This window comes from Telmatherina bonti (genome assembly GCF_933228915.1).
Source record: "Telmatherina bonti genome assembly, chromosome: 1".
NCBI lineage: Eukaryota > Metazoa > Chordata > Actinopteri > Atheriniformes > Telmatherinidae > Telmatherina > Telmatherina bonti.
The window spans coordinates 17,242,365-17,314,453 of record NC_136619.1 but is presented as its reverse complement, the minus strand read 5'-3'; the positions used below and the strand labels follow the sequence as shown (position 1 = coordinate 17,314,453).

The following is a 72,089-nucleotide window of genomic DNA, read 5'->3' as shown; positions in this document are numbered from 1 at the left end:
TCCACCTTATTTCACCTTCTGAAGACATGTCACTGAACCAGTCGCTCTCTTCAGGAGACAGAGAATCTGTCAGCATCAACTTTCAAATAGGCAGACCTCTACTTGGTTTTAAGTGGAGGTCTGCCTGTTTGAGGAAATGTTTTAAGACAAAGGCAATCGTAAAGGGAAAAGAAGTGGGTGACAAGCAGATGGACAAGGAAAAGCTGGAGATTAGGAAGATTTCTGATGAAAAATCTCTGCTGAAAAGATCTTGTAGCAAAGATTCAATAAACAGCAAAAGTATCCCAGAAAACTTCTCAAAAAGGAAAAGGATCTTGATGGAAAAGGTGTAGTGGCTCAAATTGCTGTAAAAGAAGGAACGCAACAAAAAACCAATATAAATATTACTATAGAATCAGTCAAAAGCTTGTAAACTAAGCAGCTTTGACACATGCATGCCATGGAACATGTACGTGTTTGAATAATTCTGCTTGAATCACAAAACCAAGGGAGGACAAATTATTGTTGAAATATGGAGAAATTTAAAACCTGGTGTTTGGATTGCAAAAGGAAAATAGATTTTTTTCTTCAGGGGAGATGGTGATGAAATATGGTCATAAAAAAGGCATAGACACGAGCGTACATGTATGCATATCACATACTGATTTATACATGGAGTTCAGAGCATCCAGCATATTTCCTATAACTGCTCTCTGAGAGATGCAGACTCAGACAACCTGTGGGTAAACCTGAACAGAGTTAAGATGACAAAGTCGCATAAATGTGTTTTATGTTCAGCCTTGCAATATACAGCACAGGAAACACAGGAAACACAGCTCATGGTGAGAATTCAAAAGAAACATTTAGATAAATGAGTTTATAAAATTACCTCAAGAAAAAGTCAATGTATGGTAGTGGGTCATTTATTTCCAGGATTACACATCTGTAGTCTGTAAATTGGGCATCAATAATAAAGCCAGATTAACAGAGGACAAGAAACTTAAAAAAATAAATACATAAATAAACATCCATCCATTTTCTTAACCACTTAGTCCAATTCAGGGTCACAGAGAAGCTGGGGCTTATCCCAACAATCACTGGGTGAGAGGCAAGGTACACGACCATTATGTAAGTGTAGCCCAGGCAAGACGTTTCTTCACAGGACACATTAGATGGGGTTATCTTGCAGCAGTTTATTGTCTTACATAATCCAACTGTTCCCAGTTCTGGGTACAGTTTACTTGGCAAACAAGCAGCAATAATGAAAGATACAATTAAAAAATAGGGCATGTGGACCCTGGGCACTGGCAGAAAATCATACAGAAGACACTTACTTACTGGTTTAACTGACATATGTAAAATATAAAATTCTGCATGCACTTACATGTCACAACAGTTCCCATTTACATGCACTGGAAATCAGTTCTCATCACTCCTTATAGGGCATGGCAGCATCAGTCCAGACCACAGGCAGGCCTTCTGTATGAACCATGAAGATACAGGCAGAGAACACCTCAAGTGGAACCTCAAATACACATTTTACCAAAAGCAGCACATATTTACCTTTATTTTTATAGAGACAAACTTTGAATTCCAGGGCTAGTTTTTTTTTTTTTTTTTTTTTAACTAGTAGCTTCCTGTCTTTTTCCAGTTAGGTCAAACAGGAAGAAGGGCTGAAATGCCTCTTATAAAGTGTTTTCACAAAAGGATTCTCCTCCTGGGACATTGCCATCTGGTGACCAAGATTTACAACATGGCATGCTTTTACATCTCAAGAAATCCAAACAATGAAAACTGCAGCAAAGGAAAGACAAACCATGAATGTCACAAAACACAACAAACCACGCTAGAACATTTCTGACTTTCCATGATAAAATGAGAAATTAATTTCCTAATTCATCACATGGCTACATAAGGGTTAAGGGTCTGCAATGTGTCTGGTTTTGTTTAATTACTAAGGCTGGTGGATGGTGGTTTGCTTCTTCAATGAACAAGGATTCATCTTCCCAGTTTGCTGACATTTACTCCCAGAAATGTAGGCAAAAACAAACAAACAAACAAAAAACCATCTTTGAGTACTGCAAATTCCCATTTAAAATGTGTCAACATCTCTCATCATTAACTGGAAATTAGCCTCCAAAGACACACTGACAAGCCTGGGAGTCAACGGGAATGCCTGACAATTTATTTTTGAAGAGACAGTGCCCAGGAGGAGCATTCACCAGTTAACTCAATGTTGTGTTGTCATCATTTGTCAGTAGGGTGGGCAATCCCTTTTCCACAAAATATTTTGTTGTGTCAGACTCTGTTTTGTTCATTGTAACTTTGCCATGTTGCTTGTTTAATAGGATTAACACAGTTGATTGCAGATGTAAATGTCTTTCTGATTCCCAGTTTTAACCCCCAAGAAAATAATAATAAAAAAAGAAAAAGACAATGCAATGGAATCAAATACAATAAATATAAAATAATAAAAATAAATTAATTAAAATCAATCAATAAAATGATATGAAAAAAAAAAGACCAAAAGTGGTTTGTCACAAATTTGCAGCACGGGATGTCAAGAGGTTGATGCACTTTGCAGGATTTAATTTGCAGACATCTGGGATTGGTTTAAAGAAAATGATTCCCACAACTGCTAACCATAGCTGTCAAGACATTATAATCAAAAAATGCTAAAAATGATAAATAAAAACAATGTTGTCCTTTATGCTTTACAATAAACGCAATGGCATTGTGTATAATCATATGGAAGAGTTGCTTTGGGAAGTTCATACTCTGTAGAGCTGATTACATTCTGCATATTCAAGCAGGAAATGTTCAGGTGGACCCACATTTCATAATACACAATTTTCAAATGTTACAAATGTTTCAGCATTGCAAAAACATTTTGATCCATATTGACAAAGTCGTCTCTCTGTCCCTGTTTGACACCTCACAGTTGTTCCAAACACACCATGTTTTATTGAACTCTGCTTCTGTTAGAAACCTTCAGGTTCTGGAAACATTAGTGTATTTAAAACCATCCTGATAAACACTGTTGTTGTATCTGTTATGCTTGGCTGGCACATTATATTGTTCTCTGAATGCATCATGAGTAAACTTAGGTTGAACTAACACGTCATAAGTGGAAAATGACAAATAGCCTATAATGAGAAGAAGAAGACGTTTAAAAATAACTGCTTGTGCCACTTGTGTGCATATGATGAATAATTCCTGGTTTTATATTATTAAAGGCTTATAGCTTCTGATGGCTCTGTGTGATGCTTTTCACATTGTAATACTTACAAGTTGCAACAAATAAAATTTAAAAGAGGTGACAATTTCAGTTATTGCAGTATATGTGAGGGATGAACAGGAAAATTCAGAGGCGAGAAATGAAGAAGAAAGAAATGGTAGAAAGTCCAGGAAGGTCAGAACTGAAGAAGGCCTCTGAGAGAGCGTCACATGGAGAATTGGAGAAGAAGAATATGAAGTTAGTGTGTGAGAGATGAATAAGCGAAGGTTTCAGATTCAGAAAGAGTGACAGCAGCAGAGAGTGAGGTCTGGAGAAACGATGGAAAGATGATGTTACAGAGTCAGAGGATCCACACCTCATTCGAGCTGGACCACATAGTGTGGTTTTATTCTCTGTATAAATTCCAGTGCAGTCACATTAAATATCACACAGAAAAATGAAATATTTTCAGTAACTGTCTTTTGGTCTGTCATAAGGTTCTATTTATGTAAGCCAACTCATGTATCACCAACAATGATAAAACCAAATATGATACAAATCCTAAAGAAACACTGAAACTGTGTTATGTAATTGTAAATATTGATCATCTAAGGAATCTTGTTGTCTTCAGTAATGACAGAGAATGAAGAAGTAATGGATTTGGATGTATTTGTTGAGATGTTTCACTGCATAATACAATAATTATGATCTTCAGCTGTCCTTCAAGACGTGGCTTATCTATCTTATACAGAAATTTGACTTCTTTTATGCACTTATTTTAAGGATTTATCCGTTTTTTTTTTAATTTAAGAGTATATATTGTATTTGTTTTTAACCTAATTTACTTGAAATCTATAATATATTTAGACATTTATAATTTGGAGGGGATTTTCACATACTGCATGGAACATTCCCAGTCCCACTCTGGCTGCACCTCTTGGCCCTCCTTTGCTGCTGCATGTAAAATTTCTCTAGATCAGAAACGGATTCTGATGAAAAACAGCCAACAAAACAGACACCTCAGCTGCACCATCACAATATTTTCACGTTGCATTCAAGTTTGTGAGCCTAAATAACTTTTACAAGTGTACCATGCGAGGACTTGGTGCCACCCTCTGAGGAGGAGGATTACCCACCTGTGTGGAGCACGGCCACCTTTGTCACCCAGAAGGAAGGGCTGCTACTACCACCAGGCTGTGAAATCACCGATCTGATGATGGAAGTTGTCTCCCTGACAGTGCAGGAAACAGTGACAGTGGAGGCTGGAGACTGAATCTGGTGAAATTTCGGCCTGTCAGCATGGAGAGAGGCTGTGCACAGCGGCGCAGGGCCGTCGCTCCTCGTGGCCGACTCCATCATTGACATTCCCCCATGGAGCCAACGGAGAGGTGGGAGGGAAGGAAATAGGAGAGAATTTGAGGAGACCCAATAAAGGCTTGAAGTATATCTTGTGTACACAAAATGTCCTCATTTGTTCCAATTGCCTCAGACTACAAACACGAATATCTCAACTTCAGTTTCTGCCTTTCAAAGAAGGAAAGCCTTAATGAGAATTTATTGTTCTGTTTTTAAAACGATGAGGACTCCTGGGGATGTCGGAGAAATCCCACATTTGCATACCCATTAAAAGTGATGAGTGACAAAAGTAAGGGAACCAAGATATAAGAAAGAGCTCTTTGTTTTGAAACAGACACAAAAGACAAGCCAGGTGTTTCAGTGACGAGGCGGGAAGTATTTAAACTGCCAGCGCACTGGAACGAGTCTTGTGTGTTCGACACAAGCTGCTTCTCATATAATGTGCATCTCATTCAATGTGGTGTGTAAACACAAGAAGTGAAATGTTTGTTAACTCAGATATATATGGTGGAGTCAGCTCTGTGTGCAGGATGAGCTATTATCAAAACAAATGAGCCAGCAACTGCAGCTGCATGTAAATCAGAAGGCTGCTCACCACTGAGAGCTTTTCAGCCACTCCAAGCCAGCTTTTTCTCATCTGTCTGTATTTTTGCTTTACAAAGCCAGCCTTTCCTCTTACCTTTCCCATGCAGCAAAGTGTTTATCCCCACGGAAATTAAGATTTCTTCACATCTTTATTCATTTAATTAGGTTGCAAAGCAGAGCCGGAGTCACAAAATGAATTACCTGTGGCCTTGATATTGTGCCACACAATCTCTACACAGTAGGCTTTGCAGAAATTAGACCTCAGGTCTGGAGGTGTTCTTTTTATTTTTATTTTTTTTTTATTTTTGTGGCTATGTCGATTCAGTCCCTATTCTCTCTTTCCACTAAATTCAATTATCCTTGCATAAACCTGCTGCAGCAGGGAAAGGAGGTCTAAAGTCATGTCTTTCAGCCATGTCTCATTGTAAGCCAGCTGCTCAAATTAGCATGGAGTGGTTGGAATTTTTATTAACATTTTGATGCAGTGGGAACCTCTGACAAATAAACTTTGCCACTTTGTTGTATCAAAGGTGGTTTAATATTCTATTCGAGCCATCTCACAGTATGCTTTTTTTTAAAAGAATCCTATACAGTGTATATGAGTAAGTTACACTGAATAATACAGAACTACTTTAGAACTTGTCTATTAAATAAAGATGTATTCAGTGAAAGCTTCATTATGCTTGCACACATACTACATGCAAATTGTGGAGGCAAAGTGCCTCCAGACAAAAAGACTGATTAAACACTAGTAATAATTACATTTTCAATATAAGCACTCACTGCTGACATGACCTCAACATGAACTATGCTCAGCATGCAGCTGCGGCTTAAATGGGACAGGGATGGGGATGCAGCCATGCCTCATTTTACCAAAGTACATACAACTGAGTAATTGCAAATATCAAGTAATAATATGAGTACTAATGAATCCATTTCAGTTTGCTGGTAGAGTGTAGACCAGAGCACTAGATCCAATGACAGAGTAGTTACTTCAAATAGGCATAATGTCAAATGGATCGTCATGAAAAAGTTAGGCCTGAAAACTGTTGGAATCTTATTAAATAAAGAGGATCAAGTAGTTTTGGTGAATTACATTCAATGTTGTGCACCCACATGCCTTAAATAAGCTTCAGTTTGTGAGAAAATCTCATATATTTAATATGAAATGGGTAATAACTTTGTTTATGCATCACATGTTAATTCCACAGATTAATCTCTGCATAAATGCACTAATTTTAACAGCCCTGGTTTTTGTATCAGGTTCTCTAGTATTGAAAACACAGTACAAGTACAATGAAACAGTATTTGACTGATATCCTAAATGAAGAAGAGAAAGTAACTATGTGTGTGAAGGAGGATTTATGTTTGGTATGTGTTGAAAAGAAAATTACAGCTTGCTTATGGGCTGCAAATTTATATATATACATATATATATATATATATATACATATATATATATATATATATATATGTATATATATATATATATATACCTGCCCCACTGATAATGACATACATTTAAAAGAAACACGACCCAACAGACAACTTCAAACCTGGAAAAGTGGTTTTCTCTTTTTTTTTTGCTTAGCCAGCACAACAACTATGACTTCCAATCTTACAGGGGTTTTATCAAGGACATTTCACCGCAGAGAAAGGCTCTGAGATTAAATCTGCCTCTTCACTTCATCTGTTTATTCAGTTAGGTGCAAGTACAGAATGCTTGGTGCTTTCACACAAGTTTTCCAGTAAATTCCATTTGGCTTGTTGTTAAGTGAAATGATTATCTCGGGTTGTTCAGATATCCATTTGTGACGGAGGTAAAAAATGCATGGTTTTCATATGGAATGGTTTTATTGCATGTTTTTAATTCTGATTGCTGGGCTATTTGGAATTTTATCTACGATTTTTATTTTGTTGCCCAAAGCAGAGCAAAAACCATGTAAAAGAATGTCTCCCAGCATGTTCTTAAATGCAACTTGATCTGTGTGCAAAGCTATTCTCGTCACTCAGGATGGCAACACACCATCTTGGTGCATATTATTTTGATCAGGTGCAAACATGTTTGAATGCTTGTATATTGAATGAAAAGGCACGTAAAACCCCCAAGGGAGATTACAAAGTGCCTGTTGATCAAAAACAGAATGAAAAGGTGGCTTCAGAATCATTTTCTCGAAAGCACATTCACACATGGTGCCAAATAAAAGTCTTTGTTTTGTTTGTGGCTTGTTGTGCATGCTGCCTGTGACAAGATGCACCTCCACGCTTCACTTGTTCTAATTTTGTAAAAGCAAACCCATGCTGACTCCATGTGTGCTGCGAACATCCATATCTCAGTAGTTCAGTACGTTTTTGCTGGGCATTTTTGTTTTGGCGTACCCTTTGGGGTTATTTATATGTTCCAATCTCAGTTTAGATTTATTTGGAAAATAACAATTGCTCATTTGTTTGTCGCCATATCATTTATGGGTGTGTAATTCAATGGCTTTGTCAGCCATTACAGATGCAACAGTGGGGAATGTGCAGCAGGATGTCATCGTCATTACCAATAACAAGGACATAGAGCTGGGGCTTTAAAAGAGGCTCCTGGTGGACACACAGCATTACTGCCTAGAGCCTACTGAGGGATATTAGATTCAGGAAATGCTATTTAAAAAGCAGTTGGATGAAAATATACGGAAACAAACAAAAGATTCAATGTTCTGAAAAGCAGACATAGAATAGCGAGTATTCCGATGGAGTGAAGACAGCAATGTTTACCTTATGTATTTATACAGGAAATACCCCTAACAAAGCAATGCATTATTTGGCTTTTCTCACTCATTTTAAGTCGTTCATATTCATTTATTGAACACATGTGCACTTCAATACACACAGACCCACAACTGCATCAACATAATGATAAAAAAAAAAAAAACTGCGTACATTTTACCAGCACTTTCACAAAACTGCATAATACAGCATAAAATGCTGGTTTTGGTTGATTCTTGGTGAAGAGCCTAAATAAACAGCCTGCAAGAGGAAGTCAAGTCATGGGGGTTGAGGTTTTGTTCGGCATGACCAAATATGAGAGTGAGAAGTGTTTAGCGAAAGAGTGAGGATCATGTGCTGTAATTCCTTCGGGGGGCAGGAAATTCCTAAGCAAGGAATGTCTGAGTTATCCAAATGCCATGTTTCACAAGTGAAACTTGCACCACTGAGTCACTCATGCACTCAAATACAAATGCAGGGTCCCTGCCAGGCAGCCCCTTTGCGGAGCTGATTATGAGCCCTGTGTTCTCTATGACTACCCCTAAACATGAACTAATCCACTGTTTTTTTTTTTTGTCTTTTATTTTGTGAGTATTGAATTGTTGTCAAAACAATCTCACGCCAAGTCTGCTTACAGTTTTATGGCTTCCCAAAGTGTGACACAAATCTGAGCATACTGAGAACTTTCTTGGAAGGCTTAAAACCTGAGCTTGTATCATGTATTCTTATCTCGCTGTCAATGTCTTTTCCTATCTTGTCATGAATGACAGTTAAATGAGGAGGGATTAATAAAAAAAAAAAACTATCTTATGTTGCTATGTCAGCAGTTGCATTTTTTTTAAGTTCCTGCAAAGAAATACTTGTTACTGTAGACAATTTAAGATATATGCAGGTTTTAGCACATGAAACCAGTTTTCCTTAGAATATTGCAGTGTGATGCAGGTTTTTTGGTTCTAGGCATCTAATAGTACACGCAAAGGGTTTTAAAAAAAAAAAAAAAAAAAAAAATTCTGTTCATACGGATCAGATTCTCATAGATGAGGCGCGCCCGTTACATAACAATATAACAGACAACGAAAAAGCCTGCTTTGAACATATCACACCGAATCTTTTACGAAGGGGATTATTTCAGTAACATGTCACAGCTGTCAAACAGCATTTCCCTTGGATCAACTCATACACCAAATATTCTGTACAAACCTGCAGCTGTGAACTCAAATACAACACAGTGAAGCACGACCGTGAAAGTATTGCATGGCAGTCACATTCCATTCAGTGTACAAAGCAGACATGTAAATCTGCAGTTTGCTTTAGATATTTTTAGCAGGAATTCATGATTGGAAAGCAACTTTCTCACATGTGTTAATATGTGAGATTCTTCAGTGCTGCCTTATTCCTGTGCTATTGCACTGCAGGGAATATCAGGATCATGTGTTGCCTAATTCTGAGACTCCTCTTTCTGAACCAACACATTAAAAACAAAACAGACAAAGATCATGTACTATGTGCTACTCATGACTCCTTTACAAAAATATAAGATTCTAATATAGTTTTGCCGGGTAAAGGGTTGTTTTACACAGTAGCAACTTATAATGAGGACACATAAAAATATGAAAGTCAATATTATGACTTTGTAGGACAAATATTGTTTAATTTTTGTTTTTCTACTTCAATTTTATTGCTGTTTGGTTAAATTTAGGGTACTGAACAAATTAGTTAAGTTTAGGAAAACATCATATGAGGGTTAAACAGCAACTTGCCAGTTGCATCACAGGCTGCATCACATGACATGAGTGGAGTGTGTATGCTTCGGAGCTCTGAAGCAGAATGGTACTGAGATTTCCTGGTTGTAAAAAAAGTTAGCTGGTCCATCTTGTTGTTTTAATATCTGTGAAGATAGTTTGTTTTTATTGGATTGGATCTTTGTTTTAGGATCTGCTTTGGTGGCATCTGGATTGGATCTTTGTGTCTTGCAGATGATGTGGTTCTGTTGGCTACTTGTAGATGCTCCCTTTGGGTCAAATAATACAGAATTTTAGCATCAATTATCACGATTATGCAGATGACACGCAGCTTTATGTGTCTTCGTCACCAGATGACCACAGTCCAATAGACTTACAGTGCCAGTGTTTGGAGCAAGTAAACACCTGGGTGAGAGAGAATTTTCTTCAATTAAATGAAGACAAAACTGAGATTATTTTGTTTGGTAGCAAAGAGAGGAGGGTCAGCGTTGGTAAACACCTGGAGACTCGAGCTCTCAAAACCACCAATCAAGTCTGTGATCTCGGAGTGTTGATAGACTCAGATCTGACTTTCAGCAGCCACATAAAAGCTGTCACTAAGACACCTTTTACCAACTGAGAAACATCCACAGAATTAAAAGTTTAGTCTCCCAGAAAGATCAGGAGAAACTCATCCATGCATTCATCTCCTGCATACTGGACTACTGTAACGGTCTTTTTACAGGACTTCCTAAAAAGAGCATTAAACATCTGCAGCTCATCCAGAAAGCTGCTGCTAGAGCTTTAACTAGAACTAAGAGGTCTGAACACATCATACCAGTTTTAAAATCTTTACACTGGCTTTCAGTCAATCACAGGATAGATTACAAAACCTTGCTGAATGTTTATAAATCCCAGGTTCTGGACCAGAATACATCTGTGATATGTTCAGAGAATATAAACCAAGCAGAGGTCTTCGATCCAAAGACTCGGGTCAACTAGTCCAGACCAGAGTCCAGACTAAACATGGAGAAGCGACATTTAGTTGTTATGCTGCAAACAAGTGGAACAAAATGCCAGTGGAGATTAAACTTTCACCAAATGTAGAAACTTTTAAATCCAGATTATAAACTTTTCTTTTCTCATGCGCCTATGCATGAAATCTGCACACAGTAACTTTTACTTAATTCTGCTTGTAATCATTTTAATATAATTTATGATTTTATTATGATTTTGTTATTTGTATTTTCTTTTATGCTTTTTTTCTGCAATGCTTTTAAGGTTTCATGTAAAGCACTTTGAATTGTCTTGTACATGAAAGGTGCTATACAAATAAACTTGCCTTGCCTACATCGGGCCGTGATTTCCAGCTCTTGCTAGAGTGATTCACAGCGGAGTGTGAAGCTGCTGGGATGAGAACCAGCACCAACAAATATGGGGAGAAGACAACTTCCAAGTGGAGGAATGCAGGTATCTTAGGGTTGTGTTCACAAATGAGGGAAGAATGGAGCACGAAATGGACAGGTGGATTGTTGTAATGCAGATGCTATACTGGTCTGTCGTGGTGAAGAAGATGCTGAGACACTAAGCAAAGCTCTTGATTTGTCAGTCAGTCTACATTCCTACTCTCACCTATGGCCAGTTGAAGTAGTGGAAAGAATAAAATAGCAAATACAAACAGCAGCAATAGGTTTTACTTGTAGGGTGGCTGGGCACTCTCTTCGAGGTTGGGAGAGAGGCTTGGTCATCCAGGAGAGGATGAGTAGAGTCGCTGCTCCTCCACATCGAGAGGAGCCAAATGAGGTAGCTCCAGCATCTGGCCATGATGCACCCTGGACACGTCTCTGGTGAGGTTTTTCAGGCATGTCCCTCTGAGAGGTGACTCCGAGGATGACCCAGAACACGCTGGAAGGATTACATCTCTCAATGCCTTGAAATCATCCATGGCAAGCTGGCAAATGTGGCTGGGGAAAGGGAAGTTTCACAAACATGCCTGCATTAAAACATGTGTGATCATGTTTGGCTCTTTTTTTCACAGAGGGAAAACAATCTCAAATTTGAGTACATTTCATTTGAAATTCCAAATAGGAAATTGGAATCTGAAATGGCAATGTTAGCTGTTCTCTCTGTACAGCTGCTTCTTTATTTTCATCTATGGCAACCTGCCAAGACACTGAGGTGCTCAGTGTCTCAGCAATGTTAGCCATATTTCACTACATAACAAAGCAAAAGGATACTTTACCAGAAGCTTGAGTGGCCAATGGAGTTTAATTTAACAGAAAATGAATCACATGTCTCTCAGTTAGTCAGGAAAACTTGCTGTTCACTGTCAGTCAAGCTGGGGTGTCTTTCTGCAATCAGGTGATCTGTCAAGCGTTGCACTAGTTCACACTCGATCTAGTTTTGTTATACTATGTTGTACAATAGCAAGCTGAATTGCTCTTAAGACAATGTTAGCAATTAGTCCCATTTTAGCTAGAAATTGTTCATTAACATTGGTCCTTGCAATGCTTGCACTGTTTTCCTGACACTGCAAAATTCTTTTTCTAATTTTCTTGATCTTTGTTTGTCCTTTGATGTCTGACAGACTCAATACTAGGTGTTCAGTAACCTACACATGGATATTCGATCCTCTAAGAATCCGCACAAAATGGATCCATATTTTATCTCATTAAATGTTTCCAAGCAGAGTTGCGCTTCTGATGTGAAGTCATAGCAAAGATGGGTATCTAAAACTCCCACTAAAGTCACTCAAAATGTTATAACTGAGCATACACATGCAGCGTCTTGCTTCTAGGGGGTTGCTAACTTGTTAACAAGGCCAACTACATGCTCACATTACCCTTTTATTTGCAACAGGTTTTTCCTTTTTTTGTTCCAGATTATCGTAGTGATGAGCCCCATAGTTAGCTATGGACATTCGACTTTGTTCTTATGGCATCTATTTTCACCATTGAGAGATTAAATGATTTCTTGAGCTAAAACGTTATGCTGAAGAGGGTATCAGTGCACCTAAGAATGTTGCAAAGGCTACTGACCAAAGGCCTGTCTGTTATGAGATGCCAGTGAGAGCCAACTATGTGATCGCAAGCTACCAAAGAGAAAATCAAAGTGCTTGTCGTACAAGATGAAAGTAATGTATTATAGGCAATAAACTCAATATCAAAGACATCTGCTTAAGGCACTTACCAAGCATAAATAGAAATTATGATCTAAATTTGTTGATTCATTTGATCAAAGTGCTCTGGGAGCAGTTTACAGTTGTGTGTTAAGTGGCAGGAATAAAAGTCAGCTCCTTTGAATCCAATACCATGGTTCTCAGACAGAAAAAGACTGAATGCTTCCTCCTGGTTAGAGATGAGTCTTTGCCTTAAGTCGAAGATTTTAAAGTACATTGGGATCTCACTCAGAGGTGCTGGAAGGCTTGAATAGAAAATGTAATATTGGATAGGTGGTGTGCAGTAAAGAAGGTCTTGTATCAGCCAATCGTTGTGAAAAGGGAATTGAGCTAAAAGGCAACAGTCCTAATTTACTGGTTTATTTCCATTCGAACTCTCTCCCACTGGCATTCCACATGCAAGGATGGCAGGACTCAGCCTCAAAGACAAAAAGAGGAGCCCAAGCATCTAGGGGGAGCCAGCACTGTATGCCACAAAGACATGATCAGCTGAGGTGTTTCTGTTATCTCATTAGGATGTCATATGGTTGCTTGCCCTTAAAAGGTTTCTGACCACGACCAATTGGGAGAGGACTCTGAAGCAGACCCAGAACATGCTGAGTAAATTAGATGATCTTTCTGGTGTTCGAATGAATTAGGATCCCAAGATCTGGATAAAGTTACTGAGGACAGGGTTTCCCTGCTCAGCCTGTTGCTGGTAACCTGACCTCTGATTAAAGGAATACAATAGATACAGACAAGAAAAATAAGTCTAAAAATCAGTGACCATATCTGTTAACTTAAAAATGATTATAATGTCATGCTTTGAAACTCAATTTGAGTTCAACATTTTTTGGAATGTTTTGTGGATTAAACTTTAATCAGTTTGTGTGCTTTAAATAGTCATTACATGAAGCTAAGATCAACTCTCACACATGAATATGAAACACAAATAAAAGATTATAAAAGTGCTTTTCAATTCTGATAAATGAAGCCAACAAATTAACTGGCATGAACCTTTATTCGCACAAATGTCCATTGGGGTCAGCTAATTGGCTTGCAAACACAGTCAAACGTGTATGGAACCGATGACCTAACGCCTTATTACATGATAATATCTTTACTTCTTTATTGTCTCAGTGAACATTTTCGAACAATTATGATCTGAATTGCAACTTTCAAGATTTCTTCAAAGCAGGTAAAAGCCATTTTGTTGATTATGGTCATAGTTTGGGTAATTCTCAGTCACGTCTCATGCACTGGTAACAACCTGTTTTGAGGCAACTGCTATTTTAATTAGCAGCTGATTTCTTGCTGTTGCTAGATAACTGTGAAAGTGCTTTGCTTAAAAATCATGGCATGAAGTGGGAAATAGGAAATACAATGTTTTATCTCAGAGGTTAGCACATTCCACTATAAAGCAACTGTAAAACAAGACAATACCCCCCTCCCCCGCCCTTTTCTTTATCTTTTCCAGGGCAGATTAAATTTAAATTTTGCAAAGGGAAATGAATCAGCTACAGTGTGGCACACTTCTCAGTATAGCATGAAATCAGATCACTGTGAACAGATCTATCACCTGCTCCTTTGTTGTACAGTATCTCTGCAAAAGTATGTTCAAGTAGTGCTGCTCATTTAGTATTAGCACACAGCGTCTGCTGCCAAATCAACCAAGACTAGAATCTAGCTGGTTATTCATATGCATTTTAGAGATATCAATTGGTCAGTGGCCACAATAAACACTGCAGCAAACTCATTGGAAACTATACTTTACTTAACAGGAGAGGTAGTATAGACTGCTTTTTGCCCATCTGCCTTTTAACACAAAGTCTCTGTAGTACCCCAGCTACACATACTGTACAGTTTGAATAATTCTGATTATCAAGAAATAACTAACAAATAAATCAACAAAAAAATAAACCAAACAAAAACATACAATTACTGAATTGTACAAATACAGTAACAGCTGAAAATGGATAAACAGAGTACAGTTAGTTACATCAACATGATCTCAATCATTAAAGTTATGCATCAGTGGAATATTTGAATAAAAATTCTTCAAAAGTTATGGATGACTTATGTGCCATCTGATCAGTGTTGGTGATGAAGAATAGGGACCAAAAATTGCTGTAGTTATACAGCATTCATACTCCTGGTCTTGTTTTCTTGAAAGCACCTTTTTCTGCCAGCTGAGCTCCCATCCCTGTTGTACTGAAATGAGAAAGAAATAATGGGGCCAGAGTATGGGAATGTAAAGATGTAGAGTGTACGTGTCTGTCTTTTCTAGTGACTTGCAAATTTAACACTGACTAATGCATATATGACCCGCTGTCTGTTCCTTGTTGTTAACACAACATTAGACAGGACATACCCAGAGAATCACCGTATCCCAGCCTGACCTGCTGAGGCAGTGAAGGGAGAAAGAGGAAAAAACAGGCTGACACATTATAGCTCTTCTGAATCACTGGGCATCTCTGTCTTTCCTCACACTGCATGACTGAATTGGAACCTCCTCTCTAATGTTGTTTGTTTTATTGCACTTGAACTCAGACTTGTCTGTTTGGATACATAGCAAACACCTTTAAAAAAAAAAAAACTCAACAAATTATATTTGCATGTTATCAAACTAGACTAGTAGAGCTGCAAAATGAGAAATTTAGGAGCATGATGGAAAATAGAGTAAAGGGCATTTGGTTCATTTTAGGGATGTGCAATTTACATTATGCCGCTGGTTGAGTGTGTGCATGTTTGGTTTAAATCACCACATTCTTTGTGCCATTCTGTCCTGGGTTCAGGATCCCAAAACAGCAGAATATGTCAAAATAAAAACGACACCAAAAAATGATCCACAACAAAAGGATTCCATTCACATTTCAATGGAATAGCGATCATGGTCGCTCTGATGGTGCAGGGCAGGCTTCCAGTGCAGGATCAAGACCTGTAAGAGAGGCAGATGACAATCAGCGCATTATAGATTCTGTAGTGCTCCAGGTTTCATGGCGGTTTTCAGAGCAGTTTGGTGAATAAAAGACTGAATCTGCTTTGAAAAAGCCTTAATAATATTACTATGCTTATCATTAGGGTCCGAGCTATCCAAAGTATAGTTTTAGTTGGTGTTCTACTAAGATAAGTTTAAATGCTTATAGTAAAAAAAAAGGCTCTTTACTTTTGAACTTTCATAAGTGACACACTATTTTAGCTCCTGTATTTGAGGCAGCCCTCCTGCAGAGCTGAGTGTGCTGTGATGTCTCTGTTTCCCAGATTGGGAAGCTTTCTGCAGTAAAATGATGGGATCACAATGAAAGGTTTGATTTGTAATGCTGTGAAATGATGGCAACAATGTTGTTCATCTTTGTGTTTCCTTGTCTTGGAATTAGTTTACACCTACAACAAGAGTTTCTTCTTCTAAACGTAGGTTAACGTTGTGATGTACAATGGTATAGATAATCAGTAACACAAGTAAAACAAGGTGTTATTCGCAGCACTTGCAGTGTCCTCTGAGGAGGAGATTAAATCCTTTTGGTGTGGACTTTGGGACTTATTTTGTTGCAGAACTTTATGCATGAGAAAACTATCATGGAGGAAAATGCTGAAAATGCACAAATTCAGTTTAGTTTTTGACTTATGCTGACATGGTAACAGAGTTTTGGGTTTGGCAAATCCTGTCTGTATAAACATCAAATGCAATATTTGGCCAACAACGAAGTATGCCGTCTGATCTTGCATTTGTGCACTCAGGCCTTGTTTACACTCGCAAACAGCATGACGACAACAATCATGGTGGACCTCCATGTTGTGTTTGAGCTGCTGAATCTTTACAGCAAAACCTGCTGTTTTGTGCAGCATTCATCCAGTCAGTGAAGCAGATTACATGTACCAATGCACTTCTGCACGAGCAAGGAGGTTAAGAATTTATAAATAATCTCGACTCTAATCGGAGTAGAATAGATATTTTAAATTATATAGCCATTGGAAATAGCTAATAATTATTTGACTAATAAAATACATTACTATAACTTAAATTTTTAATTGAACAGTGTTACTTGTTAAATTGACCACTTTATTTCTGTTTGGACTATTTAGATTATATTCAGACATACTTTTTCTTTACATAATAACATTTTTACGAATTCATTTACATTAATGTAACTAATGGTTTTAGCTATAACAATCCATAATGAGAAACACTTGGAGGAAGGCAGCCTGGTTCAGTAATGCTCGCTAAAGGACATTGACACACAAATGTTGGTGGATCTGTCTTCTGTGTGAAGGGCTACTTTGTTTTCTACTATTTTATTGGTTTTTCTTTGTGGGTATTTGTGGGTGGACTTGACAAATATCTTTGGCTATATCTAAGTAACAAACTGAATTGATTGTCTTCCACCCAAGTATAAACTTCCAGATTATTTGTTCATACACACAAAAACACACAATTGCACGAAAGGAAAATGTCTATATCCGTTGTCATAAGAACAACTATGTGTGAATAGTAAACATGTAATGGTTGTATTTATAAAAAATAATTTATTTTGGCCACAACTAAGTTGGTTAGTCTTTTTTTTTTCTACTCAAACAAAGTGCAGTTATTATTATTATTATTATTATTATTTTTTTTTTTAACCAAAATAGCCCTGTGATGGACTAGCAACCTGTTCTGGTTGCACCGTGTCTCTCATCCAATGATTGGATGGGATAGGCTCCAGTTTCCCTGAATTGGCCCTGAATTGGACTAAATGGTTAAGGAAATGGATGGATGAGATTAACCAAAGCAACTGGTAATATATCTTCCATTAAGGTAACAGCTACATTTTAAACATAATGTACTGTACTAACCAGGGAGCTTTAAAAGTTTTTCATCAAACTGTGATCAATAGTATCATTAGAGGCTTATTACATAAATGTAACTCATAAATGAAAAAAAAAAAATGTTGCCAAATTTTAATCTTGAACACATTCATGATTGCATGAATGCTTGAAGGTGCTGGATGTTATCATGACCCAACGGCTCCTTTGTCCCAACTAATATAATGTGGTTTCTTTTAATAAAGCAGGGGTTGCTCTTACTCACAAGCACTCAGAGCTGTAATTTGCTCCTGGTCCTTGATAGTGGGATACTTTACAGGACAGTTTTATGGATATGACCTATTGGACTATTTTGGTTGGATGAGTTGTTGCAACAGGAATGTGTGACTAAATCCTGAAACTCTACCTTAAAAGCTTTACTTGCAGGTAGAACTAGAGGTCAACACTGACAATTTCATCTGATTTATGATCTTTGAGAATGAAATGTTTGAATGAAATTGAAGACTTTGCTTTTATTTCCTGAAAAAGATAATTGTGAACAGTGCCAATATTTTAGATGCCTATAGTTATCTCTGTTCTGCAAACAGGCAGATATTTTGCATCAATGCTCAGTTATTAGTACTATTTTCTTGTCTGCTATTTAATAAAGTGAAATATATGCATCACTTTTGCCACACCAAGTGGAAAATGTCCAGGTACAATGAACAACTGCACCAAGATTGAGGAAAAAAAGGCATGAAGGAATTGCCAGGACGGCAGCATGCCACTCCTTTACATACTACTTTATAAATACATTAAAACAAATATATATATCCTATCAATATCTGATTTGACAAACTGTTTTCGTTAAGACACTACTCAAGTATTCAAACCTTTTTTTTTATAAAAACTCTTTTCAGGAGGATACCATGATTCAGAGAGCAATGATACACTTCCTAATAGTGCTATTAGAAAGTTCAGGGCCTTACATCTCCCTCTGAGGAAAAATATCAAAGTTTTAGAGGTTGTTAATCTTAATGGGAGAACGCGAGCATAATTCATTAAATCATCAAACATTTCAACTAAGAACCCATTAAGTCCAGTAAGTGCCTGAAAGCACCATGAGGCTCTTTAGATGACTGCATTTAGCCACCTCCCGCCATATGGCTGAGTGTGACTCAAAGAAAAATGATGCATGTCTCTCAGCTTCTCCTCTAAAAAGCAGGTTTAAAATTGACAGGAACAAAGAGTAGATTCTGATTCCTTTACAAACACAACCAGTCCTTTTCTTACTATCTAATATGAAGGATTTCACATGAAGTCTGACTTACTGTGCTAACTTGCAGTTGTTTGTTGTAACAAACCGTCCTGTGTAGTGAATGTTACACCTGACTACGTTGTTGGTAAAGTCTGACTCCAGCACCAAGAACTTGGGATTAACCTGGAGCTGGAGAAAGAAAAGGGTAGAGGGTGTTAGGTTGCAATCAAGAATAATAGAAAAACATGATCAGATGCAACAGACAATGCCTTAAAAAAAACTCCAAACTCTTAAGCATGTATAGATCTTTTTGTGTAGTCGTCGACACCATAAAATATGCATGAAGATTGACAACAGGATTGACAGGAAAGCTTCAGCCTGAAAAACTCCAATTGACAAGAAACCTGAAAACTTTATGACACAGATCAATTTGTTATGGTGGTCTTGACCCACTCCCAGTCCCATGAAATGTGACCTTGTTTTTAATCCAGAAACTTTATATGCGCACGCACATCAGACTCTCCCTTGACTCACCTTTAGTATGTAGTTTCCAGGTTTGATGTCAGTGATATCGATCCACTGGCAATCAATATCAGCATTGTATGTATCGTAGCAGCCAGGGCTAAGACCCTGAAGGAACAGAGGGGAAAGAGGAGGTGGATGGCATACTGATCTGAGTCAGTTGTAATGGTAAAAGAGTGAATAAAACCATGAAATAAAAATGAGAAGTGAATGAACACTAGCAGAACTTTTGGAATTGCACTGGTTCATTAATCACAACTTCAGTGGATGGATGTTGGCGTAAGGCCATAAAACTGATGGTGGTTTTTTTTCATGTTTTGTTTTACTGCATTACCTGAGTATGAGAAGTGCAGGCATAACGCTTCAAGTGACCAAAGTCACAGGTGGTGTCCTCCAGACAGAAGCTGGCCTTGTGTCCTTCTGCCACTTTACGGCCAGTGCTTACCTCCAGTAAATCATAATGACTGAATTCATCCATGCTGTGGTAATGCCTGTCAGAACAATCACAAACATAGGATGTAGTGACAGTAAAACAACGTCTTGGTAAACAACCAAGAGTGGAAGCTTATTCTAATGCGGGGATGTTGAAGTCAATATACAGTGGGCCAAAATTTAAAATTAGACAAACTCATTGGCAAATGTTGATATTCATTCAAAAAGGTCCTGATCTGAATCTCATAGATTGGTGGAGAAATTACATGTGCGATCAGCTACTGTGTTTCTGCTTGGGCTCTCATTTGAAAATGTTTGTATTTTTTTCTCTGGGCTCACAAGCTCAGAACCTTTAATCACTTTTCCACAAACACGTCCTTCTTGAAGGGCTGGACTTGTCCTTCCATCTCTGCTGCAGATTCTTGAAGTTGCTATGACTGTCGTCAACAGAGGAGAGAGTCCTGTCCTGATTGACTCACCAAACCACCAGAGCATTCTGGGGTTTGTAATATTGGCAGAACATATGCTGTATAATACCAACAGGTTGGCTCAAGTAGTCATTTGTTAATGCCTCGTGGGCCAAATATAATTACTCTATGGGCCAAAAACTGGCCCATGGGCCAGAGTTTGACTCCTATGTTCTAACGTAACACTGTGTACCACAGCAGAAATTATAGTCAATCTTTTAGAGCTGCTAATTGCAATGACACAGCACATTATTTTAAATTGAACTTGAAAATGTGATGCAATTTCAAACGTAACTTTAAAGAGGAGCAGCGAATTTATGATGTGCATGCTTAACCTGTTGGCCTCAGCTGTTAACAGTTTTATAAGTGATGCGCCACCTTGACTGAACACATCATGAACCATCAGTAGATAATAGATACTAATTAATGACAACAATAAAGTATTGCTGAGGCAAGGAATTAAAACCCTAATGATGTATGAATGTTGTTAATTAGTTTGTACCGATCGGCAAGATCAGGGCTGTGTGCACGTTTGTGTATTTGTGCATGTGTGATTATTTTCTAAGTCAGCATGCACATATCTGTGTGTGCTTCTGGAAATGTGTGAGTTTAGTACAGTATGGCTGTGAGCTTGTTGCAGTGTGTTTGTGTGTGTTTGCACAGCTGTAGCATCTTAGGAAAGCCTGGATACACAAAGCCACTGATCAACTCGACTGAACCAGAATATCTAACACCAAGTGAGTCTTGGTGAGAGACTGAATCAATGAGCCGGTCCATTTGAAATCATTTGCATTGTTAACTACTGTATGCAGTGGTAGTCTCCCAAATATCAAAGTGACCCCAGGATGCTTTTCACTTTTACAAGCCTGCTGCGCTCATAATAACGTGCATGCTGGCAAGTGCATATTTGCACAGGGAAAGATGACAACTTAATTCTATAGCGACAAGCAAAGATCTATTTATGGCCAAGTTTTTGATGTATTCATGCACAGCAGAAGCAAACTAAGACAAACTAACAGGATATACGTATTAACATTGCATTACCATCTAACACAATCCATTTCCACTTTTACTGCTTGTTTTGTGTTTCCACAATCACAGCTATAATTTAAAACAAGTTCCTGGACTTGTGTTTACCTTTCAAAATTCTGTACCCCCAGGCCAGGGGATATGAAAATGAAGGTTTGCAGACATGCTTTTACTTTTAAGTGGCTCTTAAAGAATTATACTAACCACAATGTGAACTTGATGAGAGATTATGAGGCTCTTTGTGCAAAATCCAAAGTATTTATGGCATATCCTAAACCGTCTATTGGACATGATGATAATAAACATATAATGACATATTAATGACTATAATAACAATTAAAATAAACTAAATTTACTCTGTCAGAGTTTATGTATTTTGTTCCCACATTATTAACATGGTGTTTTGTTGGAAGGACTTTATTTTATTATTTTGTTTATAAGCAGAATTGGCCATTCTTTTTAAGACTAAAGTAATCCACACTGAACGGCTTGTGACTCAACTGCTTGGGGCCCAAACGGATCAGCATCATATTTTCACATGTAAACAAATACAGTCACAATTTCCTTGAATCAGTAATATCTGGGTTTTGTCCATCAGTTTAATCCCCCACCTTTAGAGAAAATGGGAAAACTCTTAATCATCCTTGGCCGAATTGTTATGGAATGGCCCAATAAATGTAAAGAATGACAGCTGTGTAGAATCTGAATGGCTACAGCACTGTGCACTGTGTATTGGTGTGTCATTGTACTGGCTGAGGTAAATTCTTAGAGTCAGACAAACTCAGACTGAAAGTATTGCCCCTTTTGCCTTTTTTCATGGCCCCTGCTTTAGCATAGTAGGAGCTTTTTACTGGAACAGTCATTAAAGATTGACGGATGACTTGGAGGGGAAAGTGGGTATTTTCCACTGATGGAGCAAATCACCATTCAAGGACTCATTCATTCCATATAAGAGGGGCAACCATTAAGGAAGTTCTCAAAGGTAGAAACCTGTCAGATGTTATCTGAATCTGCATTTGTAGTTCCCTGCAAACATGCATCCAATTTTTGTCCCTGATAAGATGAAATAGAGACTTTGTTTGTTTATTGTTTGCTTTTGTTTTCTTTGTGGAGGCAGTATCATGTATACACCTACAGACTAGAGGGGTTGAACTCACCATTTGTTTTTGTTCCTAATACTGAATTTAATTTCAGTGGTCGTATTAAAATAATTATCTACAGTTAGTATGTGTTTCATTTTGAGCATAAAGAAAGAAAGATGAAAGCAGGAGGTGCTGGATGTCAAGATGCCTGGAAGGGTCCCCTGTTTCACCAGAATCCTGGATCACCACTCTGACTATGTCAACTAAAGAAAATGCAATGCTGGAAGGAAACATAGTGGATTTACTAAGAACAGATTGTAAAAGGTAATGTGCAAAACACTGATGTTTGCCTTTATAGTTGTGAGTCATTTTCCACTTGTGTGGAACTAACTAGAGTTTGAGGATCTCTCATTGATCACATAAAACACATGCATCCACTGTTCTTTGGGAAACGGTTTCACAGCTTTCAAGAATGTGCAACGAAGATATCTGTCCAAACACCAGCACAAACATCGGACCGTATAGGTCTGGAGGCTTAACAGATTTATAGCTGAGTGAGACAAATGCAGCATGAGTTAAAGAACTCTGTCACAATGCATTGAAAACAACCCGTTCAATGATTCCCCATTCTTCCCTCAGTGACTCACATGAAGGATTAGCTCCATGTGGAATTCTCTGTCCTCATTTTGGTGAAAAAACATACATAATCCCAACTTTTCACAGCCCACAATACTCAGGGGGAAGCTGCTCCTTTCCCTTGTTTAGATACTCAAGTGCAAAAGATAAAAATGAATGTAATGAAAAGCAACACTGTCAACTACACAGCTTATTTGACAAAAATGTAGGGCAGGAAAGTTTATTGTGAGAATGTGGGCTAGAGCTTTTCTCCCTCCAAAGACATTTCTTCATAACTAAACAAGCTGTCCCAGTAACCCACATCCATGCCACTATACTTTAGCAGCTGTGTGATCTGGTGTCACACATTGACAGGGAAAATGGATTGATTTGTCATTCTGATCACACAGCAGATGGAATGATTGCCTTGGCGTTCTGCCTCCTGGGAACCGCTGTGTAAATGTAGACTGATGTCAGGCAGCAACAACGCTGCCAATCTCCTAACGGCCAGCAGACATTCCTCCAAGATGAGAACAGGGAAGGAGAGCCTGGTTTTAAAAGCAGAGGATGGGCTTGTTGGAAGTGAGATTAAAGCAAAGCCACATTAAATGTAAGCTTTGAACACAGTGAAGATACCAAAATAATCTGCTCATCTTAAGTACCCATATCATTTCACCTGACCATGCCCTGCAAATTGTGTGTTTTTTAAACAAGGAACAAAAATGTTTATAAAAGTGACAAAAACCTCCATTGGTACTTGCAATTACTTTTCTCTTTACCACAGAATTTGGAAAAATGCAGGTCAACTCATTAACAGAACCCACGAGTTTGGCCTCGGTCTTTTCTGCAGCCTAAAAATGAACATGTGCAAACTTTCTTGGTCATTTCAGGAGATATAATGCAGTGAAACTGTATTGCTTGAAAGACCAGATCATACTGATTTCCAAACTGGATACACAGAGGTTTCTTGCTGTCCCTGTACCGCTCAAGATCTTTAAAATGCAATTTATATAGTATGAATTGATTTGCAACAATAATTTCATGAGCAAACTTATGTTGCATTTTGTGTCACTGTTGCCTGAGTAGATACAGAAAAATGAAACTTTTTCATTTGATACTGATCTGATTTGTGCTTCTGGCTGTCCCTCTTCTCCACAGCAACTACTTTTTTGAGTTTATTATTAGTGGTCAGTAAGGCAACACTTACTGTTGATCAACAATACAGGTAAGATGTCCAAATTGTTCACAAATTGATATTAAAATGCCCTGATTTATCAGCTAATGTCTGTGATTGGCCAATGTTTAGTTTAAGTAGCCATGACCACTGATCACATGGTCTATCTTAGATTTTCACAAAATGTAAAACATGGAAAACAGGATGACACTCACTTATGCATACAGAAACACAGAGGCTATTTTTTTTTAATTTCCCCAGATTTTTAAAAGCATCTGCACAATTCCACAAACCCTACCGGGTAAAAAAAAAAAATAGTCCCCCATCCTAAAATGTTCCCTGACAAAGCATGAACTTGGGGTTAAGAAGGTTCTAAGTGCTGAAGAACAGTGGGGTTTATCAGCTCTGTGGGAGAATACGTACAGCGTTCTGCACTTCAGCATATAAGCTGGTTTGTAGGTGCAAACATGTTTATTTTACCACCTTTGCATTTTGATCCTTTGAAAAACGCAGCTATGAGAAGTAGATGGACAATAGGGTCCAAACTCCTTTCAGCTTATTTACTGAGGACAACATTAAGGGCCAGATCTACTAAGTTTCCAATTTGTGAGAAGTAATTTGCATGTGTAAACAACAATTTTGTGCATTTGCCAGAACCAGTTTGTGGGCCATTTAGTAAGAGTGGTTGTGTAAATGGACGGCAGGTGCAAATGTGTTGCAGACTTCCTTTAAATGATAATTTTGTGCGTGGTTGGAACCATGGTGAGTTTGGAGAGAAAGCATGACCTACAGCAGAGAAATGAAAAAAAACGAACAAACAAAAAAAAACTTGTTTTGCCTCAGTTAATGATTGCAAACCATAAAACTATGACCATCCAGCAAAACGTGGCATTTACAACTTGCATAGTACATCTGAAAAACAGGATGGGTGAATCCAGCTGGGACATGCAATATCTATTATTTGCAGGTATGCATGACTCCTCTCCAAATCATTCCTGAACTCCCACCAACAGCTCCAAAATGGCCAAAAACATAAACTGATATGTTTGGATAACTGTTTCCTCATTTATACCGAAAATATTCACATAGGAGTTAAAAAAAACAACAACACATTCTCAGTGTCTCTTTGCTTTGTTTCATGTCTCCTTCTTGTGACAATTACTGTAGCCATGTGTACAATGTTGCACACAGACTGTTTCCACATCCTTTTGAACATATTACATAAAGGCGCAATTTGCTCTTAGGTTTTATAAATCACATCACAGCTGCTCAAATAATATAATTCCTACATATTCTCCTCCCAACACATAGTGTGTGAACGCTCTATATTCATTGTGGCTTACTTACTAACTGGATCGTGATGCAATGTTTTGCACCTTTGAAAGATGGAACCCTTGGTGTGTTTTGTTAGTAAATCAGTTTGTAGTTTTTTTTGTGTGTGCATTGAGTTTGCACATGTTTTAGAATACGCAAATCTTCAGCAGGCCTAAGTGTGACCTCTAATCACCAGCTCCAAACAACTGAGTGTATAGAAGAAAAGCCAACAGCTTTGTAGGGCTGAATGTAAGACACCCAAAGAAACAAATCTGGGAGAAGTTAAAAATACTTAAACAAGATCAAAGCAGGAGAAGGAGCACAATAGCCAGAGTGGGCCCAGCTGCCTATCAACAAGTGGTATTTTACAGAACGCGACAGAAAAACAAAGCAAGCAATCTTTTATGACCCTGATTAATAAATTCCAGGTAATGAAAATGTCCCGAAATAACAATGGGACACTCAGAGATTGTCATTTTAAAGGCGCAAACCAAAACATCTGGACATGTGGTTGCTGTGGATGTTTTTCTCTTTGACTTAAGGTAACTATGGATAAGGATTTAGGTAAAATGTGCATAACATGAGCTCAATAACAGTATGCCAAGCTACATTGTGTCAATTTTTGTGACCGATTCAGATAATAAAACTTCCTGGAAAAATGTTTTATGTGTAAAACACAAAGTTCTAAAATCTTTAAAAAAGATCCATTTTGTCAAAATGCAATCTTAGCTGGACATATAATTGTGTTTTTTATATATTTAGCTTGCTGTAAGGAGAAGACAGTCCACAAGGACAGTCTAAAAAAAAAAGAAAAGAAAAGGACTTAAAACATTAAAACATTAAAAAAATATCAGTGCAGTTAACATGTAGACCAAACTGTCAGCAACAGGGAGGAAATTACAAAAGCAATAACAAACACAGTAATGTACTTTGTAAATACAAATTCATATATATATATATATATATATACATATATATATATATATATATATATATATATATATATATATATATAATCATGGGTGGCGGTGTGGACCCAAATGCAGAGATGAGGGAACTGGGATGCAGGTTGAAGACAAAACCTAAACAAAGACACTCAGGGGACTAACAACGAAGTACAACAAACTAGAGCAACAAAATGATCCAGCAACAAAGAACTAAAACTGAGGGGTATAAATACACTGGGGAACCAAACAAGAAACAGGTGTACGGAATGAACTGAAACAAGACCAGATGAACTCAATGAACAGGAAATCAATAAAGCTAAACAACAAACAAGGGAACCAAACAGGAAAAACTACAAAATAAAGCAGGAAACCTGAAACTGAGGCAAAGCACAAACCACATCATGACAATATATATATATATATATATATGTTTTTTTTTTCTTTCTTTTTTTGTGAAACACATATAAAGTCTTATAAGCAATACAAAAACAGACCATTCTCAGTTTGGAAAAGCTGGCAGACATCTTCACTGAATCAGAGAAAAAAAGAGCACATTTTCACCATATCCAATATAGTTTTCGCACATTTACTTAACATTTATGTATCTTATTGCTAACTACTTTGGCATCAGACTGTTCTTTATTGTTCACTATATTTAATATGTGTATACTCTGTCACAACTGAAAAACATCCATGTTTCTATGTGCCATGATAGGTGGATTGCCTCTGCAGCCTACCAGCTTTGACTATGAGTCCTACTGGTCTGATCCTGATATACCTTTAACAAGACTGTAAAATGAAATGAAAATCCTGAAAAAGCTCAAACCCTGACCATCTTTTACATTTTGGCTAAAGTAGTGCCAGTAAACTGCCAAACAAATCAGATGCAATGTCTGGGATGAGCTGGATAGACACTTTATTTTAAATGCAACAACACAGAGAAACATGGATATTTTTGGCTGAGAAAATTAACAAGAGCTAAAACAACTGTTTTCAAAAATGTATTGGTGTAAAAATCTTTAAACTTAGAATTCAATCAAACTACTGAGGGAATTTTGAGGTTTGACTCATTTTAGATGGAGAAACATGCACTTCTGTGGCTTCTTTTGATAATTCAGTTATACTGTCAGAATTCTTCCCTACTTCAGCAAAATGACAGCATTCTGATTGCCGTCAACTGCAGGTCAGACACTGACTGCTCACAAGACTTCCACACAACCCAATGTTAAAAAAAAAACACTTAAATGACCTTTTAAGTGCATGAAGAAGTCAAATAAATCCACTATAGCATATTCAGCTTTTGCATTTTAAAATCCTACATCTTTGAAAAAATGTTGTTCAAAAATATCACAAAATGTCCATTTTGTGGTAACTTTGATTTATACCTTGATAATTTAGACTGTAGTTGAAAAAATCTAAAAGTTTTTGCTGATAAGCAAATATGACAAATAAATAGCTATATGGATTGAGTCTATTATACTTTTTATTTGCATTAAGGACTTACTGATGACAGCTGTGCCATTCCCAGGTGTGATGCGGCCTGTTAGGCATGAAGTCTGCTGTGCCCTTGTTCTTTACCCTCTGTGGGAATCGCAGCAGGACCCTCACATCATAGTCACTGGTGTCAGTGCCATAGGCAGTGCTGAATGACGGACACATGCATGGGGAGAAAAAAAGATGAGAAAACATGCCAAGCTGCAAGGCATGATATCCACAAAAGAAGTCATTGTACATTTTACCACCATCTCGCTTAATACACATTTCAAGTGTGGTATACACTCTGTTGCATGATTTTTTTTAATTTTTTTTTTTGTTGAAAAAAAAACCTGGCATAACCTCGGTTTTACAACCGCTGAACATCTAAGCCATTTATCTTGTGACTGTTGTTGACATTGGAGTGTATAACAAATTACAACTGCCCATCTGTGGGTGATTGCTGCAAACTCAGGCAGGATATGAGAGGGCTTTGAGAGATGGGTATGCTTGTGATGGGAAGGGGGCAAATAGAGCAGCTACAGGGACAACACACTTCCATCAAATCAGTGGTGTCCTCACAGTCAACAGACCCAGGACTAAGGCTCAGGGGATGTTGTTCACCAACACAGAGACACGAAACTAAGGACAGCCATTATCCCTGAAGGTGACCAGGATTTAGTTTAGTTTAGCTCAGCTGTAAGTCAACTTTTGTCCTAATTTCTCTTTGCTGTAATTAAACAGAATAGGTTTGAAGTACAAGAATAAACATAATGGTGTATTGTAAAAGGTGCACTGCCCAAACACAAAATAACTAAAAACAAACTATAGTTCTCTTTTATAGATGATCATTTTGTCATTAACCAGTAATTACTTCAGATTGTCCGTATTTATCACTTAACACAAGAGTTATATCAGTCTGCAGGGTAGTTTCAAAGAAATGCCAATAAACTGCATGGTGACTCTTTTTACTTCACCATCACTTTGTGCCATGTCAGCTGATGTTACATAATGTGATGAAAGCATGTTACGTCCATGTCTAGTTACATCACAATGTATGCTTTACATACTGTTGGCTTGTAGGCTTGAAAGGGCCAAGTAGGGTGCATGATGGTATTCGTTTACTGACACCATCCTGGTGTTTTCCTCATTTTCAATTCTTAATTTTTCAACCCATTTACAATGTAAACAGGTTATAAATTTAAAAAGCAAAGAAAAAAAATATTAATGTTGAGGGGTTAAATATTTTCCTTCTCATAGGTTGCACCCACCATGATCCACATTGGATGCTGCTCTATACAGTTGGACATTGTTCACCACATTTATGTCCTGTTTGATCCAATACCTTTTACATGACTTTTTCTTTTGTCTTTGAAATAAAAAGCACTGTGGCCTCACAGCAAGCAGGTCACTGATTTGATCCTTGGCTGGGGAAAGGTTTGGTCAGTGGCCTTTCTGTGTGGAGTTTGCATGTTCTCCCTGTGTATGCGTAGGTTCTCTCCAGGTACTCTGGCTTCCTCCCACCATCCAAAGACATGCATGTTAGGTTAATTGGAACTCTAAATTGCCCCTGGGAGTGAGTGTGAGTGTGAGCGGTTATTCGTCTCTGTGTAGCCCTGCGATGGACTGGCGAGCTGTCCAGGGTGTACCCTGCCTTCGCCCATAGACAGTTGGGATAGGCTCCAGCTTCCCCGCGACCCTGAATGGATTAAGCAGTTTAGAAAATGAATGAATGAATGAAAAATGTTTCTCTGTGTTTCTTCCATTTGTTTGGACAAAAATCATTCTTAGCAAATGACTGAGATGTTAAAAAGAAGTTAATAATGTAACAACGGTGAAATAGTTGAAATTTGAAACAGTAGTGTTGTTACTGTTTGTTGTAACACTAATGTTATAAAACAACAAACACTTAGTTTGGGTCTCATATACCCAAGCCAACTGGTCGAGATGGCTCAGGCAGGTTTTATTTCCACATTTAAAAAAAATAAATAAATTGATCAAACTCACTGCAAATGTACTTCTACCAAATAGTAGACCAGGACCTTAAAGGGTTAACTTTAAATTTGGTCACGTCAGTTTCTGTTTGACTAAGCCAAACATTTCTGAACTATATGCTTAAGTAAAAGCATTAAAACATCCATGCTAGACAACCTGCTGGACACAAACATGAAAGATTCCCATAGAAATACTTTGAAAGTTGTTCTGAGTAACATCTGCACAAACACAAAGCCTTTGATTTCAGCTGTATTTTATATCTGATTCTGAGTTGTGTGAAGATGACATCAGGATCTTGCCAGATGTTCTCTGCACATGACACCATTTAAACAAGGCGCATCATCTTGGTAACCCAAAACGTGGAGTAGAACATTGTTGCAGAAGGGGGGTAGTGCAATGTTTAGCTTGTGTTATTAAAAACAAAAAAATAAACATGCTTTCCCAGCTAAGTTGCTGTCATTCACATATTTTCTTTTCTCAGAAAGCATCAGAAGTAATAAATGAAGAGGCGTCCATTGAGAAACTTAAAACATTTTCAAATGGTTGCTCTGTTATAATAAAATCCTGATTTTAAATCTTCAGTATAACATAATGAAATTCACCATTCAAGTAAATTAGATGATGATGTCCACAAAGAATGTTGGAAATGGCATAATGTTACATTTTCACACATAGCCCACATGTGCTTTTCATATTTACGGGAACAGAGATGCTGGACTAGTTCAATGGTCATATGGACGCATAATATTACTCAACAGTGCATCACACTGTACTGATAGTAAAATGGTTTATTTTAGTACCCAAATTATGTCATCAATAATAAACTACTTTTGTTTGTCTAAACCTAACCAAGCAGCATTTAAGTGTAAACAAATTCATTATATATAATAATAGGAAATAACACATTAAGAAAAAAGATAGGAGTGAAGTAAATAGGCAATGGCCATCCAGATTTGGATTTATTTACCTTGACAGGCATTTCTCCTCTGCAGCACAGCGAAGAGAGTACATGTGGGCCCTCTGGATATACGTGGACGCCTGGACATAGTGTGGGTCAGGAACCAGGTCTGGTAAACCTGAAATAATAGACATAGTGTTCATCATTCAGTCACACTTTTTGCATAACCTTACATACAGATTTCTTTTAGATTAAAAAGCTAACCATATAAATTCACCTGAAACTAATTGTAGCAGTTTATACTGAGTAAATCCACTGTTATTATAAATTTAGGTGTATCTACAGCCAAGTTGAGTTGTCCATGTGGTGGTTCACATGATTTGTCAATATCTTTTGTGAAATATGTGTTGGTGGTGATGGATGACAGGGCTTGTGGTTCAAGGCTTGGTCACACTGGTGAAATCTACCGGCGACTAATTACAATGCATTCCAGATGATTATCGTTGCTCTCTACTGTAAAGCTCTAATGTGAAGAGTGATGCTGCAGGGAAAGAGCAGGTTACATAAAGATCTTTTGTTGCAAAAAAATACCTGAAACAAAAAATATCTCTATAACCACGCAGTAATATACTGACTTAATTCTTATCTTCTTAGCTAATGTGAATTCCACAACACAGATTATACCACAATGGTGTCACATCACATATAATAAACTAAACATATATATATACCAGGGACAAAGTTGAGATTGAACATTTCTCTGCAACATCATCACCGATGGCTTTGTTTGCAAAGCAGCCTGTATTTTCAAAAGGATGCTTTCTGCAAACAAGTGACAGAGTAAAAAAGTTTGTCAAAAAATTTTAAAAAAAGGGAAAAAAAAGCAGACCCTGTCAGTGAATGCCTGTAACATTCCCAGAAAAGACCATGCCAGCAAGGATCTCTGACATGGCTGATCACCCCTGTATGTGTAGCTTACAAAGGCCACAGAGTTGGATGTGAACTTGTTCAAACAATCTGATGTGTCACTTTGGAAATTCAAAATGACAAACAGGAAGCACAACCTTCAATTCAGATGCTTCACTCAAGCAAACGAAATCCCGTGACACCTGACATTGGGCTCAAATGAAAGCATTTACTTACATCCTTTTAATGGAAACCAGATTGGAAACTTCCTGAGATGTATTTGCCCGGCATTTAACACCCAGGTGAGTTTTCCTTCCCCAGCTGCAAGTTTAAAAGCAGGCTTTCCCTTTGAGAGCTCTGTGCAAACATCCAATCTGACATCTCTATCTGAGGCAGACATGCAGGACAGGAGGGAGGCTTCTTGGAGCAGACCATGTAAACACCGTAAACCGGTGTGAAACACAGAGGCTTCCCAGCATCACTCTCAATCCAATTTTGCTTCCTCTCCACCCTCAGAAGGCTTTGTTCTCAGCCCTCTAATCTTTTGATATGTGAAAGTGGGTCTCTATCACAGGGATAAAGTATACTGAGAAGCCAAAGCTGGTTGGCTCTCGATGGCATGTGACAAAGCTACACATTACACTCTAAGTGGGGCATGGAGAAAAGAGAATGACTCTTGCCGGGCTTTTTGTATCATCTGGCGTAGAGACATGAGGGATTCCTTTCTAGATACTTCTGAGCTGTAGACTGTTAGCAGGGCATAGATGCTAAAGATGGAAATTCAGAAACAGCACCTGGTGATAGGTTAAAAAATTAACTTATAAATGTAAAAACTATTTTTTTTCAGCTTTGAGAAACAGAACATATCAGAGAAAAAATGGTAGGATGACATCCTATTTCTTGAGAGACTCATTGGAACCAACAAGCTGCCAGCTCATACGAACGTTAGGTCAATGTGCATTTCATCAATACGTTTTGACAGAAAGTAACTATATTTTACAAGTAACTTCCATTTCTTAATCAACTATTTTAGTGTTAATGGTTTTTATGTTAGGTGTTGTTTTGAAAAAATTATCAATTTCTCCTAACTAATGAAATCAGAAAAGACAAGCTTGAGAAACAGTTCAAACCTCTCACTTGTAAGTCAGGAGTCTCAGACTATGGTATTATTACAAGTTCCCATCATGTTCTATTGCACACTACTATATTTTTTTCCCTTCTGGCTTTCTGTAGTTTATTGTTTTGTGGACAATGGTTTAGAGTCCTTGATTTTGTCATTTAGTGTTAACTATTCTGGGCTTTTCAGGAGCCATGAGTAACGTACAGGAAATAGATTTGAAGTAAGAATGAAAGGACAGTGGTATGGCCATGGAAACCCGCTTTGACTGACTGATACAGCTTTAACAAAGCAAGTTATAAAGAATATCCTCATGTAAACATTTAAAATATTATAACCCTAATATTTAAAGGCAACATTTTATTGAATGTGTTTATTCTACTAAAATTCCTGGATATTAAAATATATATTTATTATAAAGTTTGTTTCGTACTTTTCTACTCATGAAAACATACAGGAAAAAAAAAAAAAAAAGTTCACATATTTTTATTCTCCTATGAAATGATCAAAATTGTAGCTGTATAGATCTCAGCTGTTATTATAGTGGTATAAAAATCCTAATGTCGTGCTATGAAGCAATGCAATAAAAATGTCTGCCTCTCAACAGCTCTTAATGGTGGAATCTATATCGCAGTGATTACTGAAAGCACGAAGGCCCATGCACACATTTTGGTTCTTTGTGCTTTATGGTAGAAATGACTTCCAGCTCTTGAGTGTCTAATGAATCATATTTGGAAAGCACACAGAGCACTAGAGAGACTGCTGTGTGGTTCAGGGAGATTATAGAGTAAAAACAAATGATAAATGTGCATCGAACAATGAGAATCTTGTTGGAGGTTCTGATCTTCTCTTAGCTCATACAGACACAGTGTCTGGCTCTCAGAGCTTTGCACACATGCTGTTTGCATTTAGCTAAACATCTTTTGTTTTTTTCTTTCAAATCTTTGATCTTTTCTTATTTCTTATCTAATCTCTAAAGAGAAACTTCTCCCTTCCTGGCACACTGTCAATAAACAAGGTAAAGGTGACTGGTTGCTAACTGACCTGAAGAAACAGCTGTCAAAGAAATGTCTTAAGATAGTGTATGGTATGCTTTCACACTCCTCCTTCTGTACTAAAGTACTCTAACTAAATATTTATTTGATTTCCTGTAGCTGAAGCAATGGACCCCATGTGTTACTGGGACTTTCCATGCTCTCCCTCTCCCCTCAGGGAGTGGTGAAGTACTGTATCTACCTCCCTCATCCCCCTCTACTCCAGGAGGCAGCCACCAACACCCCTTGACACCAGCCCCCTATGAGGTCACCACCACCATTACCAAACTCCATACGCCTCACGAACCAGTCGTTTTTCTTATAGCGCTGCACTCCCCCCACAAAAACACAGTGGTTCTTGTGTCTGCTCTCTGAACATTGGCAGAGTTTGCTCAACACATGGTTTTAATAACTGCATGAGTGGGAAAAGATGAACCATGCATCCTTCTCTGCTTTATTTGTAATCAGAAAATAAAGATGAAGTGTAAGCAGCTGGTTCATTCTGAACAGTTCATATTTCGTAACAAATTGAAAGAAAAATATCACAGGAATGCGATACAGGGCGAAGGTGTGGTGGTCTTGCAACACTTCTTGATGGTGTTGCATATTTCAAATTCATGTGTGCAACAGCAACAGAGATCAGATGGCAAACTCGTCCCTGTTCTTTGCCTCAGAGACAGAAATACTTTGAAGGTTTGTACAAAAGAGAGCATGCGCTTTGTTTCAGCAAAAACTGTGAAGTAGTTTTTTACTCCTTAAGGAGTTCTTTAAATGCAAAGCACACTGTATTTGCCACTCTACTCACATCACAATTTCTTCTGTCATTATCAAGATTTGGCCACATGTTTTGAATTACTTTATATAAAAAAAAGTCTAGATTTTTAAATCAACCATACTGTACCTCTTTGTTGTCGTCGGAACACACTACCAATATTAGTAGCGGGATTATCAGGTGCAGAGTTTGGAGAAATTCTGCCTTGAGCAATTGGCTGTAGATATGGAGGCTGTGGTCTTCCAAATGGAGGGAATTGCTCATATTGCGGGCTCCTGATTTGTGGCTGACCTGCAGGTCCTGGTCTGTCTACTGCAACAGGGAGGGCCTGGTTGGCATTGGGGACAGGGATGGCAGGAGCAGATTCTTCATTGTAAAGGCTGTGGGTGTATCTGTGGTCTAGACCATCTGAAAATGGTGGCTGGGCAGCACGTGCAGGCACCGCAGGGTTAGGCCCATAGCCGTAGGACTGGTAGTAATAGTAGCCATTTTCAGCAAAGTCAGATGGAGAGCCTGGGACCACCGGGCCCAAACCACCTCCATACCCAACTCCAGTATAACCCTGTCCAGTCCCATACCCTCCAACGCCATATCCTCCTCCTCCAACAGGCTGAAAAGGTGGTTCAAAGCTCCTCACTGGTCCATCTGCAAAACTCGGGTCAAAAGACTGGAAAGGGGGCTGTTGTGGGAGTGGATACTGTGGGTACACTGGTACATTATATGAAGAGGAAGAAAACGAAGAGGATGATGATGAAGAGCCTGTAGATGGACGAAGGCGACTGGTTGAAGATCCCTGGAACCGGCCACTACTACTTGAGGTGCCTGTAGTTTGTCTCCAGTTTTCAGGCACTTGCCCAAAGCCAAACGGATGCCTGGCCTGCCCACGGACTGTTTCAGAGTATCCCCTTGATGGAGCCTGTCTGCGGACATTGCCTCCCTGACGTCTCCGCGGAGTGCGTGAAGGAGCGTCTGCTAAAACCAACCTGGGACCTCTGTCCTGGGCCCCAGCACCAACAGGGACATATTCAGCTCCACTATTCAGCAAACTGAACACCTGACCATTGTTTTCCCACTGGATCACCTGCCTCCAAGGGGTAGCAGAGCTGTCCTGCTCCTGACCCTGACTCTGGCTCTGCTCCTGAGTTTGTGTGGCAACCTGAGCCTCCCCTGAGCCCAGCAGGATAAATACCACACTTGCCACAAAAACAGAAAGCATTTTGGCTCCAAAGATGCAGCAGGTCACCCCAATGGAAAAAAATAGAACAAAAGAAAACAAAAAAAAACAAAAAAACGACCTTCCAAGCGCACTGCAGCTCAAACTCAAACCACCTGTACTGCTGTCAATAAAACATGAGTATCCTTCTCCTGCGGGTACAGCCTCAGTGTACTTGTTGAGACAGATGCAAGGTTGCAATGTAAGCCTGCAGTTGAGTGCATCTGCGACTCTTCTCTGCCAGCAGTAGAGGAGCTGGAATGTGCAGGAGCAATCACACCTAGGAGTTTGAAAGTGGGATCAGAAGACCCACTGGTATTGTAACCTTTAGCTTGTGCTACGAAAATATGTCCTGACTTCTTGTCGATCCGCTGGCTCGCCTGTCAGTAGACTAAGCATCGCTCTCTGCCTGCTGGAAAGAAGTGCCTGTGCCCTACACAACTGCAAGCTTCTATTTGCCTGATTGCTTACAATGGGCTGTGAAAAAAATCTCAAACTTTTTTTCTTTTTGTAAGGAGAGGTCCCACATGGCCCTAGTGCTAGTGAGGTTTCCTGGATCGCTGCAGCCAAAGCTCTGTGAGGTTTCCAGAGTCAACATTACAATTTGCAAAGGCATTCAGACATACTGTACAATACATCTCACTTGCTACAACTATTCTCAGCTTCTGCATCAACGGGCCAAAGTAATCTCCATCTTCCCACTGTTGTCTAAAAGACTGTGACTCTGTCTTTAAAACTCTTCAAATAAAAAAACAACAACACTCGGATTCATCTAATTACTAACAGGGGTACCTCTTGAAAAAAAAAAAAACAAGAAAAAAAAAAACAAGCATGAATTCAATGCTCACAATGAACAAAAGGATGTTTTTTCTTTATTTTTTTCTTTAGCCAAATTCTAGTTTTAATGTTACCAGATAATATGCAAAATGTATCCATAAGCACGAAATAATGTTCCCTGTTTAATATAATTCTCTCTTTATGCAGTGAACATGTTGGAAAAAGTGTTCAGCATACTCCACCCAAAGGAATATTAAACTGAGGTCAATTAACAGAGAGTTAAAAAACCTTCCTTTCACCAAGCACACATGCACACTCACACAACTCTTTTCTCCACCCCTCATCGCCCTGACTACTTGTAGTACACTGAATGAACAAAAGACACGCATACAGTACATGCTGAGCTCCCTGGCCTGACTGGGCTGTGTGTGTTGTTATTTGTGAATACTTTCAAAGCACCGTTGCACCCTGAGACACCTCATTTAGACAAATGTTCTGAGAGACGAGTCGTTTAAAAAGCACATGTACCAGGAGGAAGGACTGAAATCTGGTTGTTTTGTGCCTGCCTTCATAGTATTGATGCAGAAAGAGTCAGATTTCCTGCCGTTATCAAAGTCAGCAGTTTGTCAGTATTTTCCTTGGCATGGCTTGATGGGGCACTGGCCTCAGAGTGCCACAGATGCAAAGTGAGATGGCATTCTTTCAGGGCTGCAGCACTGAATACACACTTCTGCACCTCACTGAAAAAAAGAGGGATTTAAAAATGCAACCTGGTTCCAATGATAGAAACAAAAGGCAGAGCCAATCACATCAGTTAAAATAGGTTATAAAGTGGGGTTCATAGCACCAGCGCTGCAGATAGAGAGCATAGATTTTTCAACCGTTTGTGCAACAGAAAATGATTAGACACCTCAGAAGTTGCTGGATATTGGTAGGGACATGTCTTTACCATCCTTACCCAATTTAGCATCAACTGACAATGTCCCCATTCAAACCACTTAGAGAAAACATCTGTAAAGATGACCTCAGGCAGAGAAAGCAAGAAAATTTAAATGTTTTGATCGTATTGTCCTGTATCACTGTCATATACTTCAGCAAATTATATTTTTAACCTTCCCTTGCATATCCTGGAAGAACGGTGGCCAATAAAATGACCAGATCAAACACTTAATTTCTGCAATTTTGTAACAAATATATTCATACAAATATTTATTACAACTTAGATTAGGTCAAGTTATAATTTATAGTTATACTTATAGCGCCTCTTGAAAACCAAATAGGTCATTTTTCCATAAAATGTGTTGATTTAACTCCAAATAGAAGAATTCCTTCTTGTTTTGTTTTATTGTTCTCCTATTTTTTATTGTTTTGTTTTAGTACTTATTAAAGCTCATATTCTGTTTATCCTATATAAATCCTTTTTTATGACATGCTTGTGCATTACTTGTCTTTCTTTCGGCTATATTAAGCTCAAAAAGTTTTTTTTTTTTTCCCCTCCTAATTACAGATTAATCCCAGGAGATTGTCTGTGAAGGCAGAAACTGCTGCTTTAAGCAGGCAAACTAGCAGAGAACCTCAATGCCTTAAAAGTCTGTCACAGAAACATTCCACAGAGATTAGTCTAAGTTATGAAGCAAGGTTGGTTGTTTCTGTAGACCGCTGTGTGCGTCTGGTGTTTGCTTGAAACAGCGTGCGCCCTGTGAAGTAAGGTGAAAGAACGCATTGATCTCTGTGATGATGCAGCACAGGAGGAAAACCAAGGGAGTAGACATCCTGCAGAGCGTAGCTTTTAGCTGCACAGAATCAGAGCTCCCAGTACTCTTACATGTGTAGAGCTTCATCCTCTAAGTCAGTGTGTAGAATTGTATGCTCATATGTGTGTTGTTGCAACAAACATATCAGTGTTTCTGTTTCTGTACTGGAGTTGGGACCTGGAGGCATTTTGTTTATCCAGTTTTCATGAGGGCAACACCCTGAGGTTTTTCAACATACTTGGCACAAGCTTTCACTTGGACTAAATGAAGAACTGATTAGGATCTGTTGACTGAACTGAAAGATTTTATCAAGAAACTACAGTAAATACAATATAATCCAAGCAAGTGGCTATTGGGAAAAAAAATGTAATTCACATCTACAAGATCAAAAGTTAAACAATGAAGAAGTGATTGTGATCATAGTTCACATTTGACCTGGTGATGAACTAGTAATAATAAAACTGTGTTAGGTTGGAACTGTGGTTGCTGTTTAAATTTTGATAATTTGAAGCATCCATGGTTTAATATTTTAGAACTTGCAGCTTGTTTGGGGCAGCAGCCATGTGAAAAATTGTCTACATTTGCAGCAACACTTTGGATAAACATACTTGACATTCTGATATCTTATACTGTACTGCTTTGACCTGTGTCTTACAATGAAAAATAGATTTTTCCCTTGTCTACAATTTTCTATGGCATTTAGTTTTTTCAGTCAAGACAGTTCATTTCATTTTTAGATGAAAAAACTGTTTTCTAAAGGCATCAGGTTTACATATTTAATGCTTATTCTGACAGCTGGCAATGCATATTTGTTAAAAAAAAAAAGAAATGAAACGAAAAAAAATCAGCTATCAGATGTTGCGAGACGTGCATTTCGCAACACACATTGTTTTCATTCTCTATTTCTGGAATCAAATTGCTACTCACATGATTAAACAATTAAGAAAAACATTTTGAAACCTGAATAAAAAAGATAGTTTGACTTCCAGTGTAGGACATCCTATCTCACACATTACCAAATATTCTCGGTATTTGTCTTTCAGGATTTAGAATGTAACCATAGTGACAGCTAAGCACAGATGTTGAGAAGTGAAACTGTTATGATGGCTAATATGAGGTATTTAATGTCAAACATGATGATAAACCACATCCTGAAGTTGCCTCAGAATATGACACATTCAGCATTTTTGGTCCTACAGCTTTCCTTCCCATCTGTAATCTGCTGGAGAAACAGAAAAGATTGCTGTGACTGCATTTTCTGTGGAACATTTCCAGCTATTCTGCAAACAATTTTAAGTCATGCTGGAATTTTTTTTTTTTTTTTTTTTTATATCAAATCCAAACATTAAAGAATACTGTGCCTTTGTTGTTTAGAGGAATTGATTTGATATTTAACGTTGGTGTTAAAATAGGTCAGTTAAATTGTTTAAGCATTGCTGCCATAAAATGGGTTTTTATTATGGTGCTGAGAGCCTTGGAGTAATACGACACACTCAGCTCAGTGACTTACGGCCCAATAGCTTTGAAATAAAAAGCCCATAAAGACGCAGCAACAACGCTCAGCCACAAACTGCATCTGTGGTTTGATCGACCCTGTAATAATTGTTGACTCCCGAGGAGCACATCAGATCTCTTCTCTTTCATCTTCACACACAGCTTTTCTAATATTAAGTAATTATTTCCATTCACAATCCTAACTTCCTCTTCACCGTGTCGGAGACACAACAGCTGAGGTTGGCGATTGCATGCACATTTGGTAATACCGTTGGAGCATTCAGCCTTTGAAGTACCCACCTGCTTTCCATTAATTTAATTTCCATTCAAGGAGAGTCATCAGACACCTGCACTCTACTCTTGGCTCACTACCAGATACAAGGGGACAGAAACTATGAAAATGCCTTCAGTCATGTTAAATTTTCTTTTTCTTCCTTATGCAAAATTGAACTTTATGATCCTCCAGTTAAAAAAACTCATAATTTGGACTCTGTTTGCCCCTCAGCTTGCTTCATTGGTAAATATGTCTATTTTATATCAATATAGCAACTCATGAATGTTTGTTATGTCTTGAAATGTGATTACACAACAAAATGACTGTGAATGAAGTTTAACTTAAAAAAATATTGTAAATGCTAATGTGTTTGAAAGCTTATGAATTTATGCAATGTGATTAAAAGCAAATGAAAAACAATTCTGGATTCGTCATTTTTAATGTGTTGTGGAAAGCTTCAGGTGAACTCCAGAAGTTTTATAGTCCTCAACCATGTCCACTTCCTCTTCTAGAATGAGAATAATGTGTGGCTTACTCCTTGTCCTCCTAAATTCTACAAATTGGTTTGTGTTTAAGAAGACGTAATTGTTTCCACACCCTCGAAACAACTGACAATTTCTCAGACGTACAACCTCTCCGTCTCATGAGTGTAATTTTTGGAGGTTCTCACAAAACAGTGTGGGCTGAATTGTGTCAACTTTTGAGAAATCCAAGAACATGACCCTCACAATATTGCAGACTTCATCCAGATGGGATTGGGCTTGTTCAAACCAGCAGATGTAGCCATCTTCAACTTCATCCGCAGTGCTATAAGCATTTATAGGTTAGGATTTTCATGATTTGGGAGGTTCGTCTTATTAAGAAATTAAGTGTTTTATGTAGGACAAACAGAATATGAGCTTTAATAAGTACTAAAACAAAACAGAAAAAAATAGGAGAACAATAAAACAAAACAAGAAGGAATTCTTCTATTTGGAGTTAAATCAACACATTTTATGGCAAAATGACCTATTTGGATTTCTAGAGGCGATATAACTATGAATTATACCTTGACCTAATCTAAGTTGTAATAAATATTTGTATGAATATATTTGTTAAATTGCAGAAATTAAGTGTTTGATCTGGTCATTTTATTGGCCACCGTTCTTCCAGTATATGCAAGGGAAGGTTAAAAAATATAATTTGCTGAAGTATATGACACAGTGTTACTGTTCCATTGTCATTGAGGGTAAACGGATGAGCTTTTTTTCAGTACTGGAATAATACATAGTGTATTCCACAGGATGGTACATTCTTGGGCTAGTGTTGAAAATGTTCTGCAAAATCCAATATTCTTCACCTGACTACAGGAAACAGACAGGCTAGAGGCGCCAGAGAAGGTCTCAGTAAGTGCTGATGTGGGAGGAAGATTTTGTAAAGCTGTATTAAGATCCATGACAGAGCAGCAGGGAGATACTGTGGATGTGTGACGGGAAAGTTGTGTATACGGAGGTCTGACTGGTGGGAGGGGTGGAGAAGGCTGAACTGAACCAACTGAAAAAACATCATCTTATTAGCTCTGTCCAGCTAATTCACTTTGAAGTTTGTAGTCATTTTAATTCCTGACCACACACCCTTCACATTGTTCTGTTGGGGTTTGATTTCCAACTTTGATTTCCAATGTCAGCCTTGATCTTGAAACTGCAACATTTTTTTTCCTTTGTAGACAATCTGTCATGAAAATGGACTGAACATATACCCTTACACCTGCGAGCAGTGAGATCTTTCAGTTCCCCAATGCTGTCGACATAATGAAGTGGAAATCAGAGGGTAAGGACAAGATAAGGAGAACAAAGAGGGGTTAATTGCCCAAGAGCCACATTGCTTTGTCAACAGCTGCCGTCCCCACATTAGGATGGACTAATGTAATTTATATGACACTGTGGTTGAGGTTATCTGAGGAAACTGGAAACTGTAGAGGATATCTGTGCTTGTTTTGTGTCACTGAGCATCAGATTTTAGGAAAATATGGGGTTCAGTAAAGCATAGATGCGAGCTTATAGATAAATAAAAACTCCTGGCTCCTGAACCCATCTAGAGATGAAACACCAGTTGGACCATACCAGTGGGACCAACCTGATGATGTGGAATCTTTAAAATGATTTTCATACTACCTCCACAAAGAAATCAGATTTGATGAGTTATAAGCTCTTTCACTTCCCTCTTTGCCATACAAATGTCCAGACAGACCTTAAGCTGGTGCTTTTCACGATTCACACATTATGACAGATCTCAGGGGGATATTAATCTGCTTAGCTGATCTGTATGTTTAGGCGTGAGTCCATGGCCTGTGACCTTCGATTCAGATGCAGGATTTAATTTTGAAGGTGGCCTTTTGCACACTCAACTGAACCTCAAGGGAAGGACATGGAGGCAACACAACATCTAAATCAGAGATTATAATGCAAACAGCCCTGTGGGGCTCACTAATGACTAAGGTGAGCCTGAGATGCAGCTCCAGCTCTGCTTTGGAATATCAATTAGGTCTCTCAGGGATGTGGAGATGGTAAGAAGTGACTGGCATAGTAAGCACCTACTGCTTGTCTCTTGGCACTTCTAGCACACGGTATGCACGACCACAACTGACAGGCAATATTGAGCCCCAAGGAAAAGAAGGAAAACAAAAGTCAGGACTTATATGGAGCTGTGGATGTGGGTAAGTGATGTCACAGGGACGAGTCCATTGTCATGAGTTTCCTAAACAAAAAGAGAGTATGTACATTTGTTGGAACAGCCCATTCAGCTCCAAAGATCTGCAGCAGGTCCCTTGAGAACCGTCTAAACAGATGTGTTTTGTGCTGTTTGCTTCACAGCCCTGACAAGTACCCTTCCTCTGTTCTTTGTCTCTCAGTTCTCGCCTCTCTTTTTCCTAATACTGTTCGGATAACACAGTAAGGTCCTGGTAATCAGACGCCGGCTGAGCTGATGTACAGAACACAGAGACAGGCAACAGGCGGAATCTGAAATCATCTCACACCTCTGCTTGATATTGTTCAAGGAGATTCACCCAAGGCCCCTCTTTGAGCAGGCACAAAGCAAGAACACTCAAAAACAACACAGCTGTACCTAGGACAACGTGTAAAAATCAGCATTCCCTGAATCCTGAAAATGTGGAGTTTTGTGCAGCACAGGCAAGTAATGTCAGTGTGATGCTCCCCCTGTAAGAGAAGGAAATGTAAAAGAATGAGTTTGTGATTGCAGGCATGCTAAAGCTTAACGTTGTACAGTCCAACATGGCTGAACCATGACTTTTGTAGTTGACCGGCTACAATGCTGAAAGAAAGTATTACACTATCTCGTTTTCTTGTGTCTTTCATTCTAAATTAAGACCTTAAAATGATATTAAACTTTGATCAAAGACAACATGAGCATTAAGAAAATGATAAATTTGTACTAAAGCAAATCCAGGCTTAAAATCCACTTAATGCCACTTCTAGCATCAACAACTGCAATCAAAATGTTTGATGGTTAAATGACTAGCCATTTTGTTGCAGAAGTACCGTCATATAGCCTCACTAGAGGGACAAAAAGCATGAACTGCCTTTTTCAGCTTCTTTATGGGGTTCACATGTTGAAATGTTGGTCCTCTTTATTTTGAACCAATCAGAGGTAGATTTACTTCTGTGCTCTGGACCACTTTCTTCCTCATTAGCTGCAGCTCCCAGATGAGCAAACTGATGTATTACTCTGGGATTTTTCTGTTTAGAAGCACAACTTTTGTTTATACAGCATGACGTCACCTCCTTCATGCTTGCCCTTGAGTCTAATACTTAATGTGTTGCGGATATCTGGGTTTGGTTTAAGGCAGAGGTAAAGTGACCCTTTCTAAACAGTTCAACTTCCTTCTAAATACTTGAATGTGTTCACATTGTTATAAGCCTTTATATTCTTCTGGGTTAACCATGTGGATGACATTTTAGCCGGAAGGCTCTCTGCTAGTGGAGTCATGAACACTGACCTTTTCTCCAGTTATCACAGTTCTTTCTGTGGATCTAGTAAGACTTCCAGGAATTTGGGCAAATTGTTCACTTCTTAACTTTGCTCATTATGGTTCCACATCTAAACTGGAAGCACTCACAGGGCGCAGACCTCTGACAAAGCTATTGTCATTTTTCTTTGCCAGAGATTGTCGACATTATTTTTTAGTTGGAATCTCTGATGGCAAAATTATCTATACCTCTCAAATGTAAAGAACATTTAAAAAAAAATCCTAAATCCAGTAGATTACCACCTCCATTTCAAAAAAGTTGATCAAAGTCCATCCGTAGCTTTTTGAGTTATGTTGCTAACAGACAAACCAACGCAGCCTTACACATGACCTCCGCCTTGACGGAGGTAATAATCTCTCACACAGTGCCTTTGTGGTGTCCAAAAGCTTTAGAAATAACTTCTAATTCGTTCTAGACTGATTTATTTAAGTCATCTTCTTCATGTACTACTGAAAATGTGTAGTTTTTACTATCCCCATGTGTCCGGATGTGTTCTGTTTGAAAAAGGTTTAATCTTACCAGGATGGGCCTTAGCTAGGCTTGCATCTGTCTGGTTCAGTTGCCAGTTCGACTGTTCTGTGGAATTAGTGAAAAAGGCCTTAATACATTTTCCACACAAGCCTGGTAGCGATTAAATAAAAGCTAACTCCTTGTACTGTTTCATAGCAAGCTTTGTACTTTCTAAAGCTTTATCAGGAATCGCAAAGCCTTCTCATATCAAAGATGCATTAAATTGATTGATTTTTAAACAATTCATAGGGAATTGAGTAGAAATGGAACTGGTGTGTTTTGGTACATTTCTTTGGGAGTAAAGCTTTCTTGTTTTTGTATCAGTACAGTGTCTACACCACTACACTCTCTTTTTGCCTTCCTCTCTCTCCCCTTCCCGCCTCACCCAGACAGAGTGATTGATCTGATACGCCATGGAGTCAGATTGCATTATGCAGTTCTCACTGATAAAAGAATAGTGAAACAACTTTTTTTTTTTTCTCCTTATCTCCTCCAAGAGGCTTTGTTTCTAAAAGGAGAACTAGTTACTATGGTCTGATATCATTATTCATTTTGATCCAAAGCCTTCAGTGCCCTGATTACATTCTATAGCTTAAAAAAAATAAACCACTAATTAGCACTATTGCTCTGGATCTTGTATTATTATTTTATTATTGTTACTTTTGTTTAAAGAAAGAAATCCAAAGAATCACATGAACTCAGTTTACACAATTGCGCCAAAAATTTGTGGCATCCTGATCGTTTCTACCAGGCGTTGAATGTGGAGCTTCTTACTGAAATTCCACCTTTAAACCCTGTCTTGCTTAAAGTCACGGGTTAGGACAGCGAGTGTGGGAATCTCACCTTCACTGCAGCTCTCCCCCTTTGGGAAGCATTCATGTTGCTGTTTAATGGGCGGATTGAAGATATTTTACATTTAGTATTCTAAAAATTCTAACGCTTAAGATTCTAACCTCACGACAAATTTACATCACAATTGAGCCAAATGCATGCTGCAACATTAGCTGAAATACAATGCTTTTATTTTTCACTGTTATAAGATTTAAAATAAAACACATGGAATTGGCCTTTAAATAACAGATACAGGATAGTCCCAGCAGGATGATATAACATCTCTGTTACATACACAGCAGTCAGAGGTCAACACATAAGTGTGTTTTCCTAAACTTTTATTTTTCCTAGAAGGTTTATGCGAGGGAACATGTGCTCTTTTGCAATATTTCCCCATTACACAGTCACATGCACTCATAAACCCTGTTCAAACCAGTCTGTCTTTGTACTGCTGAACTCTGCGGCTTTACTGAGTCCATCAGTGATTTCTTAGGAAACCTAAGGCTGGATGTGAGCTTCTCCCATGTAATAATTATTTCACGAATGGATTTAGCCCGGCACCGGTGGAACAGCAGAGTATTTCCGTAATGTATGCTGGTATGTAGGGTCGATGCCAAAGGCCTTCAGAGGGAAAAAGAGAGAAAGAGTGTTGTAATAGCACACTGCAGAAAGCAAGCCAAAAAACCAAGTGGAATATTTGCTCTGGGATGCCTGATATAATGTTCTGGCACTTCAGATTAAGATGGGCAGGTTAAAACACTTCCCAGACATTTCCTGATGATTACACTGTAGGAAGATAAATGTTGGCTGCCAGACAGACCTAATCACGTGACATGGCAGAAGTGAGGACACGAGGTCATGCCCCCCCCCCTCTCTTTTTTCTTCCATTGCAGAGATTCATGAGGAAGACACCCATGTCTTCATGTCCTGGAACTGAAACTGGCCATCTTTATCTCACGTGTTTATTCATTAGAAAGATAAGGTAACTTAATTTGGATTAGAAGCAATATGTTATTGACTTCCACTCGTAGCAAAGCAGAATGCATGCAGCAATACACTTTCTCTTGCCAAAGTATACAATATGTAGATTTTGATAAGATTGCTTTGCTGGTGGAACAGGATGATGTTCCTGGTTTAATAATCAGAGTCCATTTATAATATCCTGTTTTTGCCTGTTACTGATGGAGTCACAGGCACATCTGCATTAACTTTTCCTTGCAGCCACATTTAATCTATCAAGGACGTTAACAAAATACTGCCCCCTTGTGGGTCTCTTTCTGGGCAAATTCATACTCCAGCATTAAGTCTCCTTCACATTTTCTACAAATTTTTTGACCGGGCAAAGTTGTCGAAATAACTTGAAGTAAACCTTTTTTTATTAGACAAAACAGCACGGTAGCTATTAGTAATTGGTTATTATTACCTCACCGAACACCTCCTCTCATCCTGTCATTGTGCTCTGGTTTATCTTGTTTGTATCACCTGATGTGGAGGGACAAAAAGAGAAAGGAAAATTTATCACAAATATTGTGTCAAGTAAGAGATGCTGTCCTTTCCTTCACTTCAAAAATACAACAGAAGTCTTATCTGTTGCTGCATAAGCTTTCATAAATTGCCTGGTATGTTTAAGTACGGTGAGCTCACCATTTGCTTTTGTTGAAAGATAAGCATGAAAATGTGATGAGGTCATAACAAGCTGCCTTACTGAGGCCCCTCTGATAAAAAAAAAGAAAGAAAAAAGAAAAGAAAGGATGACAGCACATACTGAGACTTTTTAGTGGCACTAAAACATCTGATTTTACATGGTAGGTACTAAATGTTCTGCTGTTTGCAGTTTACTATAAGTAAACACCTCAGCATGGAGATGGTGTACTACTTCAGCCCTTCTCAACACCTTTAACTTTAAAGTTTTATGGTGTATGAGCTTCCCTTGGCAGGGTTAACAGCCCTGGAATGCTGACATAGGATGTGCTTTGGCACACCTCTCCGGTCTTGTTAACTATTTTGAGGTCTGATATACAAAGCAGCTTCATTGTATTTTTATAGTAGCTCATGTGGAAGTAAAACAAACACCACTAGTTGACATTAATATAAATTCTATGAATGATCTTAAAAGAGTTGGAATTCATGAATTCAGCATAACCCCATAGTTTGGTGATAGATGTTTGTACTTTTGTGACACTTTTGTCAAAAAAGAAGGTAAAACAAATGGAAGAGACCATATTTGGCTCCTCTCCTGGAGGCTACAGTGTTTTACCAACAACAGAATATTTTCTGTTTTTTAAAGCGTGGAGGACTTCTGACCGGGACACTAAAAGCTCATTTAGTAACAATTTACAATAAGGGCCAGAAAATTGGCTTAGTTACTCAGTAACTAATGAGGAACTAATCGGGGACTAATGATGTTTTAATTATTATAAATGCTTTACATTGCTGCGGAACCAGGTAGATAAGTTAATAATTACTGATCAGCTGATTCGTTTCTCATTATTTATGGAGAAACGAAGCCAAATTTCTGGCCCTTATTGTAAATTGTTACCAAAGAATTAAAAGCAACACAAACTTCAAACATCTCACAGCTCTGTGACAAGGGAATTTTTACATCGGCTGACTTTTTTTCAACCATCAGACATTGTTTCAACTTGGAAGACGCAGACTCAGTCAGATGAGTCTGATGAAAAAGCAACATGAGGCACAAATCCACCACGAAATGTTCACATTAACTCCTATAACAGGGCTACTCAATTATATGTTCAGTGGGGCCAGATTTTAAAAAAAAATAAAAATAAAAATAAAAAACAGGATCAGAGCCAGTAAATAAAGTATAGGGAATATAAATCAGTAAAAATAAATAAATAAAAATAAAAAGACACATCTACATTTTGAAAAATAAGTAGTTAATTATTTTTTTTCTATTTTAAATTCAGTCCCAAATGGCAAGGGAAAATGTACAAAATAAAATAATGAAAATTCCAGTCAGAGCCTATTTTTCTCCTAACTTTTAACATAAAAAGGTCATATTAAACCAAACTTGTCGATGTGGTGCCTTCTCACATTATAATCTTTAAACACCGCCACACACTCACTGCATATTAAACACATCGGTTTGGCGCTCGAAAGTGACGGAAAAATAAACAAATACTTATCCGTCCAGGCGGGGTTAAATCTGCGGTTTTTGTTTGGCACAGAGAGCGACATGCTAGCTAGCGCGCTCCTCTTACAACTTCAAAACATAACAACACACGCTGGGGTTAATGTTGCTTGGCAACCAAGTGTTGCATTCACGGTCTGCACAACTGTAGGATTGTAGGCAACCTAATCAGCGTAGGAATGACTGAATGTTTTTGATTGATATCTTTATTCTTTTACATAAGCTGGGCCACATAAAAGTAGGTTCTGGGCCGCATGTGGCCCGCGGGCCTCCATTTGAAGAGGCCTGTCCTATAACATTTCTGAAGTGTTAGCTGTTTTAAACGGGACATAAAATCAGTGTTCTTGTAGATCCCTTCTGAGTAGCAGTCAGCTTAACTCGTCCATTAGGAATCCTTTCTGATTCTCTAAAGAGTCTGACTGATGTCGACAGAGGGCAAGGCAACAAGTGCTTGGAAGTATTTCACACATGCCCATAGCTCTTTAACACATTTGACGTACCTTGATGTTCATTCACACATTTTTACTGTCTTAACTCAAAACAGCACAGCTTATCTCTGTCTGAAATGCTAACAGCTAACAGAGTTTCGACATAAAAGGAGACCCAGTCTTTGGTAAATGTACTTTGTACAGCACTTTTCAAGTCATCTTGACTATTTACCCATTTGACCTATGGGCCTTGCCCAAGGATGCTTCCGCATGTACTCAGCAGCCTGGAATCAAACCACCAACTTTCAGGTTAGCGGACAACTACTCTTCCTCCTGAGCAACCTATGCAGTGTTTGACAGTTCCTGAGCTTTATGGTGTAGCTCTAATCTGGTCTGAGGGCAAAGAATCAAAATAGTTGTTTCCCTTTTGGCATTTCCCTTTGAAGGGGTCACCACAGCAAATCATCTCATAGGTGAATTGGCACATGTTTTACACCAGATGCTTACTGACTGATGGGCTCAGAGTCTTCCCATCAGGCTCCAGCAGCACAGGGGTGCAGGATTCAAACCGCAGACCGTCAGGTCACAAGACAAGCAGCTCTACCACCTGAACCACTGACACAACAGGGTAAAGAATTAAAGTGAACACTATTCTGTTGATCGGTGTTCCCAAATATCAGGTTGTTGGTACGCTGACAAGAATTAGAGAAGAATCAGCTTGGTCAGGTTTAGGTGGGAAAATCTGTGTTTGGAGCTCCTAAATATTACCTGCAAATTGACAGCAGAACTGAACTTTCATATTCCACTGAATGTATTTCCCTGTGACACTTTCACAGAATAATGCATGCTGATTTAAATGACATGACTGAAATGAGCAAAATTTCTTGAAATTGTACAGCAAGAGGGAAGATTGTTATATAATTTTTAACATGGAACATGGTTTGTATAGATTTCAGTACTTGTTAATCAGTTTTAACATATATCTGAGCTTTCAGTTTGGCAGATGCCTAAATGCAAGAAAATTACCATACTACTAAGGTTTTCTGTTTTATTTATATGTACAAAATGACTCAGAACACACTAAAAAAGTGCAAAAGAGTATTCTCAAATTTCATTGTACAATTTTCAGGTCATTAAGCTGAATTAGCTGCATGCAATCCAACTGTAAAGAGTAAATAGTTAATGTTTCTGCATATTGCAATTAGACATCATCTCAGTGTACATACCAACTCCTCGAACAAAACTTCATCATAAATGCATTGCAACTGGGAAGAGATATTGTCGTGGTAGAGAGTAAACATTTATAAACCCTTTATCCACAAGCTTTTGTTTAACCATTGCAGAGAATATTCCATTTTTCTGTGTTGAACCTGTCTCATCTGCATCAAGTTGTAGAATATTTTCTTTTCTGTGTTTCTGTCTCATTTGTTTTTAAGTTCTACAATTTTAAGTTGCAAAATTATTGATAAAAAATGCCTTTAAATGGATGCTGGAACTGTCCTGTACATTCCTGAAAAATGTTAGACAGACGTGATCAGGAGTGGTATCAATATGTAGAGGTTGAGAAAAGCTAAGATGATACATTTTAATGAAACTAAGAAATTGCGTCATATTCTACATTATTATTTCATTATATTTTATTCAGACACTTGGCAGTTTCCATGGGTGATCTTGATTTATTTTTTCTTTGTTTTGCATTCCCCTCTTTTCCCTTTACAGAGGGTAGAATCTTTAACTAAATATACAAGGGAATCAGTGACAGAAATGGTTCATTATTCTTGTCATAGTGTACTTTGTGCCTCTTTATCTAGCTGCCACCTCCCACCTCTATTTTCCAATATCATACCTCTCACCTCTTTATGCCCAGCTGGATTTTCCTCTTCTTGTGAGATAAGGAGACTGCCCTTTCTTCACTGGGGAAATGTGAAAATAAGAATGCAGGATTTGTCCTCTGGGTAGGAAAAAAAAAAAAAAAGAACCTGGCTCCTCGTCCCACAGCTGAAAATGTCATCTTGGCCCTGCAATAAATCACATGGGGTTGTGATGTGTTTACTTATTACAGTGAGGTGCATCAGTGTCTTTCCCACACTTATTTACTCTCTTGGCCCTTTGCACAGAACCCAAACACACTCTCACTTCTGTTCTATCTCTTCTGTTATGTTTACTTATTTATTGCACATCAGCTCCAACATGCACATTGTATAGTATAAGTGTTCTCAAACTCATGTCCACATAAAAATGCAGTACTCTATCTTAATATAATATTTTTTTTTATTTTAATAATTGTAATTACTTTTTTGCATGCTCAGAACTGACTTCCATGAGAAAGGTTCAGTCACAGACTATTGTCTTGAAAAGCTGACAACAGCACCAAATACAACTAATGCAAGAAAAAGAAAAAGAAGAACAAAAAGTCATTTTCTAAAGATAGAAGCTCTTGTCAGAGGAACACAAACAAAACTGGTAATCAGCAGTAAGTCACATTTCTAAAAGAAAAAAAAAATCTTTGAAAACATTGATCCAAAAATCACCTATTCCATTAATCTTTGGATTACCATTATAGAAGTGACTTACATAACACCATCGGAGGTACACAAGATTTCCAGTCTCTAATTAGTCTAGCCAAAGCAGTTACTGCTTACTGCATCCCTTCAAATAAAAGTTCATGCTTCCTCCTGCTGATTTGTCTTCAAGGAAAATATCAAATCTCCTTCTTGTATTAAATGCTCACAGGCCTGCTATTAGGAACTATTGTTTAGAAGGAAACCAGGCCAACTCAGGCCACCCATCCACAGACACTTCAACCAACACCATAACCCGCCTTATTAATTTCAGCTCCACATGATCCTCCACTATCTACTATTATAAACTCTGACATGTTCTGTAGGTTAGGCAGGTAGCCAAGATGGATAGATGCACGGATGGATGGATGGATGGATGAATGGATGGATGGATGGATGGATGGATGCTTATAATTATACCACTTCTGTAAAGATATATTGCAAGCCTGAAATTTGACATGCAAGCAAAGCAATTGTCTTTCTCTAAGTGTAAAAAAAGAATAAATGATTAGATAATATAAAAACCTCTATTCTTAAGGAAAAGTTGTAAAAATTCTAAAATGCTATATAAACTTTTTTTTTTCTTTTTTTTTCTCGATTGTTTGGAAGATTTTAATTTCCTTTGCTAAACAACTTCTTTGTATTCAGAAAATAGAGACAAGTGCAAAATCTGTTGCCCATAACACATTTTTAAAAGTTAGGAGATGGGCAGCTTAACTTAAGGATGTTTAAGTAACAGGTCTGGAAGACTCTACAATCAGTAGGTTAACTGGTGAAAGGTAATGGTGTCAGGAAAGGATATAAAAGAAGCATCATGTTACAACCTTTTTGAGCAAGGATGGGTGACAGTTCACCACATTTTACCAAACTTAGTAAACAGATCTTTGAGTGATTGATTATTAATTAAAAATATGTTTCAGTGGAAGAATGGAAAGCCTTTTATTAGAATATGTACATACACTACCATTAAGTGGTTGCCTTATCCAGGAAGGTCTGTGATTACTTCAGACTGTTTTGTATAACCTGCAGCAGTGCAGCTTCACAGACATGGGATGTTTGATTATCATGCCAGCAGTCCAATATCTGCCCTCAGTTAAAAATAGATGGAGTTATAATCAAGAGAATCAGACAAACAAGCGTTATGAACATGTGAAATCTTGATTTCAGCTAAATGTATACAAATCAAATCCAACTTTATTTAAATAGTACTTTTCAAACAGATGCATTTAAAAGTGCTTTACAACATTAAAAAAAAAACAATTTCACACTTACTTAGATGCAGTTAAAGAAAATGCCCAGGTCGGGGTGGATCAGGGCTTACATCACAGCCAAAAGGCTGCAATGCAGAACCCCTTCCGACAACCAGGACGACCCTCACCACAACGACCCTGCAGAACAAACAGGCGTAGCCCTTTGACAAGGAGGATCCTAATGAAGAAAACATATTTCTCACATTAGCAACTAGAATCAGCAGTCATAAACGTTTCAGAAATGTAATGAAAAGGGAGGTCAAGTAACCAAACACTTATTATACTGTAGTGATTTCTCTGTTTTCGCCACATTCCTGTATTTGAGTCCTAATTTCTTGTCTCTTCCAATTCTGTTCCTTGATACATACAGTTCTCTTCCCTTTTTTTTTCTCTTTGTTATAGCCTCACTTCTGTTTCTACAACAGGCGGATCAGTGCAGCAACTGCAGTAATGCAGATTGCACCAGTCTGTCATGGTGAAGAAGGAGCTGAAGCCAGAAAGCAAAACTCTCAATTTACCAGTCAATCTATGTTCCTACCCTCACCTATGGTCACGAGCTGTGGGTAGTGACCGAAAGAACAAGATTGCAAATGCAGGAATGCTGAAATGAGTCTCCTCCACAGGGTGGCTGGGCTCTCCCGTAGAGATAGGGTGAGAAGCTCGGTCATCCTGGAGATGCTCAAAGTAGAGCTGCTGCTCCTCTGCATCAAGAGGAGCCAGTTAAAGTGGCTCAAGCACCTCCCTGGTGGGATGTTCCAGGCACCTCCCTGTGAGAGGAGACCCCGGGGAAGTCCCAGGACACCCTGGAGGGATTGTATCAAATATGGCTGGAGAGTGGGAAATGTGGGCTTCCCTGGTTAGGCTGCTGCCTCCACGACCCAACCCTGGATAAAGGGCAAATGGATGGATGGATAGAAAGCAGCGCTTCAGAATTTTGCTGCTCTTCTCAGTGAGGTACCCCCTTAGAATGTCTAATTAATTTATATATAATAAAACCGAACATTATACCGGACTAATAATTGAATGAAAACGTAATGGAATAAATAAGAAGCATAAAAATCATTGACACTATTGGCTGCTGGATGTTGTTTCCCCATCGCCTCTTCAGGAGAAGTGCTTTATGTAATTCTAACTGCTTCCAGCCAACATGAAGACACACTTTCTGGTCATAAAGAACATTTGTCACAATGTTCTTGTCTTTTACATTCCATTCATTCATTCATTCATTCATTCATTATCCTAACCTCTTGGTCCGATGAAGGGTCACAGGGAAGCAATCTCAGCATTCTTTGGGCGAGTCTTTTACACTTGTTAAGGGGAAAAGGGATGTGTTTGGTTCCACCTTAAAACGCTTTGTTTTCTCTGACCTCTGCATTGCTGCATCTCCTGATCATTCATGTGTGTGTTTTTTTGTGCATGTGTGTGACTGTGTACAAGCCCACGTCTCTCTTGACATTTCACTCTTTTTCAGTTAACTGTCATCAGTTAGGCTAAGTGACTGTTTCCCCTTGATGACCGGGTCAGCTAAACAGAATCAGTGCGCAGATTTATGGTGCACCACTATCTGCATCTTCAATTAACTATGAACTGATTTTGTATTGCAGGAAAGAGAAATAATTCAAACATATGATGCTGCTTGATTCTAAGCTTGCATCTGGTCAGTCACAACAGAAAACAGTAACTCTTCTACTCAAACATTGAGTTTATTCTCCAGTTTCCACCCAATCACTCTGCCTCCTCTCCACTGCAGCAGGAGCACAAAATAGTCAGAAAGATTGTGGAGGTTATGTTCAATTAAGTAAATAAAAAATCCTATCAAAGAAAAATAAGACCCTCAGTAACATTTTTTCTTCTGTAACAGGATTGTAATAATGGAAAGAGTAATTAGTTTATTGCTTTTACTTCCATCCCTGGTGATGTGCAGAGAAAGTACAAAGAGCAAAAGTTATGAAGTGCATTTTCTCAGACTTGTGATGTTACTCGGCAATGATGGCTCTAAAATGTGCATAATTAATGTCAAACTTTAATTATTGTGCATCTAACAGGAGTCAGGAACACATATTTTTTTTAAGACAGAATATTAAATAAATCTGTCGCTGGTATTTTATCTTAAATGTGTTTATGAAGTGACCAACACCATTTTGACTATGCTGTTGATCACTGAGCACTTTGAAAATGATTTCTTTTGGCTTATCTCTATGAAACAAACAAACAACTTAAGGTTTGATTTCTTTTCCAGACCTATTGCTCAAATTGTGGACATATCTGCATCTGCATTTATTCTACTAAGTTAAGTTATTCTACACTGAAACTATCAGTCAAGCAGTGATAAAAAGTCAGGATCTTCTGTATCTTTTGATCCCCCCTCAGTAGTGAAATCTTACACAGAAAGAAAAACAAACAAACACACACAAAAAAACCCCCAAAAAACCCACATCTCTAATATAATTTCTGTTGATGTCGTAGAGCTCCCGAGAGTTTCAGAATGGCAACTAAAGGACGCTCTGTTCCAAAGTGGCACGAGATTGACAAGAGCAACAGCTGGTAATTTTACTTCAGGAGGTCCCATAGAGAAGTGGAAGGTGTAACCTGCTGGTGGGATACAGACAGCAGTGAATGTGTGCTGACTGATAATGCTGCCCACCCTGTGATCCGTCATCTCTTGCTTTTTGAATCTTAATTTTCCTTTAGTCTCGCCAAACACCCAAAAAAACCCACTTAACTCCAGTTGAAACATACTCTCTGCCCCATCAGCATTTCTAGTTTCGCACTTTACAGAAGCTGCAGTTTATCTAATAAAAGTATTCATAGATCAAATTTGAAGGTGCAATCAGACACCCTCCTTCCCTTTTTTTTTCATTGCAACAGCAGTAATTTAGCAAAATTTAATCTTCTGCGCTCTGAGCTTCATGGAAAAATTTCTGTGTAAATTTAAGTAGATATTTTTGTGCAGCAGTGTGTGTGTGTGTGTGTGTGTGTGTGTGTGTGTGTGAACACTATCGTTCCTCTCAATTTTAAGTTTCTGTAGGTCTCACACACTCCCTCCAGCTCATTTCATCTTGGATTAGTCATGTCTGCTCTCACTGAAAAATACTGCAATGCTGAGTGGTGTGAGATATTTTGACAATATGTTTTATATTTATAGTTTGAGGTTTTTTGATGTCGTTAACAAAGAGAGCAGTTCTTTTACATGCTGAATATAAAATTCTATGGCTATTGTTCATTTCCACAAGATTGTATTTTGATCTGCATTTTGCTAAAAATCTCCAAATCCCTGCTTTTTCTTTGACGGGGACATCTGCAAAGCCTGTGTGGATGTTATGCTGTTTCTGAAAAAGAGGAGGAAGATGAGCTAAACGTGAGCTTCATATTGCCTGTGCATCTTCAGCATACAGAATATAGAGAGGCGGTTTGTGCACTGAAGATCTACATGTCTGACAAGCATCGTTGGACCTGTGTGCTGTGGCGTTGACACTGATTAATTGGAAGCATGGTGAATAACTTGCAGTTATATCTGTGGTAAACACGCTTGGGTGAACAAGATAAAAGTGAAGAAGTGAAACAAAAACGGGTCAGAAAGCTTGTTTTCTGTGATTACTGACTCTTTTTTCTTTTAGTTTCTTTTGTCTAAAAACATGTGAGAACAAAGCAAGCTTGCAGAGAAAAAGCTCTGTTAGAAATTAAAACAAAAAAATGTGTTTACTGAGTAATTTAAACCTTTGTTTGGACTAAATCAAACCTGCTTCTACGGAGAGAAAAACATGTAAACGATGCATGTTTCGCCACTGCTGCTTTTTCCTGAGTTGAGTTCGACCAATGTGAACTACGTGGTACACCAGTATATAGGCAGCGCGAGGCAATACATGGTCACTGCAGTTATTTAAGTCATTTTATTGCAATCTAGTTGCACAGTCATTTCCAGGTTTATTTTTAGTTGGTTATACAGAGAGAGAACTCATGAAATAATAGGACACTTAACTCAGTCAGGCGCGAAAACTTCAATATGTCCAATTAAAGCCAGGCAACACTCATTTTACAATGCAGTCATGCCTATCAAATTGATCATGACTTTTTCAATTTTGTTCATATTTCATTATACTTGCCTTTCTCTGCATTTATAAAACAGGTTGGTCAGCACTTTCTATTTGTTTACTTTGCCTGCTTCTTGTGCTCAGTGTTTGCAGATGATGATGTATTGCTGCCAGCAGATGAGAGAATGGAGAAACGGGGCAGGGACCTCAGTACCGCTTGCTGGTTGCATTGTCTGTCAGCAAAGTAACACAAATGCCCAGCACACACAAACCTGTCTTAAAAACAATGTCTTTTCAAGAGGAAGGTCAGATGAATGTGGAAGGTAGGCAAATTACACATCACTGCCAATAAAGTAGCGGGAGAGCAGCACTGTGTTCTAGAGCCTGGATTTGTCTCACTTGACTAATGATACCAGCCAATAGAGTATCATACATGTCATCGGTGTTCAAAAGCTTCAAATCCAGTCCCTGAAAGGTCTGTTAGTTTTCCTCTGCCCCTGGCCCTCTCCCGTGTGGTCATTAGTGCAGGTTAAGGAGCCCTCCACCTTTCCACCAGTAGATGGCGTGGGCGTTCTGACAGCGCTGCCAGAGGTAACGGCTAAAGATGGAGGTTTTCTGTCTTTTTCTGTCTTCATAATGATGGTGCTGAGTTACATAAGAGTGCAATATCTCTCAGTAGGCTTTCCATAAGAAATTATGTGTTAGAGCTCAACTCAAACTCCCTGCTTTTATTTCCTTTTGTTACTGCGCAGTGCTGCAGGAGCGAGCCACCAAAATGTCCCCACCCCACCCCCCCTTCCCCGAATGGTAGAAAAATCCCGCTTTGATCACTGACCTAATTAATGGAGCGATTGATGAATATAAATACCAGATTAGTTATGCAAATGATCACAGTAATGAAAAAAATAGAAGGGAAATGTGTTGCCCCCATTAGGAAGTTCTAAGGGTGCAGAAATTACAAATGCATGAGACAAGATCTTGTTCGTGATGAATTTAAAAAAAAAACACTGATAAACAAAAATAAAGTTATGGCAGAGGGGGTTTGGGGAGGATTAGGAGTGATTTGAAGGAGATTGCAGAATGAGGCCTTTGCCTTTGCACTCTGCTGTTTTAGCTGAGTGAAGAATTCTCTTCGACATTTTCACCTTTTTAGTTTTTAAGTGTAGTTTGGCACTGATGGTGGGTTAGGCATGATAGATAAGGGATTTAATAAAAACACATCAAAACAATTAGATATACTGTATGATTTTGTCAGCATGTGTGTGCTGATGTTTACAGCACGGCCACAAAGAGCATAACACTTAACAGATGGCTGTGAACATGAATACACATTAATTATTATGTAGTTTTAACACCACTTGATATTTGAAAGTTGATGTAGCCAAACTGTTGCAACCTTTTGTTCATTAAATGTTCAAACTGTAAAGCGGCAAAAATTTGATTGCAGTTATAAAAATGAATCAGGCTTACATGCTCAAAGTGAGTGTGTACAGTATGCATTTACATATTGTCCGCAGAACTTCAACAATATGTGCAAAAATGTTTGTACAAATGATACCGGATTAAATGAAAAATTTAATTGGCTTTACACATTAATATTATTGGCTGTTCAAATTACTCCTGTAAGCATCAAGTTTATTTAGACCCAAACTAGATTGGAGCTAAATATCATTCACAATTACCATCCTAATGTTTGACCTGGAAGTAACCAGAACAGCCAGGACAATAAAGAAGAAATATGCAGCTGAAATGCAAGCAATTTTGTGGAAGTAAAAGCACATATGAAATATATAGAGCTGTAAAAAGTGGATAAAACCGTCCAGTTAACAGATAATATACCAAAATTAATGTTAAAAAGTCTATTGGACCCAGATAGAATGGTAACCAGTGCAGGGTGTATCCTATCGCTCACCTAAAACAGCTGCATTGGAACATGTGTGTGGAAAAAACTGTGTTTTGACTCCTGACAGTCTTCAAGCAATAAGGGAACCTCTGATTGTAACATGTGCCGTTGTACGTTGGAGGACTGTATGAAACCAGAGCAGATCCAGGTTGAGGGCTCCAGCACAGTCTGATCCTTGGAGTAGATATGATTATTCATTGATTGGTCAAGTTGGTTCCAACTTGGGAGCATAGAAAGCTTTGTGTTTTCAGTTGGAAATCCCAGCTAATGTTAATCTAAAGGTTAACTTTAAAGGGTTGCAAAAATTCAGGGCCTAATTTTTTTAATGTATGCACTGTAAATCCTTGCATATTTTTCTCATCATTTGCTGTGTTTGATGCCTTGTTTGCTGAACAGGGAGAGGACTTTACTCTGACAATATTTTGTGTTTACATGACAGGCATTATTGCCTAACAATTAGATACTTGGATCTTTACTAACTAGAACAGAGTAAGGAAAAAAGTTTAGCAGAAGCTTTTGCACATATTGCGTTTTAAATTAATGTAGTGTATATTTTAATTTTTATTGCAGTTTTACAACTTGTGGAAGAACCCCTTAAATCAGTTGAATTTGGAGTCAAGTCTGTTGTCTTCTGAGTCTAACAATACCAGTGACATATCTGTCAAGATTTTTTAAATGATTGGCGTAAGCATAGCAAAGTTTTCTTCTTGCAATTGTTTTTTTATATGCAGTGTGTCAGGGGCCGCAGTTCGATGATCGATTTTGTAGTCATATCGTCGGACCTGTGGCCACATGCCTTGGACGCTCGGGTGAAGAGGGGGGCGGTAATCCCAGGACTCGTTAGTGGACACCAGCAGTGAGGGATGCCGTTAAGCTGAAGAAGGAGTCCTATCGGACCTTCTTGGTCTGTGGGACTCCGGAGGCAGCTGATGGGTACCGGCGGGCTAAGCGGCATGCGGCTTCGGCTGTCGCCAAGGCAAAAACTCGGGCATGGGAGGAGTTCGGCGAGGCCATGGAGAAAGACTTCCGGACGGCTTCGAGGCGATTCTGGTCCACTATCCGGCGGCTCAGGAGGGGGAAGCAGTGCTCCATCGACACTGTGTACAGTGGAGATGGGGAGCTGCTGACCTCAACTCGAGACGTTGTGGGTCGGTGGAAGGAATACTTCGAAGACCTCCTCAATCCTACCAACACGTCTTCCGATGAGGAAGCAGAGCTGGGGGACTCAGGGGTGGACTCTCCTATCTCTGGGGCTGAAGTCGCTGAGGTGCTCATAAGGCTCCTTGGCGGCAGGGCCCTGGGGGTGGACGAGATCCGCCCGGAGTTCCTTAAGGCTCTGGATGCTGTGGGGCTGTCCTGACTGACACGCCTGTGCAGCATTGTGTGGACATCGGGGACAGTGCCGCTGGATTGGCAGACTGGGGTGGTGGTCCCCCTTTTTAAGAAGGGGGACCGGAGGATGTGTTCCAATTACAGGGGAATCACACTCCTCAGCCTCCCTGGTAAGGTCTATTCAGGGGTCCTGAATATAGGGGTCCCCAAAATATTCCTGAATAATTTGACAGAAACAATATATTCTTTATTTGTTTTAAGAGTTATTGACTGGGATTATCACAGTTAGTCGTCAGCTACAATCCAAATATTGTAACAGTCCTAACAAACATATTCAGTAAGTATATACAACAACAAAATTCAGGTAGCTTTTCTACTTACCTCCCATTAGAGCAGATTTTCTCAAACTGGAGGCCGGGACCCTCATGGAAGTCACCAGATCATTTAAGAATGTCGCCAAATAATTGTAAAATGTATTCATACCCTATATTTATCTTAAATTCAGAATTTTAACCAGGGTTAAACAAAGTTAACACACTCCTTCTTCATAAACATGTAAATGTTATTATCTCCATGTGAAAAATGATTTTGGGAATGTAGATACCTTTTCTCAGAGTTTAAACTAATCAAATCTTTTTCCTCCTCATTTCTGAAGATAGTTCCGATAGTTTTCCAGCCTAGCATTTATGCTGCAGGATGACCTATATGCTATATCACACAATAAATTACTCAGTTTCTGGGTGGGGGTCAGGGCCATGAACCCCAGTCTGTGCTATCTTGGGAATTGTGGCTGAAATAGTTTGAGAACCACTGTATTGGAGGTTTGCTTCCTCATGAATTCCTTATAGGTTTGTCTGAAAGCTTATCTATAGTTAGTCTTTTCCCACATTAAACTGATGATGGATTTTCCCCTCTCCCAGTATGACCACAGGCTTTTTAGCTAATGTACAAGTGTTGCTATTTAGAAAAAAAGAAACATCTTGTTTTAAGAGTTGTCAGACAATATGCTGAGCAAATGAGGTTTTCAGCAGTGTACTGATATCTTCAGGCCAGTGGTTTTCCAACTGGCTGACTTGCCTGGGGTGGAGGGAAATCACTGCTGGGTGTGTAAAATACAGTCATGTGAGAAAGAAAGTATGTCTAATTCTACTGCTGTATTTATCTGGTTCCTCCTAGTTCCAAAAACTAGTTAAATAAAACTCAGTCAAATAATGCTTAACAAAAATAAATTCTAAAATATGTCAATCTTTATGTTATCTCTTTAATACAAACAATGGTAATATGTCTTGCAGGAAAAAGGAGTAAAATCAACTGGGATCTGTATAATGTTGACAGTCTCAGTACTTTGATGGAAAAATGTGCCAGTGGTTCGATCAGGTTGAGTAGTTTTTACTTTTACTGAACCATTAAAACTTCACAATAATGCTACAAATCATATACAAAAGTAATTAATAAAGACTTTATCATGAATTCTTGTTGATCATCATGAACTAATGACAATCTCAATATTGATTAATCAGATTACGTGAATCCTAATTAATCATCAACTGATGAAATTTACTTCACTGTTAATTTATCAGAATGTTGACATATTTGACAGTTTAGATAGAAATATATCATTTATATCTCTGCTACTGATTCAAAAACAAATCATCACCCATGCCACTGTACATAAGAGACCCCATTAGGTGATTGTGTTAATATACTGTTTTTGGTTTTCACAAACCGTGGTACGATGCATTTTGGCTAAAACTGTCACCTTGTTATTTTCTCTACTAGAGACATTCTTTCTAAGATTCTTGTAATTTCAGATGTGTCTTTATATCTAGTTTCAGAGAGTAGAAGCTTTCTCCTGGCAGTTCAAAAATGTGATACTTATCAAATCTTTTTTGTTATTTTTCCATAATGAAATATAACATTTTAGTTGATCCATTCTGCAGATGCTCAATTATTCAAGTACATTTCATTAGCAGCTCCTGGCTCCTACTTATTGTTTTAGCAACTGTCAAATCAGTAAATGCACTTAGATTTTTACACATGACTTGTCAATCCTGGTTTTGTCTTTTGTTACATAAAAAAAAAAAAAAAAAAAAAAAAAAAAAAAAATATATATATATATATATATATATATATATATATATATATATATATATATATATATATATATATATATATATATATATATATATATATATAATTTGTTCATTTGACATGACTGCTGTTCATCAGAGGTATATGCAAGGGAAGGACCAAATGCTTCTCATGTGACATCCAAATATGTAAAGTATTAAAATATGAAATTTCTTTTTTCAAAATCACTACATATGACACTTATATTTTTATGTTATATTTTTATACATATATATTTTTAGTCAAATATGTTATTCATAATTTTCTTTAGCTTTCATGGTTTTGCATCTGAAAGACTTTTAAGGCTTCTGAAGCAACATAGTAAAATTGAAGATACCTATGACTTGGTGAGATGTATTCATCCAGCATGACTGAACATAGTTAATTGATTTTAGAAGCAGCATGAAGTTAATTGCTCTGACAGTATGGGACAAACATTGCCAACATAGCATTAAAAAAATATGTTGTGTTGGCAGTGTGCAGAGAGATGGGCGGTGTTTAGGCTACATCAACTGAGACAAAGTGGATCAGGTTTATTCCAGATGATGGAATCATTTGTGATTTGGAATGCAGGGTTTTGTTCCACATTTTTACAGTCATGTTATGTTATGCTTAAAGGCAATTCATGGACCAAACTGAGCAGCAGATGTTCAGCTGGAAGGTTGCTGGGTCAAAAATCGGCACTGGCACTAAAACTGTGTCTATGAAACTCAATGAATAATCTCCTCTTCCTAACCCCAACAGCTTAAGTGGAGCTATTTAGAGACCTACAGCTGAAGACTGTGGTCTTAGTGGGCAGTGCTATCACATGAATGAGCAGAGAGAGTAAAGTAGGGCATTTCTGCAGAAAGGAACAGGGAAACATTGCCTCGACAAATGAATGTTACATCTTGACAGCTTTAGCTGGACTTTGAAATGTGGCTAGAAAGAGATTTTAAAGAAGAAGTAAAATGAAATTAAATATGAATAAAAATACAGCCTTTCTGCATTGGTTTAATCCATTACATAAACATGAAACAGTAGCCACAACCTCATCAGCTTTTTCTTAAGGGTAGCAGTTTAATGGCAAAACTGATCCATTAACAAATACAAATTTATGGTCATCTATAAAAACTCATTTCAGCGTATGAATATCTGTAATTTTGTTGGTAAGGAATTTTACTTTGGTACTAGAAATTTGTTGCATCTGTTGTTGGAGCAGAAGAGGCAGGATTCATTGACTGAAGACATAATGTTAATAATGCTGTATAATCATAAATTTCTTTCAGTCATTAACCATTTATGTGGTAAACTGATCTGGATATGCGATAGGAACTTTTAAAGGGACGTAATGCTGATTCCCGCCCTTAAAGACAAAATGAAATGGCTAATGGGCTTCTTGTCTGCATTCATTGTAAAGTGACCTATTGAGTTACATGAATATGTAGAAGAAGAAGACTAGCAAACTTGGAGGATAGCAACCTTTTTTTTTTGTGTGTGTTTTTCTTTTTTTTTTGTTTTTAGGGGATCTGACGGTTGTAGTTGAACACATAACTTCAGTTATACAAGCAATTTTTTCAGACGCCAATGTATTTTACTGTGTTTAAAAGCACTCATGTCATATAAATCTGACTTTTTTTTTTGTATTTGGCAGCTTAAAATTGGGTGTCTGAAGTCCTCTTTCAAAAAGAGTGGAAAAAGCCCAGAGACCTTGCTGGAGAATTTCTCAGTCAGTGAGCTGTCCAGATTTACAGAGGATCTCTAAGTCATGTCAGCAGCTCAAAGCAGGCTCCTTATCTTTTATTTCCACCAAAATTTAAGTCCAAATCATGCTGCGACTTTGATACGGGGAAATGAAACTTTTGCTCTTGCCTTTTGCATTGCTATTAACATCAGTGTGCTGTGATCTGCACCAGCTGTCCTGGGGCCATCTACTGCAGAACGCTTGTTTCAAGAGTACAAAAGTCAGAAAGGCTGGTGGTAGTTTGTCGTGTAAGCTAAAATAGGGGACTCAAACCATTAACTGTATACTGTACACTGATTAATAGTATTAATTTGCTTCAAGGGTTAATTTATACTGTCCACCACAAAAGTCACACTCTTGTCTGGCATCAATTTGTCTGAATAAACATGTACATTTATGGTAGAAATTGGAACCATTGTGTTGTTTTGTTGACCAAAGTAAACAGATATTTAATTAAAATAGATCACGATGTAAAAAAAATAAATAGTTACAATATGGCTTCTTTTGTGTCAAAATACCTTTTCTGTTTGATAACCTAATACTTTTTCAGGTGTGGGGAAAGCAGCTGTGACCATTGAGTGACCTCTTTAGTCTGAAACAAATATTCAACAATGAAACGCTTTCCGTTCGAAAAGACTTACAACTGGCCAAACTTACATTTAGGCAAAATCTTGAAAGCTTAAAAACCGTGTAAAGATGAGGTTACGTTTCCTGTTAGACAACTTAAATCAAAATACACCAAGGTATTGTGGACTTTCTGTTACATTGGTTGCTGTTTTTAAAATTGAACATAGTTTTTACTAATAGAGGGAATTACTGAAGAAAAGATACGAGGCTTCACACTTGGGCCATCATGTGAGGAAATATAATGATGAAACCATAAAGGCTTAAAAGAAGTCCTGCTTTCTAAAATCACCTGAATTTTCTGGCAGTCTGTGACATGTACTAATAAGGATCAGAGGGCCTCCATATGCTCCTCATGTCCCTTTCTACACTGAAGGCTCCAGGGATTAAGAGCTTGAGCTGCAAATGAAGCCAAGCTGACCTCAGTTTCACCAGGGCGAGAGAGAGAGAGAGAGAGAGAGAGAGAGAGAGAGAGAGAGAAAGAGCGTCAGAATAATGTTTATTCTCACCACTGTGCTTTCACTTTGTGCTTGAGCACCCTCAGACTTGTGAGTGCAAGATTACGTTCTTCCCTAAATAAATCTGCATATGAGGGAAAACTTTAACAATCTCCAGTGATGTTTTTTTTATGTTGCCAGATTTATTTTATGTTGTCTGTCTGAATGTTCATCTTCAGTCTTCTGTAAATATTCCTAAAGTTCTCATTATCAATGAATCCTAATGAAAAAAAGATTTTCAGATCAAGCTGGAACAGAGTGTGTTGTCTTTAGATGTAGTTATATTATGTGAACAGATACTCAGCAGCCTTCCTGTGTGTAACAGGCTTTGAAGTCAGGACCCAATGATTTACTCTCCTTCTGCCTGTTTTGGCCTCTTAAAGGCATGACTGTCATCTTGGGTTGTTGTCAAACTATCATAATGTTGATGAAAAGATAAAAAGTAAAAAGCTAGATTCTGCATATTACATTTCAATGCTTCCAAATGAAAGCTGTGTTTAGATGTTTGAGTGTTTGCTTCCATGGCTACTCTGATCCATCAGGGATAGGATTTTAAAGATTACATAACTATAGAAAACCAAAAAAAAAATTATATTGGTTTCATCATACCCTGTTCAATAAGCCCATGAATGTTACAGCAATGAACTGGGGAACTGTCGAGGGTGTGTCTTTCCTTTCGCCTGCTAGTTGCTGGGGTTAGCGTTTAGGCCTGAACTGGACTAAACAGTCCAGAAAACTGATGGATGGATATTTACAGAAGAAATATAGCTCATGATCAAAGATAGAAACCCATAAAAACTCAAATAATTGTAAACACTCTGAAAAAAGGCCTCTTTGCATCTCTGTTTTGTGCCCATGGAGCATGAACAATTGTATCCTTTTTTAATTAAGTCAGCTGAGAGCATTCATAGATTTTCCCTGCTGAGCTGCCTGACAATCTATTTAGCTCACAAATTATCAGAATAAATGATACAAATAACATTATATTGTGTTCTGCCGATTATAAAAAGTGAAATTGCTTGTTGAGTGAGTGTGTCAGATGATATCTGAGACACATAAGTAATGTAGTTTGTAACAATTTTATCATCTGGCGCTGTTGTGTGTGGATCTTCAGTAATTAACATCTCACAGTGGGAGTACATTAAGAGGTTAAAGCTAAAAAAAAACCAAAACCAACAATTACTGACACTTTTGGTTGCCTTTTCAGTCATGATATAACACTTCCTATGAGATTCTTCACTTTTCCTAAAAAGCCTTTGAGCCATTGTTATATATGTTATCATGTAATCTCAACACACTGAACTTCTCACTACTTTTTGGTTGGAATAAAAGTTGTGAACCAGCAGTGAGGAGTCAGACATATGAAGTCACTTGGATGCCATTTTAATTACAGCTTAGACAACCTTAAAGCATCACTAGATTCATTTGCACAAAACCTATAACCATGTGGATTCATTCATACACTCATTATCCTAAGCGCTTTGTCCGATGAAGGGTCGCAGGGAAGCTGGAGCCTATCCCAGCAGTGTTTGGGCGAAAGGCAGGGTACACCCTGGACAGCTCGCCGGTGCATTGCAGGGCACAATGTGCATTCAATTTTTAAAAACTAAAGCTGGTTTATTGTAAAATCGGATGTACCCTTTCTTTTACTTCTCAAGGGTCCTGATCTATAAACAATGAAAACAATCAAAGCAACCACACGAATGTGCCTCACTTAGCCATTTCAAAGTCAACAGGGGCGCATGACTTTAACTAACTTCATCAAGAGTGGCTGTGACTTAATTAAACCTCGCAAGCAATGTCACGGACCACAGGGGCTGGACTCCTGCCTTGTCAGAGCTTAAGATGTGAGAGAAATGCCATTACCTTAAGTTGTTTTACAAAGATTTTGTTTTTCTTTTTAATCAGAGAAAGCCATATTGCCTCTGGCTATGACCCTTCACCGGTCTTGTCAGCATTTATTGCCCGACTATTTAGCTATTTAATTTGCACCCTAAACTTTCAAATATAAAAGAGGGGAGATCATGTTTATTCATCAAAGTTTTTATAGCAGCAGCATTACAATGTCAAATTTACTGACTGCTTGAAATGTCTAAGTGTCTTGAAAAGTTCTGCAATACAACATGGATTAAACCTGTTGACTTCAGGCTTTACTTCTTCGGGACTTATATGGTTTTAGGCCATTATCGAGTGATCATTAGAGCCAGCTCAGCAATGAGGAAAATAGGATGTTCAGTAATTCTAGCTGCAGGTTCAAGAAGCAGCCAGCTTTAGCACTCAGTGTGAAGTAACAAAACTCAGAAGTTACTTAATTAAAAGCCACCAGCATCGGTTCAGTGAACGATTAAATACAAGAGGCATTAACATGTGCCATTGGAACAGAGTTTTGGCAATGTGGTTTCTTTAACAGATGATTTAGCAAACAGCTGTTGGTTTTAGTTAAACAAGCAACAGTTTCACTCACTCCACCAGGCCCCTTTATTAAGATGTTATTATCTGCACCACAGGTGCTTGAAGCCAATATGTTTTGCTTGGCAGTGTTGGGTACTTGGTGCTTGAAGATCAGGATTTTAGAACTTGATTTTTGCAGTAACTGAAAAGTCCTGAGTAACTTCTTAGGAAATTACTTTCTTGGATATTCATACACGGTTACAGAAAATACATTTTAATTTACAGGAGGAATGAAACAAACCATTAACATCCTGACTGGCAAACCAGTCAAAGTAGGTTCACTTCACTGTCAAATGATTCCAATTCTCTGAAGGTTTCACAGGTATTCTGACAGAGTTTACGCTGGTCCTCTGTTTTTCATTCTATGGATAAGTTTAACTCAGAACTACAACAAATCAATATCTGTATGGAAGCCAGCCATAAAACGCTGCACTTCCATGTCACAACAGTGTAATACAATTAGTGTGCTTGCATGCCTTGGGTGAATACCAGCTCCCCTTATGTTGATGTACCGTCATTTTCTTATGACTGCTGTGGATGCTGGTCATCTCTGAGTCTTTTGGCTGAGGTCCAGAGAGTGAGGAAGGAAATGGATAGGTGGGATGCTGTGACAGATGGAAACTGGGGTCAGACTCGGGACAGCAGCAGTGTGCTCCAATGAATGTCACAAGTATTAAACAGATACACAAGCCAACTTCTGGAGAAGGCATGTGCTCTGGTAGGCATGCAGTAAAACTCAAACTGACTTTATTCTGTTAATCGATGCTCCAAACATTACAACCAGGGTTACAGTGTGATGCAAGGCTTCTCCTCCACTTTGAGGAAATATTTATCTTGGTTTGATAAGTCACTATTTTGTCACTTCATTAGAAAAGACAAATGATCCATTTACACAATTTGTCATACAATTTGTCTTCATATTTCTGAGTTTAAATAAAAATTGCAGACTTACAAAAAGAAATAATAATAATAATAAAAAAAAATATAAACAAAAAAATAAGCTCTTTATTCAGGGGCATGTCATGTCTTTTTTCTTTTAGGTTTAGCTTCTACTATATACCATGCATTACAATCTATCAGTATGCAATGTACGTAATGTTAATAATTTACATTCAGTCTTCAATCATTCTTGCTTTTATTACCATAGAATGAACATTTTATTTTCACAGTACTATCAGATCTTCCACTGCAGGGTGTGTTACGTTGTATCATTTTGTTTCTATAGAAACACCAAACATGATTGAAGCATAATTTTAAAAGGAACAAATGACAAAAATCCCATCCATGTGTGTGTGTGTGTATTTACCCACAATGCAAAGCTACACCAAATGCAGGAAGTGACTATTTGTTTGTGGTCCACTCCCTGTATTTGGTCCCCTAGAAACTAGAAACTTTGGCTCTTTTCTATCCTCTCTGGTCTGGATCAGCAGTAGAAACTGTATTACAATTAGTAAAGTAATCTTGCGCAGCAGATCACGGCATCCAGACCATCATTTTGCTTGCTCAAATGCTGAACAAGACAGAAAAATAACAAAAAAAAAAAAAAACACTGATCAGTAAGGATGACCAGAGAAAACCTTTTTTTTTTTTTTTATTTGTTTGGTTTGGCCAGGTGTATTTATTCACGGTTTATTTAATCTTATGACTTGAAGGGTATGACAGGAAAATTACCAAGCTGTCTGATATGACAGATCAATTAATCTTGATCATAGTTGTGATGGGCAAATAATCATTGTAAACCTGCTATCCCACAATTTCAGTTCATCCTATATTTCTGCTAAAGCTTGTCGACACCATATGCTAGAATACTTGTACAGCGGTACATCACTGAGCTATGCAACTGCCTTTTGGAGTGGTAATAATCTGCTGTTATTGATGAAACATAAGCTTAAGTGTTTATACTTGTCTTATGCAGACTCCTACACAAGTGATTCTCCAACCTCAATTTGGCCTGATAATATATGTGCTGCCAGAGATACTTTACACTTTACAGGTAGATTCTGCTTGTATAAGAAATAAAACAACAAACTATGGTGTTTGAAGGACAAACACAAACAGACAAAACAGATTTCAGTATTGTCTGAAAACAAAATAATGTGTGGCTGATTTGCACTAAATAAATTTCAGCCAAATTCATTTGCTAGACATTTCATTTTCTTGCAATGCTGGCATTGATTTTACAGCATAAGGTTTCGGCCACCTCAATAGAAAACTCGCAAATTTTCTTCCTTCTTTAATCATTGCCGTTGTTTTTCTTTGATTTTATCCATATGTATAGGCAACAAGTTCTGAAACAAATTGCAAAAGGCTTGCATATAGATGGCTCAGACAAACCAACTTAATTCTCAAAAGACAGCCTGTTGAGTTGAAGTGCTGGCATTAGACCTGCCATATTTATGGTATGGATTTAAGCTAATGGCATCCAGGTCTACTGCTGTTCAGCAGAAAGCTGCAGCAGCATAACAGGCATAACATCAGACTTTGTTTGCAGGAAGCAAAATATTAAGAGGACTTTTTTCAAAGTTTCTCATATACCAGGCAAAAATATCTCAAACATGCCATTGAAATGAGAAGCCAGTAAAATGTATGCTGATGCAGGGATGAAACGAGATTGTAACACAGTAACATTAATGGTCCAGAGTACAAATGATTACATACAATTATTTCTAGTAACAATGGATTTGCAATACATGTACATTACTTCAAAAGTTAAATATTGAAATGCTAGTGCATAGTGTAATCAAGGTAAATGCATGCAGAGAAAAGAGCTTTATGTGTCCCTGACAAAATCAACAATCAAATCACTTTGCAATCAAATGTTTAAACAGACTTTTAATGTTTGCTATGAGTGTGATCTTCATGTTTTTTTTGTGATAGCATGTGTTTGTCTCCACATAACTGCAGTGTGTTCAAACTCAATGGGAAGTTTCTGCTACAGCTTATGTAATGTCTTGTATAGTGTTGTGTAGTTACTGGCAAATAATATGAGCATCTACATATTTATCGGTTTGAGAATATTCACTGATTTATAGATGACCTTCACTGCTTCGTATTTCAGAGTATCTGTGATAAACTAACAGGGTTTTTCGGTCAGTCACCACTAGTGTTGGTATCTCCAGCTGATTTGATGCACCTTTACCATTTTTGACTTTGACCAGGATTTTCTAAAGCCATGATGGCAGACCAGGGTGAAACTAAACTCCAAAATGCCTGCAGAAATGTGCCTTTAAATTCTCCTTGGATCAAAAATAGCAACATGCTCTACATTTACAGGGCAGTGCAGTGCTCTATGAAAATCAAGCAGTCAGTGTGTTGCTGTGGTCCCACCACAACAAATCAATCTGTCACCATTGCTATTATTGTCATCCTCAAACACACCAGTTGTGATTTTACAGTGAGCCACTAGATGGTCAAAATGACTGATCCTGCACCAGTTAGTAAGTGAGATCAACAACACATCAGTCTCTGTGGCCTGGATACAGCCCTTACTGTAATATGATAAACAGGACACAGATAACAAAACACAATTTCCCTTTTCTAATATGACTGGAGGTCTCATTTGGAGATATGGCTAATCTTTGCACGGCTCTCCATCTCCATCATGGCCCCTCTTGTGATGCCCGGTGAGACAGTTGCTCTCCTCCTTCACTGACATCCCCATTAAAGCAATCCTGCTGAAAAATGCCAGGCAGATTACAAAAAGGGTGGTTTCATTTCAGTGTGCTCTTTAGGCTGCACTCCACGACAGGCCAAGCTTCTGTTCCCCGCCTTCTAAATTATACCCTGTTTCTTCACACAGTCAACCAAGAACCCCTGACGATGAATAATGCATAAGTGTAATCAGGACCATTGAATGCATGAGCAGAGCATGAAAGGGATGGATATATTTGGTACAGATTTGGCTACCGTATCAAAATGACAAAAGAAAGACTGAAATAATTTCAACACCTGACACTATGAAACCATTCAGTGTATTATTGATTCATGTGTATTAAGCAGAGCTTAAGTATGGTAAATAGAGGAATCCTGAATGCAACCCGAGACTTCCCTCAGATCGATTGCCAGCACTTTCTGGCTTTGACTGATCTGCTACTCTGTAGGATGTAGATTGTCAACAAAAAGGCTGAGCTTTTGATGTCCTACATCCCACCAAATGTACTGCAAGTTATAGAATAATGCATTATCATTGAAATGTGATCAATCTGGAGTATTCAAGGGGTTCTGAAGGCACACTGGGAGTCTCCATGCTGCCGATCAATCCGAGACAAAGCTCATCCTCATTCGATTCAACCTAAGTCTGTTATCAGAGCAGCTACAACTCTGTATAAATAATAGCACCAATGCTGAGATTAAATATGATGTCAGAGGAAAAGGGAGATTTTAAAAAAAAAAGGGGAGCCATGTTCTTTATTCAAGTTCCCTTAGTGGAGGAAACCTTTGTAACCTGCTATAAATCCATGAGCTAACTCTGAAACCATCAATGAATCCTAAAATAAACTTCAAGGAGTCTCTCACATTTGCAACGATCCTCAAAAAGCCTTTTA

At 38.2% G+C, this 72,089-nt stretch overlaps 1 protein-coding gene across 1 annotated transcript; it reads right to left on the bottom strand.

The window, feature by feature from the left end:
- Positions 1-13,853: 13,853 nt before the first annotated feature.
- On the bottom strand, positions 13,854-36,192 carry loxl1 (lysyl oxidase-like 1). Its single transcript, XM_079255923.1, has 7 exons — positions 34,713-36,192; positions 30,824-30,932; positions 27,893-28,030; positions 19,663-19,819; positions 19,341-19,436; positions 18,880-18,995; positions 13,854-15,704 (listed from the first exon to the last, which is right to left on the bottom strand). Exons 1-7 carry the CDS (start codon positions 35,797-35,799, stop codon positions 15,698-15,700), a joined length of 1,710 nt encoding a protein of 569 aa, XP_079112049.1. The 5' UTR covers positions 35,800-36,192; the 3' UTR covers positions 13,854-15,697.
- Between the last annotated feature and the right edge of the window lie 35,897 nt (positions 36,193-72,089).

What these genes read in the sequence shown, in the direction of transcription:
- loxl1 (XM_079255923.1), bottom strand. Translation starts at nt 35,799, where the DNA reads ATGCTTTCTGTTTTTGTGGCAAGTGTGGTATTTATCCTGCTGGGCTCA. An exon ending in CCTGCACTTCTCATACTCAG is followed by an intron (nt 19,437 to 19,662) that starts GTAATGCAGTAA and finishes CTGTTCCTTCAG; the next exon opens with GGTCTTAGCCCTGGCTGCTA. An exon ending in CTGGAAACTACATACTAAAG is followed by an intron (nt 18,996 to 19,340) that starts GTGAGTCAAGGG and finishes TTCTTTCTCCAG; the next exon opens with CTCCAGGTTAATCCCAAGTT.